The 71,238-nt window shown below is 47.4% G+C and overlaps 2 protein-coding genes across 2 annotated transcripts; both read left to right on the top strand.

Moving 5' to 3' along the window:
• Positions 1–33,554: 33,554 nt before the first annotated feature.
• SELENOW (selenoprotein W) lies at positions 33,555–42,566 on the top strand. The gene is made up of 6 exons (XM_077336562.1): positions 33,555–33,710; positions 37,970–37,994; positions 39,204–39,257; positions 40,634–40,708; positions 41,322–41,431; positions 42,123–42,566. Exons 1-5 carry the CDS (start codon positions 33,682–33,684, stop codon positions 41,394–41,396), a joined length of 258 nt encoding a protein of 85 aa, XP_077192677.1. The 5' UTR covers positions 33,555–33,681; the 3' UTR covers positions 41,397–41,431; positions 42,123–42,566.
• Positions 42,567–46,887: 4,321 nt separating this feature from the next.
• LOC143837091 (histone H3.3A) lies at positions 46,888–52,584 on the top strand. The gene is made up of 4 exons (XM_077336561.1): positions 46,888–47,046; positions 50,159–50,317; positions 50,976–51,129; positions 51,835–52,584. Exons 2-4 carry the CDS (start codon positions 50,190–50,192, stop codon positions 51,961–51,963), a joined length of 411 nt encoding a protein of 136 aa, XP_077192676.1. The 5' UTR covers positions 46,888–47,046; positions 50,159–50,189; the 3' UTR covers positions 51,964–52,584.
• The last annotated feature ends 18,654 nt before the right edge of the window (positions 52,585–71,238 follow it).

Genomic DNA, 71,238 nt, shown 5'->3' on the forward strand with positions numbered 1-71,238 from the left:
CTAAACTTCTAAATATGTTGAACAACATGGGCTCCACGACAGATCCCTGGGGTACTCCACTTGTCACTCTTCTCCAAGGGATGCTGAACCATTAACAAGTACCCATTCGGTATGATTTGTCAATCAGTTATTGATCCACTTGGCAGAATTAGGATCCATGCTGCATTTTACCAACTTGTCGGCAAGAATATTATGTGGAACCTTATCAAAAGCTTTACTGAAATCCAGATAAACGATGTCCATGTCAGGTTGTTAGAATCCCTGCCATAAATTAGCCTGAGTTCTTCCATGACAGTTATATTGCTTGGCGCCTGGTTGCTCTAGGTCCTGTAATCATGCTAGCAGTAGAAAGTGAAATATATGTTGTTGTAACTCTTATCACTTGTTGAGGCCTCTCGGCTGGGCCTGCTTTCGCTATCAATCGTGCAGAACAGTCAAGGCCATGAGAATGTATCACTGTTTTTAATTGATTGTGTCTCTCTTCTCCTTCTCCCCTCCCTTGGGAACTTTCAAGTTTTGGGCGGGAGAATCGTATTGATAAGTGGAAGCAAATCTGTACGCAAGTCAGATTTGACTTCGCCAGTCTTGATGTTTGTAGTACTTCTCAATAAAGCTTTCTTATTATAAAGAAGCTAGTTGTGAGTTCTTTCAACGCTTTCCCCCGATCCAGCAAAGTAGCCACTTCCTTGAAAAAGAGGTAATGGCTTGTTCTTGCAAAATCCATGCTGAGACTTAGAAATCTCTGCTCTCAGTTCCAACTGCTCAAGGACTGACAGTTTGATGATTTGTTCCAAAGTTGTAGGGATGAAAGGACACACACGACACAGGTATCTGGAGAAAAGGGAATCTTCTGCCTGTCTCTCTCCTGGGGCTTCTCCGGACCCCAGGCTTCAGTACATTTTGCTTACGCACTAGCCTTCATTCCACACTCTTGTCACAGCCAGACTCTCACCTCTGTGTTTGCCCGGAAAAGTATACACTGACCAGAGCTATCGCCATATCTTAATCCCTACAGATTCCAGGGTTTCGCTCACATATGAAAGGCTAGCAGACAGTATCGAGGTGCGCTCTGTTAATCCATTCAACTCCCATCAAAAATTTTGCCAGCTACAGATGTCAAGCTGCCGGGTCGGTAGTCACCCGGATCCTCCTTTTTCCCTTTCTTGAAGTTGGGGACAACATTCGCCCACCTCCAGTCATCTGGCACTCAGCTTTTCTCCAAAAAGTGTCAAAAATAATGGACAGAGGTTCAGAGATGACACCTGCAAGTTCTTTTATTACCCTTGGATACTATTTATCTGGCCCAGAAGAATTTGTTTCATTTAAAGAAACTAGGTGTTTGTGGACTGTTCCAACAGTGATCCTAGGCCACCATTCCCACGTTTTTGCCACATTGAGCACTATTTCCCTTACAAGGGAAAACTAAGGAAAAATAGGAGTTAAGCAGTTCAGTCCTCTATTCATCATCTGTTATAATTCACTTTCTTGTCCTCACAGTGGTCCTACAGAGTCCCTATTCTTTTTCTTACTTGAATATAACTAAAGAAGCCTTTTTTGCTATGTTTAGCACTTCTTGCTATCCTAAGGTCATTTTGAGCTTTAGCTTTTCTAACACTCTCCCTACAGTTATTGGTTATTTCTTTATACTCATCCTTGGTAATAAGGCCTTCCTTCCATTTCCTAAATAACTCTTTTTTTTTATTTCTCAAATCATTTGACAGCTGCTTATGGAGCCACCTGGGCTTCCTTAGTCTCCTTCCATCTTTTCTTCTCAAGGCAATTGTTTTTGATTGAGCCTTCAGTATTTCACTTTTAAGAAACTTAATTGTTAATTCCAAAATCACATGGTTGCTACTACCAAGTTTGACCACTACTTCCAACTCATTTACCAGTTCTTCCCTATTGATTTGAATCAAGTCTAAAATAGCAGACCCCTTTTTGCCCTCTCTACTTTCTGGGAAATGAAGCTGTTAGCAAGACAAACTAAAAAATTAATGGAATTTGTATTTTTAGCAGAGTTGGCTTTCCAACACATATCTGGGTAATTAAAGTCACCCATGAACACTGTTTCCCCTCTCTTTGAGAATTGTGTAATTTGGTCTAGGAGTATCTCATCCAAGTCCTCTGACTGCCTTAGTGGTCTATAGCAGACCCCCCCCCCCCCACAATAATACCATTCTCATTTCCTAATCCTTTTATATTTACCCAAATACACCCAACTGAAATTTCATGCTCAGGCACCTGTATTTCTTCACAAGTATTCAGATTCTTAACATATATTGCTACTCCTCCTCCCTTCTTTACTTGTCTGTCCCTTTTGAATAGATTGTACTCCTCAATTCTAGTATTCCATTTGTGAGTATTATCCCATCAAGTTTCTTTGATTCCTATTAGATCATAGTCCCCTCTATTAGGGCTACTGGTTCCTTCTATTTGTTTCCCATACTTAGTGCATTAATGTAGAGACATCGCAATCCATCCTTTGTGTGCCCCAGAGTTTTGGCTTTTGAACTTCCTTGTAAGTTAGTATTTCCCTGTTTATGTGCTGTTCCCTGAAGTCTGAGTAGACAATAGCAGAGACTTTGGAGAGCTGCAGCAAATTCCACCTATTCTTCATTGTTTGTAAAGAAGCATCTTGTCTGTTCTACTGCCCATCAGTTTCACTGGATGCCCTCATGTTCTACTGTTTTGTGAGAGGGAGAAAAGGTTGCCTTTGCCAGTTCTTCCCACTCCAGGCATCACTTTATAAACCTCTTTTGTGTGTGCCCCCCCCCAAGCATCTCCAAACTGAAATGTCCCAGATTTTTCAACCTTTCTGACTAGGGAAGGTGTTGACCCTCCCCCCCAACCTCTTGGTTGCACTCCATTGAACTTTTCCTGGCTCTGCCATATTATTTTTGAGATGCAGTGACCAGAACTGAACACACTATTCCAAATGGGGCCACACCATAGATCCATACAGGGGCATTGCGATATCGGCCATTTTATTCTCAGTCCCTTTTGTAATAACCCTTAATGCAGAGTTTACACTGGCTTGACCCTTTCATTCAGCTGTCCACAACAACCCCAAGATCCTCCCCCCCCTCCCAGGCTCAGCAAGCTCAGATTCCCCAGTAGCCTAGACTTGAAGTTGGAATATTTTGTCCCTGCATACATCATGCACCGAAAACCAGCCAAACCCGGGCCCCCTCCAGACTCTGCCCCATCCCTTGCGACACTAGGGTGGAGGCAAAGGTAAACAACCCACCTCTGACACTGGTGCTGTGCAACGCCAGGTCAATAAACAACAAAACCTCTACCCTGCAAAACTACTTTGGAGAACAAAGAGCGAACCTGGTGTGCATGACAGAAACCTGGACCAGGGAGGGCGAAACAGTTGCCCTCAAAGACCTAACCCCTGCCGGGTTCTCTGTCCTCCACCAGTCTCGGACAGTGGGGCGGGGAGGAGGGGTGGCAATCTTGACCTGAGAGGCTTTCTCCTTCAGGGCCCTTCCTGCGCCGTCAATACCAGGCATTGAATGTGTTGGCCTCAGATGGGGATCAACCGAGAGTGTGGCCATCTGGCTAGTGTACTGCGCGCCCAATGCACCGCCAGATGCCCTGCCTACCCTGCTAGAGGCAGTGGCAGCCTGGACGCTACAGTTCTCCAGTCTATTAGTCCTGGGGGACTTTAACGTCCATGCTGAGCTACCGTCCTCTAGAATCGGACAGGACCTGGTGTCAACCATGGCAACACTAGGGCTCTTGCAGTTTGTCGTTGGCCCCACAAATCAAGCAGGTCACACCCTGGATCTCATTTTCAGCATAGGTCAGGATGTGGGTCTGGTCATGGCAACTGCCATGCCATGGTCAGACCACTATGCCCTAAAGGCTTGGCTAAGGCTACCACCACCTCCTCAGTTGGGCACCGAGCAAATTTTAGCTCGCCCGCGGAGACTTATGAATCCGATTGGATTCCTGAACGCTCTGCGGGAACCAATGCCTCCCGGCACTTCTCTCAATGGCCTGGTCAGCGATTGGAATAATAGACTGCTGACTGCCATTGATGAGATAGCTCCCCGATGCCCTCTCCGGCCCCGACTCAAGCGAGCCCCCTGGTACACCGAGGAGCTCTGTAACAAGATGTGGGAACTGAGACGGCTAGAGCGAGTTTGGAGGAAGCCTCATGACGAAGCCTCGAGAACATCTTATAGAATGCAGATGAAGGCCTATGTGTGAAGTCAGTAAAACACAACTTTTACTCGGCTAGCATCGCATCTGCAGACTCACGCCCGGCTCAATTGTTTAAGGTAGTTTGATCCCTCACCACCCTGGTTGAAAGGCAACAAAACAGTAGCCAATTGGACATCACCTGTGAGGCATTTACGAGTCATTTTGCAGATAAAATCTCGACACTCCACCACGACCTCCCACCAACCTTAGATACAAAAAGTGAACTAGAGGCCCCTTGGCTGTCTTTAGAGAAAACTACAAGTAACTTCAGGATACTAGCAACAGCAAGGCCAACCACATGCCCAATATACCCTTGCCCATACTGGCTCTTAAAAACAGTTGGCATAAGCATAAAGGTCCCCCCGGGAGATAATCAACCTATCTCTCACAATGGGAGAATTCCCGGAGGGATTGAAAGAGGCTGTGGTACACCCACTGCTGAAAAAAACATCTCGAGATCCGCGAGAGCCTAACAACTACAGACCTGTCTTGCATTTAGCATTTCTGGGGAAGATGATAGAAAGGGCAGTCGCAAACCAATTGACAGAATACCTGGAAGAAGCTTCGGTCCTAGACCCATCCCAGTCAAGTTTCCAGCCTGGCCATGGGGTAGAGACAGCACTAGTCGCCCTGACGGATGACCTCCATCACCAGTTGGACTGAGGCTGGTCGGCACTGCTGATATTACTAGACCTCTCAGCAGCGTTCGACACAGTCAGTCATGAGCTTCTAGCTCGCCACCTCATCGATGCCGGAATACAAGGGACAGCCCTTCCATGGCTGATCTCCTTCCTCCAGGATCGTGGACAGAAAGTTGCAATAGGAGAGAAAACATCAGACCGCTGGCAACTTACTTGTGGAGTCCCACAAGAAGCTGTCCTCTCTCCTATCCTATTCAACATCTTCATGTGCCCTCTTGCACAACTGGTACGGAATTTTGGGCTGGGTTGCCATCAATATGCAGATGACACCCAACTCTTCCTCCCTGACTCTCCCCCAGAAGCATTAGCCAGCTGCCTGGAAGCAGTGATGAGATGGCTCAAGCAGAGTCGTCTGAAGCTCAATCCTTCAAAGACAGAGGTCCTGTGGCTCGGTAGGAAGGGCCCATGCGAGGAAGCGCATCTGCCTGCCCTGGATGGTGTGCAGCTCTCTACGGCTTGGTCCGCCAGGAATCTAGGCATGAGTCTGGACGCTTCCCTCACGATGGAAGCCCAGATCACAAAGGTAGCACGGCTGGCATTCTGCCATCTCCGCCAAGCCAAACTACTAGCGCCCTTACCTGGCCCCGGAACACCTAGCCACAGTGATCCATGCGATGGTCACCTCTAGACTGGACTTTTGTAACTCGCTCTATGCAGGCCTGCCCTTAGCTTTGACCCGGAAACTACAGCTGGTTCAAAATGCAGTGGCCAGGATCCTCACAGCAACACCGTGGAGGTCTCACATTCGGCCTATTCTCCACCAGCTGCATTGGCTGCCAGTTGAATTCCGGATCAGACTAAAGGTTCTGGTAATTACCTTCAAGGCCATAGTGTACCTCAGGGCCCAGTGTACCTGAGGGATTGCCTCCCTCCCTATGCCCCCCAAAGAGCTCTGCGCTCCACTGCCACCAACCAGCTAAGGATCCCTGGCCCAAAGAAGTCCGCCTGGTGTCAACCAGGGCTAGAGCATTCTCTGTTCTGGCCCCCACCTGGTGGAACGAGCTCCCGGAGGAGATCAGGGCCCTGACGGAGCTTAAACAGTTCTGCCAGGCCTGCAAAAAGGAGCTCTTCCGCCAGGCATTTGGTTAAGACCAGACGCAATCAACAATGACTGAAAGGCCCCTGCTACCCCTCGTCCCCCCCCCTCAGAATGCTCTGGACCTGTTTGTATTGTTGCGTTGTTGCATTGTCTTTATTATTTATACTGTTACATTGTTATACGGTTACAACCATTAGTTATTATTGTAAAGTTATTCACATGTTTATAGATTGTTTTATGTATTGTTGTTTGTTCTTATGTAAACCGCCCTGAGCCCCCGGGGAGGGCGGTATATAAATAAATAAATAAATAAATAAATAAATAAATAAATAAATAAATAAATAAATAAATAAATAAATGTTAGGTTTACCAACACTGTACTTCATTCACCATTGTATCTGAACACTTAAAACCCCAGTCTTATTAGAATGCCTGATCTTTTTGAAGGAGCTAATGGGGACTGAACCCGGGAACTTCTGTATGCCAAGCAGACTCTGCCACTGAACCATAGCCTCATTGGCCATTATCCAAATTGGTCTACCCAGTAAATATTTGGCCAGCTTCTATGCTGAGATGCAGCATTCTCTTGCTGGCTTCTAGAACATTTTTGGCACAAAGGTGGCTCTGCACAAATACCTGTTCTGAAGTTCAGTGCCATTGTTTACCTTTGTTCTAAGCCATTGGGCAAATATGTCCTCAAGCAGCCCTATGGTCCCATTGCTGCGCATGACAACCTGATGGTTAAAACAAAGGGTTTTGTACCTTAGAGGCACATGGTCTATTGTGAGCCCATTCCGCCATTCATATAACCCTGATGTGCAGAACTGGGGAGGACAGAGATCCAGATCTCCCTGCCCTCTTCCTCATCCTGTGCATGGAAACATGGAGACGTGCACCTTTATTGTCCTGGGCTAACCCCAAGAAACCTCTGCCCTCCTCAAGAATGTAGTGAGCTCATTGCACTTAGATCTTCAAGAACCTCAGTCAATATTGACCATCGTCCTCTGCACCCCCCCCCCATCCCTTCTCATTCACTTGCTTCTTAGAAAGCCCTTGGAAGAAGCTCGTTACGTGGATGGCACCAGCACAGGGGAAGGGACCATTATTGACTTTTTCCTCTCAGGTTGAGATTAAGAGGGCTATGTTCTTTGAAATGTGGACAGGAAACAAGGCACTGAGAGCATAAGCCAGAGACCTGTGCATACAAAAAAGGCAGGTTTCCTTCTTTCAACTCCACCTTAGTCTTCAATGTGGAGAGTGAATTGGACTTGGACCTATGTTCAAATCCTGGCCAGGACACTCCATGTAACCTGGCTTAAGTTCTTTCAGTGAGTGTTGCAGCTGAATAAGGGAGGGGAGTGTTAAAAATTCGAATTCAGATTGGTGACTAGTTTTGAATCCCTTTGCTGATGAGAGGTCATGGCTCAATGGCAGAGCATCTGCTCAATATGCAGAAGGTTCCTGGTTCAATCCCAGGCATTTCCAGTTAGAAGGACCAGGCAGGAGGAGATGGGAAAGACCTCACCTGAGACCCTGGAGAGTTGCAGCCAGTCTGACTAGACAATATTGACCTTGTTGGTTGGGCAGAGGCCATCATTCAGTGGCAGAGCCTCTCAGCATACAAAAGGTCCAGGGTTTAACCCCCGGCATCTCCAAGTTATAGATGTGAAAAACTTCAATGTGACAACTTGGAGAACCACTACCGATCTGAGTAGACAAACCTTGATGATTGGGGAGAGGCTCAGTGGCAGAACCTCTGCTTGGTATTCAGAAGGTCCCAGGTACAATCCCCGGCATCTCCACTTAAAAGGACCAGGCAGGAGGGGATGGGAAAGACCTCCGCCTGAGACCCTGGGGAGCCAGGAAGTTGGGCTGTGGCTCAGTTTAAGAGCCTCTGCTTGGCAAGCAGATGGTCCCTGGTTCAATTCCTGGCATCTCCAGTTAAAAAGACCAAGCAGAAGGGGATGGGAGCCATGAGGTGGGGGGATGGGAAAGACCTCGCCTGAGACCCTGGAGAGCTGTGAAGTGGGGCTGGAGCTCAGTGGCAGAACCCCTGCTTGGCATGCAGAAGGTTCTGGTTGAATCCCCGGGATCTCCAGTTAAAAGGACCAGGCAGGAGGGGATGGGAAAGACCTCCGCCTGAGACCCTGGAGGAGCCCCTGCCAGTCTGAGTAGACTGACCTTGATGGATTGAGGGCCTGATTGTCAGGAACCTGGGTGTAAACTTCACGGAGCTTTTATTCCAACTCCAGATTGATTCAGTCCCTGCCCTCTACACAGAATGTGATTTCCGTTTGGATTTGGGGCGATTTAAAATTTCCTTCTGCAGCAAGAAGGATTGATCCGGAGTGGAAAGAAAGAAAGAGGCTTGGCTCCCCCCCCCCTTCTGAACTACCCTAACCATGTGCAGAAGACTTTCCTGTTTCAATGGGGAGGGGGAGGAAGAAGAAGAAGATCCGAGTTCAAAGCGATCTGAATTCAACAGGATTGACAATGGAATAAACAAATTAAGTGCAGACTCTGCCCAGGACTCTAGTTCAGGGGAAGTCCTCTTGTAGAGTGAAAAGGCATTCAGTATTTATTTAAAAGGACAGCCATGTATTTCAGAATTCACAGGTACAGGAACAGACGTGTTGATAGAGACAAAGAGCTTAAATAGGGGCAGAGATTCAGGCAGGAAAACTGGTTCATACCAAGAGGCCTTTGATCCAGCAAGCATGAACCTAGTCTCTGCTCCCAGGCCTTAGATTGCACACAGCTGGCTTTAGTCAGCTCTCCTTACAAACCGAGGACACTACAAGAAAATGGAGGCCCCAGTGGGGGGTGGGAGAGAATGGAGATACAGACTAACCAGCTATAAACAGCAGGATGAGAGAGAAACAAAGAATCCAGGGGAGGGGGGAAATGGGCTAAGCGCTGGACCAAAGGATTTATGCCCTGAAGCCACCTTTCCAGAGCAGACCGGGAGATGGGATATGACATCCTGCCACCCCAAAGACCTGACCCACCCCCTTTTTCCTCACTCTGTACAAGGCTTGTCTGGTTAGAGAGAGTGAAACTTCGCTACTAATCTGGGGGCTTCCGTGTAGTTTGCAGAGTCTGAGAAGCCTTTCTAAGCCAGCAGATATTGCAGACGTTTTTTTCTTGAATTCTGGATGAACACATCCAACAGTTTGTAGTGTGTGTCTCCATGATTGGGGAGGGGGCACTGAGAGGTGCCACTTATTGGGAGGAGGTGCTGGCTTTAGGAGGATTATGTGGAAAATGGGGTGCTTTCTGAACGAGGAGGGTAAATCCACATGCACCACCACCTCATTCACCACCTCTGTCACCCAGAACAGCCCCACAAAACAGTAATTTCGTTTCTTACTGTGATGTCGATTTTTCAAATGCACGGTGGAAAAGATCACCATGTCTCCCATGTTATATGAAGGGCCCGGGGCTTGCTCATTTCTTTTAGTCAGCCTTGGCATTCTTGAGGGCCTCCGAAACCTCCCCCCAAGTCTCTTATACACTGGTTGGGGATCTAGCAGGCACGAACCTAGTCTCTGCTCCCAGGCCTTAGATTGCACACAGCTGGCTCCAGTCAGCTCTCCTTACAAACCAAGGACACTTAAAGATAAGATGGAGCTCCCAGTGGGGGGGGGGGGATGGAGCCAGCTATGGAATGGAGCCAGACAGGAATAGAGCCAGACTAGCCAGCTATAAACAGAAGGATGAGAGAGAAACCATAAACCAGGGAGCATAGCTGTGGACAACCTCGAATGGAGACAGGCCAGTTCTTAGGTGGGGGGTATTATTATAGGAATATTCAGCCAAGGACAAAGCCAATAACAACACCCAGTCATCTTGGTAGTAGTTTATAAAGCTCCTGAGGTACTGTTCTAGCACTTGATTTATCATTTCTGTCTGCCCATTAATGGCTGGGTGGTAGGCAGTGCTCAGAGCTTGGGTGATCCCCACCAGCTGGAGCAAGGCTCCCCCAAATTTTGTAATGAACTGGCTCCTACGATCACTCACTATCTTAACAGGAAACACAAAAAGATGCACAAAGAGCTTGGCCAACTCCTGGGCATTGGAGTGGCCATGGGAGCTGGGCAGATTAGCCTTGGGCCAGGTTTTTGTCCACAAAGTCTCTGAGCTCACTCATTTCAGCAGGGCTCATATTATATAGTTTGGCTTTGGGAAGGGTTGCCTCCGGGATTAGTTCTATAGCGCAGTCCATTGCATTATGGGGTGAGAGGTGGCTGAACTCTTCCTTGGAGAATGCTTGAGCCAGATATCGATAGCAAGCATGGATCCCCCCTTCTGTCAGCCCTGCAATGTGGAGTCCTAGGGCTCATAGCCAGATGTTGAGTTGATGTGGGTGGCTGTCCTCCCTCATGGCCACCCTGGCCACACTGGCTTGCATGACCTCTCCTTGGTTGCTGAGCCAAAAGTGGGGGAGGCAATCTTTGTTTTCTTTTCCCAATCTATAGGGGATTTATGGGGGTCTAGCCAGTCTCTCAAAAAGGATAGAGAAACCAGAGATTGGGGCCACTGTCATGAAGATCCTTTCACAGTGGGGATCAATGATAATAACTAGGGAGGTTGTTGCCCAAGACATTGCTTTTCCTCCACTGGGACCCCTAGACACCCTCACCAGCTCTGGCTTGATGGAAGTGGTGGAGCAATCTGTCCACAAACACTTGTACATCCAATTGTGAGCCATTATTTTCTTCTGTATATATATATATATATATATATATATATTCAAACTTCTGATGAAAACTGAACTACTTCTCAGAGTGGACAGATTTGGCTGGACCACTACAAAATACGAACAAACTTGGAAGCAGAACTTGAGCCTAAGAAATGGGTTTCCAGCCTCCAGATATGGCCTGGAGAACTCCTACATTTACAGCTATCTCCATATAACAGAGATCAGTTCTCAGGGATAAAAATGACTGCTTTGTAGGGGGTCATATATGTTGTTCCTTGCTGAGGTCCCTTCCCCCCCCCCAAACACCACCATCACAATATTCCACCCCCCCCACAAATCTCCAAGTAATTCCCAGTCCAGAGATGGCTCTCCTAAATTGTTAATTGTTTCTTAGTGATTGATGCCAGACTGGTTTTTGTCAAGGGATGCCAGCCTCCAGACATGACCTGGGGATCCCTTGGAATTACAACTCATCTCCAGACTACAGAGATCAGTTTCCTTGGAGAAAATGGTTGCTTTGGAGGATGGGCTTCATAACATTAAATTCAACTGAGCATTAGACTCCACCTGCCCCAAATCTCATCCACCCTCATCTCTACCCACAAAGTCTCCAGATATTTCTCAACCCAGAACTGTCAATCCTATTTTGATCCCTTGTCCCTATCTCTGTTCCTTTGGCGCTGTCCTTTCTCTGGCCTACCAAGGCTTGCCAAACACCAGGCCGCTTTTAGAGGATTTTACACTAGGCTGTGAGTCAGCGCTGGGGCTCAGAGACAAACTCTGGCTGATGAGGCTGCTCTGCATGAGTTCCGGCAGGTGGTAGAGAACTCCTGACAAGGCCTCATCCCCCATCTGAAAGCCAGCAAAGCTGTAGGCCTCTTGCGGAACAGACACGCTGCTGTCACATGGCTGGGGAGTGTCCTGGTCTGGGCTGGCCTTGTTGTCCTGCTTGGCTTGCTTCTTCATCTTGTAGCGATGGTTCTGGAACCAAATCTTCACCTGGTTACAGGTGAGATGGGCGATACTGGCCAGGTGTTCACGCTCTAGGACTGTCAGGTATTTTTGCAGCTCGAACCGCTTTTCCAGCTCCTGCACCTGTGCCCGGGAAAACAGGACCCGTCGCTTCTGCTTGGAGGGGTTTACTGCCAGGAATGGAAAGGATGTCACCATGTTGCCAAGGAAGCCCAGGCAGTCAGCTCCAGGCATGCCAAACCCCAGCGGTCCCACATACCTGGAGACTGGGAGAGGGGCAAGAAGGAAGAGGGATGGAGTCAGATGGAGGGCAGTGTGGTACCTTTGCCCTTGAATGCCAGAGGCAGTATGGTGGAGGGGTTAGTGTCAAACTAGGCTCTGGGCTCGAAGGAAAAGGAAAAATAAACGTATTGTAAAAACGTTTGAATCAAGGACCAAAAAGATGAAAAATACAAATATATAGCAACACATAGAAAGTTAAAAATGCACAAATACCAGCCAATACAAGAGTAAAAATTTATCTAATAAGGTCAAGGTCATAGATTATTTAATAACTAGGTTCAAAGCCCGTTCCTAAGAACGGACCTTGAAAGGGTCCCCTCCCCTGGCCAGGCAACTTAAGGTGGCTTTGGGCCGCAGCTCACAGGCGCAGGCCTGGGACAGAGCTCCTTAGCAGGCAGTCAGCAGGCTGGGAAGCCCTCATTAGCAGGCCCAGCCTAGCAGGCCAAGAGGCCCACGTTAGCAGGCCTAGCCTAGCAGGCTGGGAGGCCGTCATTAGCAGGCCCTGCTTAGCAGGCCCAGAGGCCTTTGTTAACAGACCAAGCCTAGCAGGCCAAGAGGCCCTGCTTAGAAGGCCCTCCACGCCATGACCCTTTGCCCAGGGCCCTCTCTCCTTACCTGCTGCTGGCTCCAGGCACTGAGGCGCATCTGAGAGCAAAGAGGCTAGAGTCCAGGGATGGAGGGTGGGAGCTTCAGGGGCAGGGCCAATCAGGACCAATGATTGGCTATAGTGACCCGGCTTCCCAACTCTTGTGGGACAACCTCGCCTTTTTCTGGAAAGTCCCGCTGGACTCTCCAGAAGTCCCGCTGTCCCTAAAGTGGGGGAGTGGCAGGGCTCCATGCCAGTCAAATCATGGCCGGCCGGGCGAAGATGAACGATCCGGAGTAGCACAGCTGGCTGAGAGGAGGCAGGAAGGAGGGAGGCCAGCCATGACGTTGCCGCCTTCATCCCTCCTTCCCATGGCCTCCCCGAGGCTGGCCCAGAAGCGCCTGCTGCAGAGGCACTGCCCAAGACCTCGCTGTCACTCAAGCGGGCAGGAGGGGTCTCTGCAGTGCAGCTGCACATTGCAAAGCATGTGGACCCGCCGCTGCTCTCCCTGGAAGAAGCCCAGAGCGGGGAGGGGAGGAGGGGGCGGCGAGAGGACAGCCAGGAGGAGGAGGAGGTGGGAGGTGGCCGTCTCGTTGGAGCATTGCCTGTTGTCCCTTCCCTTTCCTTCATTGTGCTGGGATGCTGGCCTCCCCCTCGCAGTTGTGCACTCCCCAGTCAACCCGCCCAGGGTTTGTTCATGTTTCCTGGTGAGTCACCCAGAGCGTCTCGAAGTTGGTGACCCTGGAGGGGATGACTCAATCCCCAGGGCAGACATTCTGGAGGCTGGGATCATGCCTGATCCTCCCCCGTCCATCCCCCTTGGCAGAGCAATTAGCACATGCCGGGCAGGGTGCCCCATTTACACGCCCATGGAAGGTTAAATATTATCCAGGGTGGTTCTGCAGCAGCCTCTTGCTTTGGGTAAAGATAAGGTTGCTGGGGAAGGAAGCCAAATTGGGAGCAGGAGGTGTGCTGGGAGGCGGGATTAACTACCTTCTCTGGGCGCTCCTCCTCCCAGGAACACATCCTAGGCTGGAAAAGCTCCATTGATAGCGACCAATTTCTGGGAAGGATGACATGTTGATGTTGCTCCAGGCTATAGGTGCTGATAAGCATTTAAAACAGATTTAAATGTTTAATTTCTTTGTTTACTACTTGAATTGCTTTGTTATTTGTATGCTGCAGACCCTTCCCCATCGAAGGCTGTTCCCTGGCTGCCCAGAGGAAGTGGGCCCAGGCTGGTCCCCCCTTGACTGGCAAGACTTCTGATGTTCTTAGGGGGAACCTCCATGTTCAAAGGCAGTCAACCGTTGAGTCCCAGTGCCAGGTGGCAACATCTCTGCTTCGGTACCCTGCTGTTGGCCCTCCAAAGGAACAGGGGCTGGAGATGCCTGTGAGTATCATGCAGGGGGTTGGACTAGATGACCCAGGAGGTCCCTTCCAACTTTATGATTCTAAATTCCATCTAAACATCCGGAAGAAGTTCCTGACAGTTAGAACAGTTTCTCAGTGGAACAGGCTTCCTCAGGAGGTGGTGGGTTCTCTATCTCTGGAGGTTTCTAAACAGAGGCCACATAGCTATCTGACGGAGCGGCTGATTCTGTGAAGGTTCAAGGGGGTGTCAGGTGACAATGGATCAGCGATAGGGTTGTGAGTGTCCTGCATAGTGCAGGGGGTTGGACTAGATGACCCAGGAGGTCTCTTCCAACTCTATGATTCTATGATTCTATGAGATGCCCCTAATCTCCTAAGGATTCATAATGTTTAACAGAGCACCGGTTTCAATCCTGTCCTCTGAGTTTTTCTCATTTCAGTACCCTCTTCCAACCAGGCCAAGGGGCCTTGCTTGTCAAGGGGGGGGGGGGGAGATTATCCTGCGATTCCTGAAGCCCTCTTCCCTGCATGTGCTCAGATGGGAGATGAAACTTTTCACACAAGCCTAAGAACCTCAGAAGGGCCCTGCTGGGTCGGTCCAGGGAGGGTCCATTGTGTTCTGTAACCCAACTCACATAGAGACCAACCAGTTCCTCTGAGGGCCAGCAACAGGGCTCAGAACCTGAGAACTTCCCCAGATGTTGCCTCCTGGCTCTGGGACTACCCTTTAAGAACATCAGAAATCCAGCAATAGGGCAAAGAAGCTAAGGCCTTCATAAGAACCTCAGAAGAGCCCACGTGGATCAGGCCAGTGAGAGTCCATCCAGTCCAGCCTCCCGTCTCACACAGGGCCAGCCACAAGGCAGAGAGGCCAAGGCCTTCCCCTGATAAGGACCTCAGAAGAGCCCTGTTAGGTCATACCAGGGAGGGTTCCTCCAGTTCCGCTCCAGGGACTGCAATAGACCAAATTTTTAATAAAGAACCCCCCCCCCCCCCGATCTCCAAGCTGTGCAGGCTTGAGTGGTGATTCCAGAAGTCCAGGCTGTTCCTGGAGGTTGGCAACCCTCCCAGTCAATGGTGTCCCTCTTTACCAATCTTAAAATCTGGTCACCTTATAATTGGCCCTATTCCAGTTTGGACAGCTGAACACATTCCATCCCCCAGGCTGTTTCACAAATATATATAGGAACCATGGATAAGGATAATGTGGGATAGAGGAGGAGGAAGAGCTGGTTTTTATGTCTCGCTTTTCATTGGCCAAAGGAGTCTCAAAGTGGATTACAATTGACTTCCCTTCCTCTCCCCACAACAGTTACCCTGTGAGGTAGGTGGGGTTGTGAGAGCCCTGATGTTACTGCTCTGTGAGAACAGCGCTATCAGGACTGTAACTGGCCAAGGCCACCCAGCTGGCTGCATGTGGAGCAGGGAATCAAACCCGGCTTATCAGAGCAAAAGCTGCCACTCTTAACCACTAGACTACGCTGGCTGTCAGTTCAGCCTGAAATTGTTTTTAATTGTCATAAATTAATGTATTTCCATATAGTTGAGCATTTTTCATTTTCTACATTACTGTGCCATTAGGCCATAGATTTGTATTTTTTTAAAACCCTGTTTGGTTCTTGACTCAGCTCTCTGCTCTGCCACGGAAGCTTGCTTGGTGACTGCAGGCCAGTCACAAATAAATAAATAAATAGTAAGCCACTTTGTTTCCCTGAGTAAGGCAGCATATAAATAAATAAAGGCAATACAATAAGTAAGTATAAAGAAAATAGAACACAACTGGCTGCTGTACTTGGGGGGCAAATGATGCTGGACATTTATTTATTTATTTATTTATTTATTTATTTATTTATTTATTTATTTATTTATTTATTTATTTATTTATTTATTTATTTATTTATTTATTTATTTATTTATTTATTTATGGAGCTTGTATAGTGCCGCTCTCAAAGAGACTCACAGTGGTTCACAGTAAAACAATAAAAACAATATGACCCCTAAAATATATATACAACCCATAGCACATTAAAAGATGGCAATACTGTACAGTTCTAACTTCCCACCCCCTGTACAGCTTGCAGTCAAAGAGCTCTTTCATTAGGAGTGAGGATCCTGATCTCACAACTCTAGAGGATCCCCTGATACTAACTCCGGGACCTCATCCTGGCCTCAACCATATACCTGGTGGAAGAGGAAAGCCCTGCAGAAAGCTGACAACTCCAACAAGGCCCTCATGTCTTCCAGGAGCTCATTCTACCAGGTTGGGGCCAGGACCAAAAAGGCCCTGGCCCTAGTCAAGACCAGGCAAATGTCTCGGGGGACCGGGAAAACCAGCAGATTCGGACCCGCAGAGTAAAGTGCCCTGCGAGGGGCATAGATACATAAGTGGTCCCGCAGATAAGTAATCAACCACATCAAACGTAGCTGACAGATCTAAAAGTAAGAGTATGGTCGACCCGCCCCGATCCAGTATTTTGAAAGCTAGTGATCAAGAGGAATCCCCCTAGGACAGGACAGGGTATCATCGGAATTGTAGTCCATGGACATCTGGAGATTGTCAAGAATTACTGAAATGAGGATGATTACGGTTACCAGGAGGGCTTGTGCATTGCCAGGAGGTTTTGCAGGAAAGCAGCAAACCTCACAACAAAGAAACTTATTTCGATGCCAGTGCCGGATCCTCGCCCACAGTTTTAGAGCTGGATTTTGCCCCACCATACTAATATTTATTTGTTCACTTCATTTATACCCATCATTTCTCCCCAATGGGCACCCAATTCAGTTTACAACAGTCTCCAGTTTAGTCTCATAACCCTGCGAGGTAGTAGAGGGCAAGGGGATGCAACCGGCCCAAGTCACCTTCCACGGCAGAGTGCGGGTTTAGATCTTGGTCTTCCAGATCTTTCATCTGGCACTCAAACAATACTACTCTCAAGTTCAACAGTATTTTCTCCATACAAATGCCTGGTATTTATCTCTGTGGGGGAAACTGGGATGCTTAGACTCTTAATTGGGTCAGGGCAAAACCTAAGCAATATTCAATTCAATGCATCTGAAGGAGTGTGCATGCACACAAAAGCATCCCTGGAATCACACTCTGTTGGTCTTAAAGGTGCCCCTGAACTCTGTTCTGCTGTTTTAGGATAGCCTTTCTCAACTTTTTTTACCACTGAGAACCCCCTGAAACATTCTTCAGTCTTTGAGAGACCCCAGAAGAGGAGTGATGGTAAAGAATGTGGTTGGGAAGTAGAGCTGTGGAAATGCCCCCCCCAGCCCCCTCCTACAGGCCCACCACTGGCCGTTTGGGGACAGGGCTGGGGCAACATGACTATTGTGCCTGTAGTTCCTCCAAGGACCAAGCTGGAGGTCCCAGGCTAGATCCTGAGCCTGCAGTGTAATTGACCAATGCTCCACTGGATCCAGTCAGTTTAAAGTGAGACTGACCAATAGTGCACACTGGTGGAGAAATCTGTCATGTGGGTTTTAAATATAAGCTGGGGTTGGTTGTGAGTTTCTTGGTTCAGTTCTGCTTCTGCCTGTGCCAGAACGCAAATCCCTTCCAGTGTCCACTTCTAAACCGATGGATTTAACAATGGCCATATATGGTCTTATCACTTGATAAATGTTTGACAAATTTAAAAAATACATATATATAAATTGATTAACTCCCATCCCTTGAGGAAAACCTTCCAGGGCCGCCAAGAAGCCCAAGGGCAACTGTCCCTAACCCCCAGTCCGGGGACCAGTACTGGTCCGTGGATCAGTCAGTACCGGGCCGCAGTTCCTCCTCGTCCTCCTCCCCGGCTGCTGCCTGGGGGGCCGCCCTGCCACTCTGCCGCCAGCTCACCTTTGGTGCTCTCCCGCGGCCGCCATGACTGGGGCTCCCCCTCGGCATGCCAATGCGCAGCTCCTGCTGGCAGCGCCCCCCAGTGGGCGGCAGGAAGTCAGGGGCACCGGCAGGAAAGCAAGTGGAGCAGGGGCTCAGGCGGCAGCACCTGGTTTGCGCTGTGGGAAGAAATTGATCTCTTTAGACATTTTAGGAGCTGCTGGGCTGAGGATGTGGTCTGAGGATGTGGCTGAGATTTTGTTCCTCTGCCCTGTGTGGTGAGACATTTAAGGGAAAGGAAGGGGCAGACTGTTTAAATGGAAAATAAAGACATGTTATTGGAATGGTCTGTTGTTTTGGCATCTGGTAGCCAGGCAGGAAGAAGAGCTGATTGTTCATACTCTGCTTTTCACTACCTGAAGGAATCCTGACGTGGCTGACAAACACCATTCCCTTCTTCACCCCACGTTAGACACCCTGTGGGTAAAGTGGGGCTGAGAGAGCTCTGAGAGAACTGCTCTGTGAGATTGGCTCTGAGAGAACTGTAACTGGTCCAAAGTCACCAGCTGGCTGCATGTGGAGGAGTGGGGAATCAAACCTGGCTCCCCTGATTAGAATCTGCTGCTCTTAATCAGGACACTAGGAAGGATTTTCACTTGCTCAGGACATTACCAGCCTGGATGGTCCAGGCAAGACTGAACATGTCAGCCCTCGGCCCTGGTTAGTGCTTGGATGGGAGACCGCTAAGGAAGATGCAGGTTGTGAGGAGGAAGCAGGCAGCAGGAAACCACCTCTGGACATCTCTTGCCTGGAAAACCTTGCAGGTTGCTGTGAGTCAGATGTGACTTCACAACACTTGACACTCAGGGTTGCGCTCTCCGGTACAGTTCAGCCACTTCAGCGATCACCACCGCCCGAGGCAGCCAGCGCTGCACAGTGCCTCGGGCATTAGTGATCACCGAAGCGGCTGAACAGCACCGGAACACACAACCCCATGGCGGAGGCCGAACTCTGGGATGCGCCTGGTGGCCTGAGAGCACAGCCCCTTCCCTGAAGACCTGCTGCTTCCCCAAAGGGTTTTCTGGCAGGCCAAAAATAGTATCAGCCAGAAGGAATCATGATCCCTTTTGTCAGGCTAAAACAGGTATGCACTTTGACTGCGGTGAATTTACTCTTATGGCATTCAAATTCAAGTTTTTATTCAAGGCCGTTGGCCAATAGAGATAAAAGTTAAAAGAACAGAGACAAGAGCGTCCAAATCAGGTCCATCCACCACGTTAAAATCCAAGTTTAAAATTTCAAGGACTGTCAAAGACAGTCTCCCAAATTTTAAAAACACTAAAATTTTAAAACGATAAAAACAAGAGCCAGCATGATGTAATGGTTAAGAACAGCAGTTTCTAATCTGGCTGGGTTCAATTCCCTGCTCCTCCACCTGCAGCCAGCTGTGTGACCTTGGGCTCATCACAGCCCTGATCCTGCTGTTCTGACCCAGCTGTCCTCTGCTGAGCTCTCTCAGCCCCACCTGCCTCACAGGGAGTCTGTTGTGAGGAGAAGAGGGGAAGGCGAGGGGAAGGCTTTGAGACTCCTTCAGGTAGAGAAAAGTAGGGTATAAAAACAGCAGAATGGCAGCAGGGGTTTACTCCCCTTCTGGAGCAGGAGTAAAGGTGGATTTCATGCTTACTGATTTGGTGGGTCGCCCTGTTGGTCTGAAGTGGCAGAACAAAGTTTGAGTCCAGGGGCACCTTCAAGATCAACAAGGCTGAATTCAAGGTGTGAGCTTCGGTGTGCATGGGCACTTTGTGAAACAGAAAGCTTATACCTTCATGAAAACTTCATTGGTCTAAAAGGTGCCACAGGACTCAAGCTTCATTCTCACTCATCGTTTAAAAAACCCACCAACTGTTAGACTGTGAACCATTAAGGAGTGCCCATGCTTGGAAAAGCCTTACTACCACCTTGTGTTTTTACACAAACCACTGATCTTGGAGTTTCTTCCTGATGGGAAGGAAACAAGCCCAAAGCAGTAATTTGTGCAGAGATGCAACAGGCAGCATTCCTTGGAGCGCTAACACTTGAGTCCAGAGTGCTTCCTCTGGATGTAAAGCCATCCAGAGAGTTAACCTCCCCACCCTCCTCGAGGACACTGACTGGACTGGACCAAGATGGGTCTCGAACAGTACCACACACAGGGGCTTCCCTGGAGCCTGGGGAATGCCTTCATGCCTTCTGCTTCCCATAGCATGCCCAGTGAAGAAACAGAATGCAGAACGGAGCAGCTAACACCCCGAGTTATGAGGGTCAGCAGAAACTTCAGACCCGGTTTTAATGCTGACCCCTGAGTGCACTCCTAAAATTCCATGCGTGTGTCTGTTAGGGGGGATTCCTGCATTTGAGGATAGAAACAGAGAACTTCAAGAGGAACTAAGAAAGAAAAGGGAGATGTTCAGGAAATGGAGGGAAGGACAGAGCTCTAAAGAAGAGTACGTACAGGTTACTATGCACTGTAGATCAATCATCAGAAAGGCCAAAGCTGAGAGTGAGCTAAGATTGGCCAGGGAAGCCCATTGTAACAAGAAAAGATTTTTCAGTTATGTGAGGAGCAAACATAAAGTAAAGGAGGCAATAGGCCCACTGTTGGGTGCGGATGGACAAACCCTAACAGAAGATGCAGAGAAAGCAGAAAGGCTTAGTGCCTATTTTTCATCTGTTTTTTCCCACAGGTCAAAGGGTTTAGGTACATCTAGAGATGGCAGTAGCCAAAGGATAGTGTCTGGGTGGCAGGTTAACATGGATAGAGAGGTTGTCGAGAGGCATTTAGCTGCACTGGATGAGTTCAAATCCCCTGGGCCGGATGAAATGCACCTGAGAGTGCTCAAAGAACTTTCCAGAGAACTTGCACAGCCCTTGTCCATCATCTTCGGGACCTCTTTAAGGACTGGAGATGTCCCGGAGGACTGGAAGAGAGCAAATGTTATTCCGATCTTCAAAAAAGGGAGGAAGGATGACCCGGGAAACTACAGACCAGTGAGTCTGACCTCTGTTGTGGGGAAGATAATGGAGCAGATATTAAAGGGAGCAATCTGCAAACATCTGGAGGACAATTTGGTGATCCAAGGAAGTCAGCATGGATTTGTCTCCAACAGGTCCTGCCAGACCAACCTGGTTTCCTTTTTTGACCAAGTAACAGGTTTGCTGGATCGGGGAAATTCGGTTGATGTCATTTACTTGGATTTTGACAAGCTTTTTGTAAAGCTTTTTGACAAGATTTTGTAAAGCTTTTGACAAGGTTCCCCATAATGTTGTGATGGATAAGTTGAAGGACTGCAATCGGGATTTTCAGATAGTTAAGTGGATAGGGAATTGGTTAGAGAACCACACTCAAAGAGTTGTTGTCAATGGTGTTTCATCAGACTGGAGAGAGGTGAGTAGCGGGGTACCTCAGGGCTCACTGCTCGGCCCGGTACTTTTTAACATATTTATTAATGATCTAGATGAGGGGGTGGAGGGACTACTCATCAAGTTTGCAGATGACACCAAATTGGGAGGACTGGCAAATACTCCGGAAGATAGAGACAGAGTTCAACGAGATCTGAACACAATGGAAAAATGGGCAAATGAGAACAAGATGCAATTTAATAAAGATAAATGTAAAGTTCTGCATCTGCGTCAGAAAAATGAAAAGCATACCTACTGGATGGGGGATACGCTTCTAGGTAACACTATGTGTGAACGAGACCTTGGGGTACTTGTGGATTGTAAACTAAACATGAGCAGGCAGTGTGATGCAGCGGTAAAAAAGGCAAATGCCATTTTGGGCTGTATCAACAGGGGCATCACATCAAAATCACAAGATGTCATAGTGTCATTGTATATGGCACTGGTCAGACCACACCTGGAGTACTGTGTGCAGTTCTGGAGGCCTCACTTCAAGAAGGACGTAGATAAAATTGAAAGGGTACAGAGGAGAGTGACGAAGATGATCTGGGGCCAAGGGACCAAGCCCTATGAAGATAGGTTGAGGGACTTGGGAATGTTCAGCCTGGAGAAAAGGAGGTTGAGAGGGGACATGATAGCCCTCTTTAAGTATTTGAAAGGTTGTCACTTGGAGGAGGGCAGGATGCTGTTTCTGTTGGCTGCAGAGGAGAGGACACGCAGTAATGGGTTTAAACTTCAAGTACAACGATATAGGCTAGATATCAGGAAAACAGTTTTCACAGTCAGAGTAGTTCAGCAGTGGAATAGGCTGCCTAAGGAGGTGGTGAACTCCCCCTCACTGGCAGTCTTCAAGCAAAGTTTGGATACACACTTTTCTTGGATGCTTTAGGATGCTTAGAGCTGATCCTGCGTTGAGCAGGGGGTTGGACTAGATGGCCTGTATGGCCCCTTCCAACTCTATGATTCTATGATTCTATGAATCTTTGCATTATAAAAGCTTATTCAGAACTCCAATGACAGACATTCCCCTAGCGATAATAACAAAAGATCAGGCCAGCAGGCCTCGCTCACTTGTTTGGTAGGGTCCTTCCGATGTCCCGGTGTACCACTCACTGTGGGTCACCCCATTGCTGAAGTTCTCCAGTGGGTAGGTGGGGAGGTCCCCAGGGCTGGGGAACATTCCCGGGTAGCACTCCAGCGTGGAATTCTGTGGTAGACAATGGGTTAGGGAGAATCGGGGGGTCCCCACTCCAGGCTGGTGTGTTCTAGGCACGAACTGGGCTGCCTCTTCCAACGTCTCTATAGCAAACCCCCTGAGGTTCTCCATGGGGAAGGAGAGGCACTGAGGTTAGCCCTGATGTTTCCCCCCTCTTCTGTCTCAGCACAGTACAGACAAGGAGGGGGAAAACCTCTGGCCCTTCTCTTCCTTTTTTATCTGGAGAGGTGTATACCTTATCAGGAATTAAGTGCTCAACCTCCCACAGTGGGGAAGGAGCCACCCTCTCCCCTTGAAGAGGCTAACCAAACAGCAGGAGTGGGGAGGGAAGAAAACTCAGCCAACCCTAAGTTAAGGGAAGCCTGCAGCAGAAACTGAGATGCCCAGGTAGAATCTGATGTGGGAATAAGCCTCAAATCTATGGGAGAGTTTAGGGCTTGGACAACTCGGTATCATTCTAGACAAAGGGCAGGGAAACAAAGGCACCTAGGCAGGAAATCGGCCTTTGGTATCCTGAAAATCTGGTTTCAGAGGGCAGCTGTCTGCAGAAGATCAGCTACATTCAAATCCAGTAGGATCTTAGGGACCGATGAGATGAAAAACTTGTTGGCCTCTAGGGTGCTATTAGGGACTGGGGATCCTATGGAATTATGGCTCATTTCCAAACTACAGAGATCAATTCCCCTGGAGAAAATGGTTGCTTGGGAGGGTGAAATCCCTGATGAGGTCCCTCCCCTCCCCAAATCCCATTCCAGGCTCACCACCAAAATCTCCAGGTAATTCCCAATCCTAAATTGGTCAAGTTGCTACTGGACTTGAATCCAGCTCTTCCAACCCTCCCCCCTTCTACATCCACTGGCTTCTACATCCACTACCTTACCTACCATCAACCAATCTATATAATACATTTCCATGCCACCTGGGTTCCTTGGAGAGATGTGGCCACAAGTTGCCAAACACAAAACTTTGGAGTCTGCGACTGTTATTTGTTAAGTTGCAGATTTAAAAGTTCACTGAAGAACTGTACACCCTCGCAAGAATTTATCCCCGCAATTAAGCATCATTGGTCTTAAAAGTGCCAGCTGACTAAAAATTTGTTCCACTAGCTCAGCTGAGAGAGTCGCTCATCCTTTGTGTGTCCATACCTGCTCTGCTGATCCTATCCAAAGGCCTGGACCAACTGCAAAGAAATGTTCTTGCCGTGTAGTGAGCACAGGGATGTAGGTTGTTGGAGGAGCATACCTGGCACACAGGAATATATAATGATATGCATTTTGAGGGCCTCGGTCTGTGAAGCCTCTGCTGAGGATGGCACTGTACGTTATCTGCTGACTGCATTAGGTGGGAAGAAGTTGGGCGGGGCCATGTGGCTCAGTGGTAGACCCTCTGCTTGGCATGCAGAAGGTCTCTGGTTCAATCCTTGGTGTCTCCAGTTGAAAGGACCAGGCAGAAGGGGATAGGAAAGACCTCTGCGTGAGACCCAGGAGAGCCAGGAAGTCGGGCTGGAGCTCAGTTGTAGAGCCTCCACTTGGCATGAAGAAGGTCCCTGGTTAAATCCCCAGCATCTTCAGTTAAAAGGACGAAGCAGAAGGTGGTGGGAAAGACCTCCACCCGAGACCCTGGAGAGCCACAAAATGGGGCTGGAGCTCAGTGGCAGAGCCTCTGCTTGGCATGCAGAAGGTCCCTGATTCAATCTCTGGCATCCCCAATAGAAAGGACCGGGCAGCAGGGGATGAGAAAGACCTCTGCCTGAGACCCTGGAGTCCCTTGAAGTGGGGAGCTCAGTGGAAGAGGCACTGCTTGTGAGACGGAAAGTCCCATTCAATTCTCAGCATCTCCAGTGACTTCGTTTGGTATCCATGCAATAGTCACTTCCAGACTACACTACTGTAACTTGCTCTACACAGTCCTACCCTTGTCTTTGATTCGGAAATTACAGCTGGTTCTAAATGTGGCTGCCAGTTTCCTCACTAGAACACCTCTGAGGGCCCACATTCAGCCGGTGCTTCGACACCTGCACTGGTTACCAGTCTGTTTCTGAGGCAGATTCAAGGTTTTGGTATTTGGTACCTTTAAGGCTATACGCGGCCTGGGTCCCACTTACCTGCGGGACCTCTTGGTTGCTTATGCTCTCCTTCACTCTGCAGGTATGAATTTACTGGTTGTCCCGGGCCAACAGGACATTCGCCTGACCTCAACCCAGGCTAGGGCCTTTCCGGTCCTGGCCCCAACCTAGTGGAATGAGCTCCCGGAAGCGCTAAGGGCCCTGTTGGAGTTACCAGCTTTCCACAGGGCCTGCAAGACGGAGCTCTTCTGTCAGGCATATGGCTGAGGCCAGGGCAGTCTCCCGATAGTTCAATCAAGGATCCCCTCCAATATTGAGACCTGCAATGTTGAGTTTGTCAATTTAGACTTATTGGATTGGCTCCCACTCTCATTAAATGTCTTCTTCTCACCATGCCAAAGGCCAAAGCTGAGAGTGAGCTAAGATTGGCCAGGGAAGCCCATTGTAACAAGAAAAGATTTTTCAGTTATGTGAGGAGCAAACGTAAAGTAAAGGAGGCAATAGGCCCACTGTTGGGTGCGGATGGACACACTCTAACGGAAGATGCAGAGAAAGCAGAAAGGCTTAGTGCCTATTTTTCATCTGTTTTTTCCCACAGGTCAAAGGGTTTAGGCACATCTAGAGATGGCAGTAGCCAAAGGATAGTGTCTGGGTGGCAGGTTAACATGGATAGAGATGTTGTCGAGAGGCATTTAGCTGCACTGGATGAGTTCAAATCCCCTGGTCCGGATGAAATGCACCCGAGAGTACTCAAAGAACTTTCCAGAGAACTTGCACAGCCCTTGTCCATCATCTTTGGAACCTCTTTAAGGACTGGAGATGTCCTGGAGGACTGGAAGAGAGCAAACGTTATTCTGATCTTCAAAAAAGGGAGGAAGGATGACCCGGGAAACTACAGACCAGTGAGTCTGACCTCTGTTGTGGGGAAGATAATGGAGCAGATATTAAAGGGAGCGATCTGCAAACATCTGGAGGACAATTTGGTGGTCCAAGGAAGTCAGCATGGATTTGTCTCCAACAGGTCCTGCCAGACCAACCTAGTTTCCTTTTTTGACCAAGTAACAGGTTTGCTGGTTCGGGGAAATTTGGTTGATGTCATTTACTTGGATTTTAGTAAAGCTTTTGACAAGGTTCCCCATGATGTTCTGATGGATAAGTTGAAGGACTGCAATCTGGATTTTCAGATAGTTAGGTGGATAGGGAATTGGTTAGAGAACCGCACTCAAAGAGTTGTTGTCAATGGTGTTTCATCAGACTGGAGGTGAGTAGCGGGGTACCTCAGGGCTCGCTGCTCGGCCCGGTAATAAAGATAAGTGAAAAGTTCTGCATCTGGGTCAGAAAAATGAAAAGCATGCCTACTGGATGGGGGATACGCTTCTAGGTAACACTGTGTGTGAACGAGACCTTGGGGTACTTGTGGATTGTAAACTAAACATGAGCAGGCAGTGTGATGCAGCGGTAAAAAAGGCAAATGCCATTTTGGGCTGTATCAACAGAAGCATCACATCAAAATCACAAGATGTCATAGTCCCCTTGTATACGGCACTGGTAGTAGCGCGGCTCACATGGCGTGCTGCTCGTGGCGGCGTGGGCCGGTGGGCGAAGTCTTGTCGGCACTGGGGCGGCTGGCGGGGCCGGCTGCTCCTTGCAGCGGGGGAAGGTGGGTGACCGGTGCTCGTTGGGGGTGGCGCCGCCTCAGCCACAGGTGCGTGTGGCCGCGGTGGGTGCGGGCGGCAGGCCCTCAGTTGTGTGCGGGCCGGCTGCAAGGGGTGGTTGTTGAGGCGACGGCAGCTGGTGGATGAGAAGGCGGATTGGGCCCCAACTCACTGGGGGCGATGGCTGTGGCTTCTCCCGGACGCTGAAGCGGCCTCGCCCCGTCTATGATGCGGCGAAGCCGCTCCAGCGGCCGGGAGAAGCAGGAGGAGGAGCAGGCCAGCTGGAGGACTGCGGGCGCGGTCTGGCAGACTGCACCGAATCCCGTCCGGGCGAAGCAGCTAATGGGGAGGCGCACTTTGCGCACCTCCCCATTGGCTGCTGGCCCTGGATGGACACTCGAAAGGGCCAGTCAGGAGCCGCTTTGCTGCTCCTGATTGGCCCCTCCGAGTTTTTATCCCGGACAGGGCCCGCCCTAACTCCTCCCCAACAGCCCTTACTCTTTTATTTAGTTTAAGGATGGAGCCCACGGTTTAAGGATGGAGCCCACGGCGCCACAGGCGGTTTAAAGATTGTTATGTGATGTAAAGCGCCATGAGCCCAAATTGGTGAACGGCGGCCTATAAAATTAAAATTAAAATTAAAATTAAAATTAAAATAAAATAAAATAAAATAAAATAAAATAAAATAAAAATAAAAATAAAAATAAAAATAAAAATAAAAATAAAAATAAAAATAAAATAAAATAAAATAAAATAAAATAAAATAAAATAAAAAATAAAATAAAAATAAAAATAAAAATAAAAATAAAAATAAAAATAAAAATAAAAATAAAAATAAAAATAAAAATAAAAATAAAAATAAAAATAAAAATAAAAATAAAAATAAAAATAAAAATAAAAATAAAAATAAAAATAAAAATAAAAAATAAAAAATAAAAAATAAAAAATAAAAATAAAAATAAAAATAAAAATAAAAATAAAAATAAAAATAAAAATAAATCAGAGCCGACCCTCCTTAGTTTCCAAGCTCTGGTGAGATCGGGCTAGCCTGGGCCATTCAGGGCAGGGCAGAGATGAACAGAGGTTTCTCAGCCCCAGAAGCAACTTCCTCCCTTGTGTCAAACAACTGGGGAATGAGGGTTTAGGAGTCCAGCATTTGCTTGGCATGTAAAAGGTCTCAGGTGTCAGGGTAAAACAGCATGCCCGGATGTTGGAAGGTACTACATCACTCTAAGTCTGTATAAGGGTTATCTCCTTGGATGGGATGCTTTTTTTTTGTCTTCACCTGGGAGCTGCCTTCTGGCCCCTTCTCTCTGTCACTTTGTCTTCTCCTTCACTTCACATGGCCTTCCATGGAGACACAAGTCTCTGCAGGTCTCTTCTGTAAATACAGTACCATCAGACTGCCGCACACATGATGTTGGACAAGCTAGCTGCTTGTGATGGGGAAAGTTGTTGTTATTATTAGTGTATAATTACTGTTTTGTATAAGTACACTGTAGATTTGGCTTCTCTTGCTTCTTTTGATTGCAACCTGAGTGTGAACTGGATTATTTGAATAAATGTTACGTTTTTCTTTTTAATTTTTTTGCAATGAGTGTCTTGTGAGATGTTGCACTCAGTATCAGACTTCTGTGAGTGGGCAAAAATTAACAAAATATCCTGAAACCAGGCACAATCCCTGGCATTTGCAAGATCGGACACTCTTGTGTGAGGATAGACTGTACTAAGTCTGGGGGTGGCCAAACTGTGGTTCTCCAGATGTCCATGGACTACAACCCCCATGAGCCCCTGCCAGATGAATATGGACTACAGCTCCCATGAGCCCCTGCCAGATGTCCACAGACTACAACTCCCATGAGCCGCCTTCAGCACATGCTAGAAGGGGCTCATGGGAACTGTAGTCCATGGACATCTGGAGAGCCACAGTTTGGCTACTCCTGGAGTTGACAATACTGACCTTGACAGACCAGGGGTCTGATTCAGTATAAGGCAGCTTCATGCACGTTCAATCTGTGCCGGCATCTGCAAAAGTTTAGGAAGCCATACTGGAACCCACTGAAGTTGCTGTGAGTTGGGAAAGGGCTCCTTCGGGAGCAGCCTGTTTCCCAAACGCCTGCCCCAAGATAAAAAGTGAACAGAGAGTAAAACAGGTCTGGGAACACTGTTGTTCTTTGTAGGTCCATTGGGAGGGGTCACAAACTAGTCTTCATCATTTTGCTTTTCATCTGCAATGGCCCCAGGACAAGTTTGCTGGCTTTCTCTTAGTTTTCAAAGGGTGTACGTAGTTTTTAATCAGTAGGCCAAAGACAGGTCTTGAACCAACTGTCCATCCCCTGTGCTTCAGGGCTACATTTCAATCTCATGATGTTGCCTCTGACATGCAAGATGACGCAGCTCTCCATCTCGTCTTGAATTGTGGGTCTGTCATATAATACAGGCATGCCTTGTCTCCAAACAGCCACATTCTCCATGTCTTGATTTTTATGTTCCATAATAATCAGGCATTCTTAAGCGCAACCAATCAAATGATGTCCGTGTAGCTTTTGGTATATTATGTCAAGACTAGTAATCATAGAATCATAGAATCATAGAATCATAGAGTTGGAAGGGGCCATACAGGCCATCTAGTCCAACCCCCTGCTCAACGCAGGATTAGCCCTAAGCATCCTAAAGCATCCAAGAAAAGTGTGTATCCAACCTTTGCTTGAAGACTGCCAGTGAGGGGGAGCTCACCACCTCCTTAGGCAGCCTATTCCACTGCTGAACTACTCTGACTGAGAAAAACTTTTTCCTGATATCTAGCCTATATCGTTGTACTTGAAGTTTAAACCCATTACTGCGTGTCCTTTCCTCTGCAGCCAGCAGAAACAGCATCCTGCCCTCCTCCAAGTGACAACCTTTCAAATACTTAAAGAGGGCTATCATGTCCCCTCTCAACCTCCTTTTCTCCAGGCTGAACATTCCCAAGTCCCTCAACCTATCTTCATAGGGCTTGGTCCCTTGGCCCCAGATCATCTTCGTCGCTCTCCTCTGTACCCTTTCAATTTTATCGATGTCCTTCTTGAAGTGAGGCCTCCAGAACTGCACACAGTACTCTAGGTGTGGTCTGACCAGTGCCGTATACAATGGGACTATGACATCTTGTGATTTTGATGTGATGGCTCTGTTGATACAGCCCAAAATGGCATTTGCCTTTTTTACCGCTGCATCACACTGCCTGCTCATGTTTAGGTTACAATCCACAAGTACCCCAAGGTCTCGTTCACACACGTATCCCCCATCCAGTAGGATGCGTATCCCCCATCCAGTAGGAAGCGTATCCCCCATCCAGTAGGCATGCTTTTCATTTTTCTGACCCAGATGCAGAACTTTACACTTATCTTTATTAAATTGCATCTTGTTCTCATTTGCCCATTTTTCCATTGTGTTCAAATCTCGTTGAACTCTGTCTCTATCTTCCGGAGTATTTGCCAGTCCTCCCAATTTGGTGTCATCTGCAAACTTGATGAGTAGTCCCTCCACCCCCTCATCTAGATCATTAATAAATATGTTAAAAAGTACCGGGCCGAGCACCGAACCCTGAGGTTACTCACCTCTCTCCAGTCTGATGAAACACCATTGACAACAACTCTTTGAGTGCGGTTCTCTAACCAATTCCCTATCCACCTAACGATCTGAAAATCCAGATTGCAGTCCTTCAACTTATCCATCAGAACATCATGGGGAACCTTGTCAAAAGCTTTACTACAATCCAAGTAAATGACATCAACTAAATTTCCCCGATCCAGCAAACCTCTTACTTGGTCAAAAAAGGAAACTAGGTTGGTCTGGCAGGACCTGTTGGAGACAAATCCATGCTGACTTCCTTGGATCACCAAATTGTCCTCCAGATGTTTGCAGATCACTCCCTTTAATATCTGCTCCATTATCTTCCCCACAACAGAGGTCAGACTCACTGGTCTGTAGTTTCCCGGGTCATCCTTCCTCCCTTTTTTGAAGATCGGAATAACGTTTGCTCTTTTCCAGTCCTCCGGGACATCTCCAGTCCTTAAAGAGGTTCCGAAGATGATGGACAAGGGCTGTGCAAGTTCTCTGGAAAGTTCTTTGAGTACTCTCGGGTGCATTTCATCTGGACCAGGGGATTTGAACTCATCCAGTGCAGCTAAATGCCTCTCGACCACCTCTCTATCCATGTTAACCTGCCACCCAGACACTATCCTTTGGCTACAGCCATCTCTAGATGTGCCTAAACACTTTGACCTGTGGGAAAAAACAGATGTAAAATAGGCACTAAGCCTTTCTGCTTTCTCTGCATCTTTCGTTAGAGTTTGTCCATCCGCACCCAACAGCGGGCCTATTGCCTCCTTTACTTTACGTTTGCTCCTCACGTAACTGAAAAATCTTTTCTTGTTACAATGGGCTTCCCTGGCCAATCTTAGCTCACTCTCAGCTTTGGCCTTTCTGATGATTGATCTACAGTGCCTAGTAACCTGTAGGTACTCTTCTTTAGAGCTCTGTCCTTCCCTCCATTTCCTGAACATTTTCCTTTTCTTTCTTAGTTCCTCTTGAAGTTCTCTGTTCATCCACTCTCTTGAAGTTCTCTGTTCATCCAAATAGGCTTCTTAGAGCTCCTGCAGTGTTTTCGTATTTCTGGAATAGTCATTGATTGAGCATGCAATAGCTCTTGTTTGAGTAGCGCCCACCCTTCACATGCTCCCTTCCCTTCCAGCATTCTCGTCCATGGTATGACACTCATCATGTCTCTGAGTTTATTAAAGTTTGCCCTACGAAAATCCAACATCCGCGTCTGGCTACAAGCTTCCTTGGCTCCCAATCTCAAAATCAGGCCCGCTGCAGGGTCCTGACCTCAGGCGGCGGCGGCGGCGGTGGGCTGGTCGGCGGCGGCGGTGGGCTGGTCGGCGGCGGGCTGGTCGGCGGCGGCGAGCTTGTTTTGTTGGCGGCGGGCTGAGGCGGCGAGAGGCGCTGCGCGCCTCTCGCCGCGTCAGCCCGCCAGGCAGGGAACCCCCGGCAGCCGCGCTTCCCTGGGTCAGGCCGGGAGGAACTGCGAGCCACGCTGCGCGCGGCTCGCAGTTCCTGGCGCTGGGAATCGGGGGCTCCCTGGGTCGGCGGCCTGACGCGGCGAGAGGCGCGAAGCGCCTCTCGCCGCGTCAGGCCGGGAGAGAACTGCGAGCCGCGCTGTGCGCGGCTCACAGTTCCTGGAGCTGGGAATCGGAGGGACCAATCAGCAGGCGCTTTGCGCCTGCCGATTGGTCCCTCCGATTGTCTGTCGTGAGGAAGGGTCCAATCCGGACCCTTCCTCATCACGGACTAATCCCACCTCTACCCCCCTTACCGAATTATATAGTCCGTGGCGCCCGTGGCGCCACGGGCGGTTTAAAGATGATTTGTGTCAATCTACTCCTTGTTTTTGTGTCAGAGCCTCTCCATTTCGCAAAACGGCAGGATATCAGCTGTGCCCCTACCCAGGAAGAATGCCAAATTCATTTTTGTACACTCAGAGCCCTGGATCGATCATTTGTCTGCCTAGAATAGGCTTTCTCAGTCAGGAGTTTGTGACGGCCCTGGAAGGGGTTAATATATAGTTACATCGTTTTGCAAATTATGCAAACCTGAAATACTCCAAAGGCTTTCCTGTGCAGGTCAGAGTGTTGAACTGCACAAAATGATTTTACAAACTGTCTCGGATAAATGATTATCCGATAAATGATTAGCCTGTGGTCTACAGTGCTGTGTTGAATTTATGAGAGGTAGAATCCCATTCATATAATTTCTGTACTGCTTAATGTGTTGTGTGAATACTTACACCATGCTTTGGTGCATTCCGGTAGTTCCAGACTTCTAAAATCCTAATCTGCTGGTTATTATTGACCTTCTGAGGAAGTGTGCATACACATGAGAGCTCACACCTAGAATACTTTGTTGTTCTTAAAGGTGCTGCCGGACTCAAACTATGTTCTGTCCTCTTTTTAGCGGCTGGACAAGCTATGTGCAGTCTGCCGTGAGCGGAGTAAAGACCTCTATATCTTCTCTACGGGTGAGAGGGAGATGCTCCAGTGACTGGAAGCAACGACAGGTGCATCAAAGACAACATGTCGAGCTGGCAGCGTGCCCTGAGCGATGAGACAGGGGCTTTGATTGTATGTGTGTTGTGTGTTGTCACTAACGCTGGGCTAAAGAAGGAAATGGCTGGCTCCCCACCAAAGGCTCAAGTTGGGTGTCACAAAATGGCATTTAAAATTAGCCACTACTCAGTGCTCTGCTGCTTGTGGACAGATACATGTGAACATGCCTTAGTCTGCATCTGACCCTCTGTCCATCAAAGTCAGTAATGTCCACTCAGACCAGCAGCCGCTCTCCAGAATCTCAGACAGAGGTCTTTCCCATAACCTGCTGCCTAGACTTTTTAACAGGAGATGCTGGGGATTGAATCTAGGACCTTCTGCAAGCCAAGCAGAGGCTCTGCCACTGAGCCACAGCCCCTCCCATTGAGATACTGTGCTACTGGGTTTCCAGAAGTCCTGTACCCCCGGCATTACCACTGGTTCTTGCTGTCTGACCCTTGCCTGCAAACTCCATGTTAAATCCATTGGTTTGAAGGAAGCCAGACACACTGGGAGTTCAATCAGCTCTTTATTGCTATCTCAGCATGGTGGTACAAGAGACAAAACTGAACTGAGAAATCCCTGAAGAGCCCCCCCCCCCCCAACACACACGAACAATGGATATAATGGCACCCTGCTTTGGCATGCCTTTCCATCAGGCACTGTGGGCCCCCCATAGATTCAGGAAAAGGCATTATGTTCTGCGTTTCAATACCCACAACCTCCAGATGCGGCAATCCAACAAACCAACCAACCCGCCTCAATGGTTCTTGCAGAGTCAGCTTGGGAAAGTGAAATGAGCTGAAGCAAATACACTGAAGATTCGCGGCTTTATATGGGCCTATCTTCCGGGGACTTTGCAAGGTGACGGTGCTACTGACTCGACGGCTGCCGAGCAGCTCCAGCCGGGCTCCCCGCAGGTTCCTTGTTCGAGGATGTCCTTTTATTCCAAAGGCACTCTCCGCTGCAACGGCCTTCCGGGCCATTCCCTGTTTCCTCTCGCTAAGGACTAAATCCCTCACTTAAAATTATTATTGTTTTTAAGAAATCGACCATGACTCTCTCAATTGCTCCGCGCCTTTGTTTATCCCAGGGGCGGGGGAGAACGCGGGTCGTGCCCTCCGTCGTGTGATTCTTTGCGGCAAGAGGCGATACCATATCAGAAAAGAGGGGTGTGTGTGTCATGTTTCTACTGAACGGTCCGTTTTGCGCGGTCCGTCTTTCCCATTAACGGGATGCTGTGGCGCTGAAGGTTTGGACTTTGGGGAAAGTTGAAAAGCGTGGTGAAAGCACCAGCGAGAGGAAAGGAGAGGGAAGAGCGCGGTTTTCTTTCTCCCCCCTTCTTCCCAGAGCATGGCCTAGGCCGAGCGTCGGCTTAAAAGCATCTCGTTGCGACGTTCCGAAGCAGAACGTTGGAGGCTCCAGTGTTCCGTCTGGGTGGCGAAACGCTCGGTTGCTGGCAGAGGGGCGAGCAGCGCAGTCGGCGCCATGCCGCTCAAAGTCACGGTGGTTTATTGGTAAGAGGACGCTGCGGGCACACCGTTGCGCTTCTTCTCGCTGTTCCTCAGTCCGCTTTTTAAAGGAGCACGTCTGGAGGAGGGCCAGTCGCGTGTCGTTTGCCCCCCCCTTGCCCCCCGAGTCATTCGTGTGGGTTTTGATGGCTTATTGGAGGAATGGCCACTTTACTCCTGGTTATAGTGTGGAAATTTCACAGCGCTCCTCTTTTTATACGGCTTGATCGGGAAACCAGCGGGGTGTATAGGTAGAGTTCACAAAAACTGTGTTGCTGCCGAGTGAGGAAGTTGCCCGAACTGGAGCTCAACCGGGTCTTCTCCATTGGATCTCTCTCAGGCATCCTGCTTATCTCAGTTTCTGGGGGTATGGGTGCCCGGATAAAGCGTCCCCCTTCAGACATATGGGCAGGGGGACTGGTTGGGGCAAGCCTGTGGAAAGCTGTAAAGCAGGGCTGGCCAGGTTGTGGCTCTCCAGATGTCCATGAAGTACAATTACCATGAGGCCAGAATGCTGGTGGCAGGGGTTCATGGGAATTGTACTCCATGGACATCTGGAGACCTACAATCTGGCCACCCCTGCTGTAGAGGCTGAGGCACAAGCAAAAACTATGTATGTGTATGGGGGGGGGGGGGTTGATTCCACTATCTAGAACAGTGGTTCTCAATCTGGGGGTTGGGACCCCTTTGGAGATCATGGCAGGGCAAGCAGCTTGGCCGGGGGGGGGGGGGGGGGAGCCATCCACACAACAGCCTTGCAGGATAGATCAAGATACAGCGTTCTTCTGGAGCAGCTGAAAAGAGTGAGATCGGCATAGTGGGACAAGAGGCAGAACTTAACTGAGAAACCCCCGGAAAAAAAATTATATACAATTATTATGAACAATGGATCTTCACACCATTGTTCAGTTTTGGTTTAATTTCTGTGAAAGAACACTTGTGCAATGTTATGGTTGGGGGTCACCACAACATGATGAACTGTATTAAAGGGTCACGGAATTAGGAAGGTTGAGAACCACTGGTTTAGTCTATTTAGAGGAGGGGATCTTCAAAAGAAATTTCATCTAGGATCATAAAATAATAGAGTTGGAAGGTACCTCATCTAGTCCAGTGGTCCCCAACCTTTTTATTACTGGGGACCAGTCAATGCTTGACAATTTTACTGAGGCCCGGGGGGGGGTAGTCTTTTGCTGAGGGACATCGCCGCCGCCGCCCGAGCCCCTGCTCCGCTTGCTTTCCCGCTGGCACCACTGACTTCCTGCCACCCACTGAGGGCGCTGCCAGCAGCAGCTGCGCAGTGCCATGCCAAAGGGGAGCCCCAGCCATGGCAGCCGACGGAGAGCACCAAAGGTGAGCTGGCGGCAGAGTGGCAGGGCAGCCCCCCGAGGCAGTAGCCAGGGAGGAGGAGTCACGGCCCGGTACCAACTGATCCACGGACCGGTCCCAGTCTCTGGACCGGGGGTTTGGGGACAGCAGATCTAGTCCAACCCCCTGCACTATGCAGGACACTCACAACCCCATCACTCATCCACTGTAACCTGCCCCCCCATTGAACCTTCACACAGAATCATCCTCTCTTTCAGATGGCTATCTGGATGTCTAAACATCCAGAAGAAGTTACTGACAGCAGTTTCTCAGTGGAACAGGCTTGGGAGGTGGTGGGTTCTCCATCTTTGGAAACTTTCTGACAGAGAGGCTGCTTCTGTGAAGGTTCAAGGAGGTGCCAGGTTACAGTGGATGAGTGATGGGGCTGAGAATGTCCTGTATAGCAGTGGTCCCCAACCTTTTTATCACCGGGGACCACTCAACGCTGGGGACCACTCACCGGGGACCACTCAACGCCTTTTACTGAGGCCCGATGGGAGGGTAGTTTACTCCTCTACTCTCAACCACTGCCCTAGCGCTCTCTGATCGCTATGGTAATGTTTAAACATCCTTTCAAAATAAGATACCGACACGCCACAACAATGAAGTGTGTTGTAAAGGGCCGGGGGGGGGGGGGAGAAGGCGTCCTTCGGGGCCCACCTCCAATTAGTCGAAGGACCACATGTTATCCGCGGACCACAGGTTGGGGATCGCTACTGTATAGTGCAGGGAGTTGGACTAGATGACCCAGGAGGTCCCTATTACTAGTACTCAAAGAACTTTCCAGAGAACTTGCACAGCCCTTGTCCATCATCTTCGGAACCTCTTTAAGGACTGGAGATGTCCCGGAGGACTGGAAAAGAGCAAACGTTATTCCGATCTTCAAAAAAGGGAGGAAGGATGACCCGGGAAACTACAGACCAGTGAGTCTGACCTCTGTTGTGGGGAAGATAATGGAGCAGATATTAAAGGGAGCGATCTGCAAACATCTGGAGGACAATTTGGTGATCCAAGGAAGTCAGCATGGATTTGTCTCCAACAGGTCCTGCCAGACCAACCTAGTTTCCTTTTTTGACCAAGTAACAGGTTTGCTGGATCGGGGAAATTTGGTTGATGTCATTTACTTGGATTTTAGTAAAGCTTTTGACAAGGTTCCCCATGATGTTCTGATGGATAAGTTGAAGGACTGCAATCTGGATTTTCAGATCGTTAGGTGGATAGGGAATTGGTTAGAGAACCGCACTCAAAGAGTTGTTGTCAATGGTGTTTCATCAGACTGGAGAGAGGTGAGTAGCGGGGTACCTCAGGGTTCGGTGCTCGGCCCGGTACTTTTTAACATATTTATTAATGATCTAGATGAGGGGGTGGAGGGACTACTCATCAAGTTTGCAGATGACACCAAATTGGGAGGACTGGCAAATACTCCGGAAGATAGAGACAGAGTTCAACGAGATCTGAACACAATGGAAAAATGGGCAAATGAGAACAAGATGCAATTTAATAAAGATAAGTGTAAAGTTCTGCATCTGGGTCAGAAAAATGAAAAGCATGCCTACTGGATGGGGGATACGCTTCTAGGTAGCACTGTGTGTGAACGAGACCTTGGGGTACTTGTGGATTGTAAACTAAACATGAGCAGGCAGTGTGATGCAGCGGTAAAAAAGGCAAATGCCATTTTGGGCTGTATCAACAGAGGCATCACATCAAAATCACAAGATGTCATAGTCCCATTGTATACGGCACTGGTCAGACCACACCTGGAGTACTGTGTGCAGTTCTGGAGGCCTCACTTCAAGAAGGACATCGATAAAATTGAAAGGGTACAGAGGAGAGCGACGAAGATGATCTGGGGCCAAGGGACCAAGCCCTATGAAGATAGGTTGAGGGACTTGGGAATGTTCAGCCTGGAGAAAAGGAGGTTGAGAGGGGACATGATAGCCCTCTTTAAGTATTTGAAAGGTTGTCACTTGGAGGAGGGCAGGATGCTGTTTCTGCTGGCTGCAGAGGAAAGGACACGCAGTAATGGGTTTAAACTTCAAGTACAACGATATAGGCTAGATATCAGGAAAAAGTTTTTCTCAGTCAGAGTCGTTCAGCAGTGGAATAGCCTGCCTAAGGAGGTGGTGAGTGCCCCCTCACTGGAAGTCTTCAAGCAAAGGTTGGATACACACTTTTCTTGGATGCTTTAGGATGCTTAGGGCTAATCCTGCGTTGAGCAGGGGGTTGGACTAGATGGCCTGTATGGCCCCTTCCAACTCTATGATTCTATGATTCTATGATTATTCTGTGATTCCCACTGGTGCTAGGGAAGCAAGTCTTCTTGGGACTGCCAAAGACATTCTATTTATTGTTGGTTCTTTCTACAGAACCATGGGGGATCCAACTCAGTGAATCCTTGCATCTCTACAAACAGTGATAATTTGTAGACAGGCAGGTTTCTATTATTTCATCACCACGTGGAAGAGATGGAATTCTTGAATTATTTCAGAAGGTATTGACTGGTGACAAAAAAATGAGTATCTTTGGGCCTTGATCTGACCCACTTAAACATTGCCTGTGGCATTCGATAGGAACAAATTCATTAGCTTGTAGAATCCCTCTTTAGACCAGCTCTGGTGTTTTTGCTTGCAGACAAAGCATTTAGGGAGTTTGCCAGTCTGTGTGCATCAGTCATTTGGTTTTGCAGTGGTGCATCCAAAACTACAAAGTGTGCTACTGAAACCTTTGCACACCCCAAAAGGCCACAGTTCTTGCCGTTCCCAAATAGGCTGTGATCTTGAGTGCCCTGCTCCATGCTGTTGCACAGGTAGTTGTTCTCAATCTAGAAGATCTGATGAGGTCTGTGACTCCCATAAATAGTCTGTTTCAGTAATGTTTGTTCTATTTTTCTTTTTTTTTAGTGGGGCCTGAGGATACAGCCCCAAGGTAAGTTGATTGTTCTACGTGGTACTTCACTTGAGCCATCTTGGTCAATTGCAGCTTAGCATTGTTGCCTGTGGCAGAAAACTGATGAAGTGGTTGGCCTGGAGCCTGGCTGATACAAGCTGCCGCATTGAGGCATGCCCTTAGCAACTGCTGTCTCGTAACTTAGGTCTGCCAGAGGCGGAGGAACTTGGGAAATCTTATGATGTTGGAGATGGGCCTGGGTGCACGTTCCTCTGGCTTTTGTCTCTTGCCCAGCTGCTGTCAGACAGATACCCATTTCTCTGCATCTTATTCATGACTGGGAGTGAGTAGAGTCCTTGCAGAATATCAGCACCCTTCTCATTGTTCTACTTCAGTTACCTAGATGTTCGACCAGAGAACCAAACCTATCTGGGCAGTAAGAGGGCAGCATTCATCTTTGGGGACTTCTGGTGATTCTTAGCAACCATGGCTGCAGGAATAAAAACTTCTCTTGCTGGGGTCCTATGTAATTCCTTTTGGCTGTGACCAGGGTTCTAGAAAATACAGATTGGGATTGGGGTGGAAGGAGCAGTAGAGGAGGTCCTCTGTAACATCAACAGCAGTTCCTAGGGTGGGACTGTTCCCCCTGCATCCCTGACATGGGGCTAGTTGGAATGGCTGAGGATGGTGTTAAGATCTTATCCATTGCTTTGTATTTAAAGGATGTTGTGATGGTATCTCTAAATTGTGAACTGGTAGAGCTTAAAGAATGTTGAAGAGCATAATTTATTTATTTTGGTGTTGGATTACTCTGTGGAACAGTGATGGGAGGACTTGCTAATGTGGGCGATGCTCATGGCAATACTAGAGGTTTTATGTAACTTTCAGCATTGTTCTTTAACTGCTGTAAGAACCTGTGAACTCTGCTGGAAATTCAATGACTTGTGGCATCTTCATTCTAGCCCACTTCTTACAGTGTGGGTTTGAGCCTCCTATTCAGCTAAAAGCCACAACTTGTACCATGAGTTTATGGCACCCATTGGTCATAGATCAAAATAAACTCCTTCCTCATTGCGGTATACTTGATCCTTGAGATGCCAGTGACAGAACATGTGTATCAGATCTCCTCATAGCCCCCTTTCAGAATCTGTGTTCCCAATACAGATCTTAGAAGTCCTTCATTTCTTTGGAAGTTACCCGTTTTTATGGATCTTGAACTTAACTTCTCTGTCCATCTCTTCCATGTAGTATCAGCAGCTTAAGAAGGAACTCGAGAAAGAGTTTCCGGGCAAGCTGGATATAGTGAGTATATCCCAAAGCTTTTGGCTCAAGCCTGCATGTGTTTGTATGGTCATGTGATCTATTAACTGAAGTAGAATTCTAAAATTGCCCTTTCAGGGAAAGAATTTGATATGCGTGCAGGCTGTTTCTTAATGTAAAATGAAAGACGTGCTTTGTGCTCCAGCCTCAGACTTAGTCCCATGCAGAAATGCCTTAAGCTGATAAATGTCTGATCTACTTGGCAGAAATTGCAAAACAGCAGCTTTCTTCTGGGAAATCTTGGAAAAGTTCTTTGGTTAACAGCACTGCTGTGTCCCCTACAACAGTGGTCCCCAACCTTTTTATCACTGGGGACCGATCAACGCTTGACAGTTTTACTGAGGCCCAGGGGGGTAGTCTTTTGCTGAGGGACATTGCTGCCGCCACCTGAGCTCCTGCTCCACTTGCTTTCCCACTGGTGCCCCTGACTTCCCGCTGCCCTCTGGGGGGCGCTGCTAGCAGCAGCTGCGCAGTGCCACGCCGAGGGAGAGCCCCAGCCATGGCGACTGCCGGAGAGCACCAAAGGTGAGCCAGCGGGAGAGTGGCAGGGCAGCCCCCCAGGCAGCAGCCGGAGAGGAGGATGAGAAGCCGTGGCCCGGTACTGACTGATCGACGGACCGGTACCAGTCCGTGAACCGGAGGTTGGGGACCACTGCTCTACAATGTAAAGCTCCAGGCTTACTTAGCAAGTGTGTTCTAAAGCAGCTTCTTGCTTTGTGCAGGGTGATAGTGGCTACTCTGTGAACTGGCCATGCCCTCAAATCCTGTAGCACAGGGGTCCCCAACTTGGTGCTCATGGGTACCATAGCACCCACCAGCATCTTTACTGGCATAAGCCAAATGTTTTCAGAAAGTGGGCAGAGATAGGTGGGGCTGTTGCCTAGCAAGGCTTTCTATTGACTATTGGCGATTTTTCATTGGCTGTGCGAAAGATTTGGAGAAACCAGAGTGCATTTAAAAAAAATATGTTGCTCTGGCAGCATCTGCCAGCTCAGCACAAGGATCTCCACTATGAGACTGAAAGTAAGTTATGATAGCCATTGTATGGTTGGCTCCATCCCCTTGTGTAGCCATTTTATCACTATGGCTAACATACTGTCTCAGAATTCCATTGTGCCCACAGGCTCAGAAAAGTTGGGAATTGCTGCTCTAGCATCCGTTGTCTTACAGGTCGAGTTGAGCTTAGAGATGACGGTGAACTGTAGAAGTAAAAGCTGCAGATGTGCTTGAGGGAGTGCAGTAATCCTCTTAAATACGGCTCCATATTTTGGAATTCAGAAACCCTGAAGTTCTGAAAGCTTGTCGCAAGTGAGAATACTAGCACGCAATCGGTTGTCTTTCCCCCTTTTTTGACCTAGAGTGGTGAAGGAACTCCCAAGGTCACAGGATGGTTTGAAGTGACAGTCGCAGGGAAGCTGGTGCATTCCAAGAAGGTAAGCAGCTCCATAGCATGAAGGCCAAAGAGTTCTGTGAGCATAGATATGGGGGCTGTGAAATGTCTGTGGAAGAACACAAAGTTGGCAGCCCTGTGTACTGTCTTTTTTTTCTGGACTCTGCGAAGTTATGTGTGTGGATGCCCCCTTGCAAAGATACCTTCTCCCTGCTCCAACAAATTCGGAGTAGTTTAGGGAATTATCTGTCTCCCAAGAATTCTGGTTCATATGTACAGAGTCATGGAGAGGATGCGGACTGAGAGCATAAACTGGTACAGGTGGCAAAAGGTGCTCCAGGAATTCCGTCTCCTTATTACAATAAGGCAACTTTCCCTTGGGCTCTGAACAAGACTAGCACTGAGCAGATACAGGAAGGCTCAAAAGAAGGAAAAAATCCTGCTTTCAAAACTGGATTCGGTAATTGTCCCTTTTGTACAGTAGTTGAGAGGTAATGTATCCATGATCCACTGTTCCAGGAATACTGTTGGTTTCATCCCTTCCTGGGCAAACCAGGATGGACACCAGGATAATTTTTCCCTTTAAAGTATTAAAACTAGAAAAGGTGGTGGTGGGGGATAGGCTCTTGTTTTTAATCTTGCCTTCTTTCTGGTAGAATGGAGATGGCTTTGTGGACAGCACTGACAAGTTACACAAGATAATCACAGCTATAAAGGCAGCCTTGGCGTAAAGTGCACTGGAAGAATGCATCACTAGATAGCAAAGGTAAAAGCCAGCGATGACTGTCCTCATTCTAAGATATCTATTGCAGGGTCTTGGAATCAAATAGTTTCTTCTGCCCCAAAGCCTTTGAGTTAGGCTTTCTCGAAAGGATTGGGTCCATAGATCCTCCAGTGCTCTTTAGATCTGGCTAGTGATTGATCTGTTTAATATAATGTTTGGCCTTGGTTTGGGATGTCTAATCAATGTGACCCCTAAAGGGTCTAGAAAGAGATCTGCCTTAAACATGTTTCTGTCCCACTCTGCACAGTATGCGAGATTCAGAGGTATTTCAGTGTGATATAAGAAATGGCTGCAAGAGCTGGCAATAACTCCATACTCCAAGGAAGACTGCACCTATTTTATATAAAAGAGGCTCAGGATCCTGATTCCACAATAAGTGTAATGATTCTAAGCATGGGCTCAGTAGTTAGTCTGCATGTGTAGATGGGACACTTGTTCTTCATGCTGCAATCCTGGGACACTTCTGATAAAGTATGCATATGATAGGGCTGTAAAGATTTTGTTCATAAAAGCACCCTGTTAAGTTTCAGTTCTTCCAAAGGTGAGGCCAATGAATCACCAAAGTATTGTTTTTCTGTTATACAGAGCGATATATCTAGCAAAGCAGTTACTTCTTGTCTGTGGATCTTGTGATGATGCATATGCGTTCTTTTCCTTTTATGTTTCCAAATAGTTCAAAGAAGAATCTGCTTAGTTCTTTCTAGCTGAACGCTTAATGATGGGTACTGCTGAAATGTCATCCGACGCGTGGCTGTTCCCTGAAAAATCTTGCGTGAAATGCTGGCTTGATCAGAGTCAGATGGGCAATTGAACTCTGAATATGATGTGTTTTGACAACTTTGTGCTTTGCAATGAACCTGCATCTCTGGGGTTGTATGTTCTTTGCATGCATGTAATGTTTGCTTTCTATATAGTTGGGTTAACATTTAACAATTGAAAGTACTTGCCATCAGAGTGGAGGGGAAAGTTTTCAAAGCTGTGAAAAAACAATGAACATCTTTAACTTTGTGTGTTTAAAAATAAATGTATAAATTTATAAATGTGTTGGAGCCAGATTCCATTCACCTTCCTGAAACAGCCATCAAAATCCCTCATTAAATTCCAAGTTATAGCATCATCTTGTCACTCTCTGCTTCAGTTTCTGGTTCCTCTAAGATTGTTTGGGGCCTTAGCTAAATGCAGTCTTCCAAAAGATTGCAGCTTGTGTGAAACACTAAAATCCTTTGCCTTTTCGCAGATTACATTCAAAGATGGCTCTATATAACCCATGTTTTCATATCTTTTTGTGGGCAGGGTTTCTTGGTTCCTTTACTCAGCTTAGAGCAGTTATCTTGTATCCTATGCTAGATCTCTGTTTTGTGTTTGAGAGTGTGCTTTCCGATTAAGTTCACATAGGGTAACCTAGAAATAAATCTCTATAAGCATAACCTCCTTCAAAGAACTGCTAGGGTAAAAGTTCAGTTATTGCAAAACTGATATAACACTTTCACCTTTCTCTTTCCAATGAATTTTTATAGGTGGAGATTGTAAACTTCGAAGCAGAGTTCATGTAGGCATTCTACATGGTGTGGGAGGGACAAAAGAAGGAACAGCTGAGGACCTTTGTACCCAGTGTCTTTTAAGTATGTAAAAAGCTTGAGTCATTATCTAGTGTAGAAACAGATGGAATAATCTAAGCTGCAAACCTTATCTGAATCCTTCATAGAATTGCAAAGTGGCTCACCTTTTCCTGCTATATATTTGTCTAACATAGCTGCATTTTAAAAGAAAATTAATCTTGATAGAACTTTTGGCACATAATTCATACCTATTAAAGAATGCCTAAGGAATAAATAAAGGACACAGATCTCTCATAAACTACCTAAACCCATATAACTACTTTGCATCTGCAGGACCTCCAGGTGTGCTCTTTGACTTCATGTTTAAATCAGACCTGACTGCAAGGATGTAAATTGTTGCTATTTCCAGCAAACACAGTGGAGAAACTAATGAAAAGCATTTGCAATATATTTAAATAAGGATTAGTGTATGTTGCATAAAGCCTTGTCTGGAAAATGGGGGGGGGGAGCAACTTTACATAGAATTAATGAGTGTGGGAAAGGGTTTGTGGGGAAGATGTTGTCTAGATAAGTTAAGTGTTCCAGGGTGACAGGGTCCTAGGGTATCTAAAGTGATACAAGGTTAACTTTTATAGGAAAAGAATGGAATGTGTGAATTCTCTGCATACATTTGTATCAAAATATTTTTTAGGTTTCAATTACATATAAAATTAAGTAGTGACGATTGGGTTACTGTGCTTTTGGGAGTGACCAAAGACATTTTAGCATTCTCTTCCCCAAAAACACTTTTCAATGCACTGCAAGAGACCAGAATGGTTATGACTACACACAAGTGCCCTCTAGTGCCAGTAGGGATATATTCTTGTTTGTTCTATCTTGAATGAATCTTTTGCAGAACAATAAAAAATATGGCTATACCTCCTAAAATGATTTTGAATTTGTGTCCTCTGTTAAATACCAAGAAGTTTATAGCAGCAGCTGTTATTTTTATAGGCTTTTTTCTTATTTGGAAAATCTACATGTTGCCTTCCTGGGTGCCTACTTTATATAGTTCATAAAATAAATCTAATAAAATCATTAAAACAATTGCCATAAATTATCATTAGTGTTTATAAAGGCTATAAAGGCAACTTCAAGCAGCCTAAAATTATATCCACAGGCTAGAGCATAAAAAGCAGTTTAAAAAGATGGAATGCTTCAGCTAATTTTTTTGTCTCTGTGCTTAAAGAGCAGTTAAGTAGATACATGTAGAAATTCAAAAGGGAAAGTATTCCAAAAGAGCAATGCTACTACTGAAAAACCCTGTCTCTGGTTGACATATGCTTTACCTTTGTGGGTAGGGGCACATAAAAGTAGGAAATTTGAACTGGCTTGACAGCCAGTACAGAACAACATAATTACAATAATAAACTATAATAAATAAATAATAGTTCAGATTTTCTCACCATAGGTTGCTGACTCTTACAGAAACTCTTACATATAGGCCTCAATAATAGCCTGGTTACCACATTTTGAAGTTCATCCATAGTTTTCAGTAGCAACCCTAAGTAAAGCATATTGCACTAACCAAACCCAAATGACCAGGAACGTCCATAGCTTGTCTACTAGATGAAGGTAAAAAAAGAAAAAGGGAGAATGTGCCACACAAGACATCTGAGACTCCAACTGTAGACCAGGATCCAGTAGCTATGTGCTTCTTTGGGGGGGGGTGCAACTCCTTTAAGACATGCTGACTCCTCAACTTTCATTCATTTTGTTGGCATGCAGCATCCCAAACTTGTGTGGATTGCACTTCGGTTTATTGGTCCTCATCCAACCCGTTACTTTCTCCAGGCACTTGTACACTATTCCACTTCTCAAAAGTACATCTTATGGCCTTCATAGTGACACATTGACCGTTTATGCACTGGAGGTTTCATGCCGTGCTGTAGGCTGGAGTTTTAGTACTGGCAGGTTGCCCTACCTCTTCCTGCACCCACACGGGGGAGCATTTGGCTTAGTGCACCTCATCCGCCCCTGATTTGTGCTCCTGCGCAGGAGCTGGGGCAGTGAAGTTCCCAGTGCATAAACGGTCATTGAGATGCCAGCCACATCTTATATAAGTTTATGCTATGCAGTACTTTCCTAAACATGACAACTTAAAATTAACAGCTGCAGAATTTGGTGTGACTTAATTCTCTAATAATTGTTTAGAATTACAGCCACGCAGCATGATACTGTTGATTTTTTTTCAGAATCAAATCTGCTTGTTATATTCACAAAAGCTGAATAGCCTGCGATGATAAAATTCACTAGATAGAACATAAAGTCTTTTTCCATAGTCATCACCAGTTTCCCACCACTGACACAGAATGGCTGAAAAATCAGCCTGTGGCTTGGGATCCAGCTTTAAAAATATTTTGCTTTTCAATAATGTTTTAGAAGCTGTGTAGCTAAAAGTAAAACAAAGCATTGTAAACAAGAGAGAGAACTGGCTCCAGATACTGCTTTGTCCATCTAAGGTAAATGTAAAGGTATCCCCTGTGCAAGCACCATGTCTGATCCTTGGGGTGACGCCCTCTAGCGTTTTCATGGCAGACTCAATACGGGGTGGTTTGCCAGTGCCTTCCGCAGTCATTACCGTTTACCCCCCAGCAAGCTGGGTACTCATTTTACCGACCTCAGAAGGATGGAAGGCTGAGTCAACCTTGAGCCGGCAGCTGGGATTGAACTCCCAGCCTCATGGGCAAAGCTTTCAGACAGCTGCCTTACCACTCTGTGCCACAAGAGGCTCTTGTCCATCTAGTGGACTTAAAAACTGCTTGGAATCTAAGAGAAGGCTCTTAGTTGGACTGCAGTTGGCATTTAGAACTTTGTCACTGGCAACTTAAACTATGTTTTAAATATTGAATTGTCAGATCTTTTAAAATTTTTATAATACTATTACTGTTTTTTCTTGTTTTAAATTGTCTTAGTTTTTAATTGCTTGTATTTTAATTTTGGTCTGAATGACCGTAAATAAATATTAATTTTTGTTCCAATTCTTGTTCATCTGACATGATCCACTTAGTATTTCTTTACCACATAAGGCTTTTTTGCCACATAAGGCTTTTGTGAATGTCTTGTATGAATTTAGCATGACTTAGGTTCTGGTAGGACACAAGCTGAAAAGATTGCAAGCCAGCAGTATCGGTTAAGCATATTGTCTAGCATTTTAAATGCTATGGCTTATTCTGTGCTATTTTTGATATAATCAAAAGACATTGGGCACCCAAGGTGATGTCTTAGGTGTTCAAATGCCTTCAGTACCAGTCTTATTTGGAAAGCTGTGGTCAGCTGTCCTGCGGCAAAGTGAACAATGGAAAGGGGACATGGCATAAGGCCAAGAAAGCATCAGAAATTGAACACCAGTGACAGCTTGGTATGATGTGAGATGATCGCTTTCAACACCACAGGCAAACGATTTTTCCTTTTTTCAACACCAGAATTGTCACAATTGGAAGGCTGATGTGACTGATATGTGCTGAAAGAAAAAGAGATTCCAATAGCACCCTTAAGACCAATAAAGCGTGAGCTTTTGACTGCATGCACTCAGACTAAAATGTGCACTCAAAAGCTCCCACCTTGAATAAATCTTTGTTGGTCTTAAATGTGCTATTGGACTCTATTTTTGTTGTGCCTTTTCACTTTAATCTGGCGAGCCACTGTAGTGATCCATGAGGGAAACATGCTCCTGCCTTCCCCTGTAGAACTGCCTTCGGGGGTTTTTCTGCTGGGGGGGTGTCATCTTCTGGGGCCAGCCCGGCAGGGAGGTGGTGGGACACAAGATGGCTACTGCGGAAGCTGGGTTCACCTCAGTTGACCTGCCGCTTTCCCACCCACCCGCCTCCCTTCTCCTCCTCCCTTCAGCCCCGTTGCATGATGGTTAAATAGCCTGGCCTTGGAACCCGCCATTTTCTGTTGGGGCTGGCGGGAAACGCGGGAAGGGAGCGCAAGAGCAGCGCAAGCGCCGCCGCGGGACAACCAACGGCTACTGACGCGCGCGAGGCGAAAACTCAGGTAACGGGACGTCGCGAGGCACCGTCGTCCTCCCGCGCCTCTTTCCCGCCCTCTCTTTTCGGTCGGCAAAAAAAGGGGTGATTAGAAACTGAGGTCGTCTGAGGAGATGTATCCCCCCCCCTCCGCAGATACACCACGTCCCGCCTTCCGTCTGTATCCCGCCGCCTATTGGCTGAGGGTCGGAGGATTATGCTGATAGGTTGGACAGTCGCTGAGGTAACTCGGGTACTGATTGGTTAGGAATCGTTGGTAATAACCGGTGGCAAACGTCTATTTAAAAAAAAAAAGGAAGCCATTCTGTAGTTTAATTCCCCCTGCCTCCCCCTTCTTATTTTTTAGGATCTCGCGGGTTATTGATCAATTGGCCGGTCGTATGCTGGCCAGTCGGGAGGAAAGGCGTCGCGGCCTACGGTGCGTTTTGTGTCACCTGGTCCCCGCCAGCCAATCGGGTGCTGTGGGCTCCGCAAAGGCTCTTGGGAGCTGTAGTCTTTCAAAGTAAACGGGACGTGGTCTTGGTACCACCGAAGGAAAGGTTGGGGATCGTTGAAGAGGCCTGGACACGGCTAATGTGCTTAGAGCTTGGGGTGGCCAAATTCCATTTGTACACGCCCTCTTTAGTCTATTGGCTGCTGTTGATAGGGCCAGAGGTTTTGGATCTCCTGTTGCCATGGTAACTGCTTCCTCTTCTGCTTCCTGCCATGATTTGGAGAGTCTGATGTAGCTAGCCTCACCCAATCATCAATCTGGACCAAAATTCACACCCTCTAAATCAGATTTTTAAAAGTTTGGATGTATCAACTATCTTTGCACCTGAAAAAAGAAATCCCATAAATAATTACAATTTATTCTTACGTCTATTCCTGGTGCACTTGTATTTTTGTTTCATTTCTTCCTCCTCAACCAGAAAGTGAAATTTTATTATCTTGTACTATTTTTTTTCTTTCCTCTCCCACCCTCGCAAAACTTTTAGAAGCCATTAAACTTTTAACGAATCTGTGTTTTCAAGTGCTCAAAATGTTTGTGGGTTTGGGGGCAGTGTAATTATATTCTCATAACTGGGGGATAAAATGTCAGTTTTCATTTTGGTCTTAGTGGTTGTTACATTTTTATCATTTTGACTGATTTAAGCTGCCACAAGACTTTTTAAGAAAGGGGAAGCCTATAGGACGAATAACAGTAGTGATAATAATAATAGTAGTAGTAACTGTAGAACCATGGAGTTGGAATGGGCCAGACAGGCCATCCTGTCCAACTCCCTGCTCAATGCAGGATCAGCCTAAACTAAAGCATCCAGGATAAGTATCCGTCCAGCTGCTGCTTGAGGACTGTCAGTGAACTCACTTCCTCTTTAGGCACTCTGAATTATTTATTTATTTATATCATTTTAGTCCACCTTTGTCACCTGGACTCAAGGTGGAGGACCCAGATGGAGCAGATTCAGTTGACTGAATTTGGGCTGATGAACCAACCACAAGTCTTAAAAACTGAACTTGAAGCAAAGCAGAAGTATTAATGTGATTCATTAAATTATGCAAAAATTGGAATTTTCCTGAGCCTTCGGGGAGGCCGGTATATAAATATAATAAATAAATAAATAAATAAATAAATAAATAATATTATGTTAATATTTCTGCTCCTAGTTTCAGCAAACTATAAACAGTAGTAGAAACCCCGGTGCCTAATAATTTATCCAAGTTACTTTGTGAATCATTTAGTACAGGGCTGCTCCGTTGCCTGTGCAGAAGAGCCCTGAATATACAGGCAGTTGTTCATATTTCCCAATTATATGTTGACATCTGCAAAAGAATCTTCTCCAATGAGCAAAACTGGTATGGGGGAGGGAGCACACACACAAAAATTAATCATGTTTTTGTTTTGTAATGTTGGAGTCTGGAACTTACCCTGTTTTGCAAAACTCTGAATGGAGTGGGCAAATTGAGTGCTGTTACTCATTTTGTTGTTGTGGGTAGGTCTCGGGACCCTTAAGAGAATCCAGAGCAGAGGTTATATTAAGAATCAAATTATGAATGGGGACGTGTGATTTACGTACCAGGCACACAAGATGGCATCCTTATTTTCTGCCATTACTCAGTCCAGAATAACACTGGTAGAATGTTCATCTGCACTCATTAATGCTGGCCAGAATAAGTATATGTGAATGACTGGGCTCAAATTTTGTTCTGCTGCTTCAGACTAACACGTCTTCCTTCCAGAATCTAGGCTCATTTTTAAATGTTCTTGATCTCTGAGACCCTAGAGCTGTGTCAGCATTTCCATCCTTAGGAAATGTGACCTTGGTTGTCTTTACCTATCTCCCAGAACTGGACAAAGTTAAAGACCTGGGTTACTATTCTGGAATGGGAAATTCTTGGAGATTTGGTGGGGGGAACCCAGGGAAGGTGGGCTTTGGGAAGGGGAGATACTTCAGCAGGCATTTTCTCCAGGGGAACAGATCTCTGTAGTCTGGGGGCCAGTTGTCATTTCACCTGGAGATTGACAATCCCATTAAAGACCTAGAAGCCTTGTCTTCCCCTTGATAGAAGTCAGTTTTCTCACAGAGTAAGCCACTGCGCCCTGGGTTAGATGACAAAAAGGGAGGTTAATCTTGAACAACCTGTAAAACATTTTGAAATTAAAAGGCTGGTTGTATAAGGGAATCTGTGGCCAGAGGAGATCAGCCTGCCTAGCAGAGTTTTCAAGTAACTGCCCTGCTGCTGCCAGTTTTGCAGCCAGTTGGCAGGGTGCAGGGTTGTCATGAGCGCTAAGACCCTGCAGTTGAGTGCCTTTGGAGGCACTTTGATGTGCTGGTAAAAGAACTGCAGCCGACGAAGAAGGTACATCAAGCATCAGACTGAAGTTTTATTTAGAACACCAACTTTTCCTTTGCCATGTGATGCTATGTCAATAAAGGGTCTTTATTCCTTTTATATGTGTGTTTCTCTGGAAGATGTTTTCAGCTAGTTAGCTGCTTTCCATGGAATTAAATAACTGTGAGAAAGCAGTTAGGAAGGCTCTTAGCTCTAAAATCACAGAACAAAATGTCACACAGAAACATGAGATGGTGATATTTGTTTTTAAATCCATGTCATCCTTTCCCCCTTCCTTTCCATAGCAGATTTCCTGTGTTCTAAGGATCATCCAGGATGGCTCGTACTAAGCAAACTGCCCGTAAATCCACTGGTGGGAAAGCGCCCCGGAAACAGCTGGCCACTAAAGCTGCTCGGAAAAGCGCACCCTCCACTGGTGGAGTGAAAAAGCCTCACCGCTACAGGTAACTGGGATATGTGCATTTTTTTTTCTGGATCAGTACCAGAATTTGTTGAGGCTGAAAGCATTGAGAACAGCTGGCCAATCAGGCCAGGCCCTGCATTGGGAGGAAGCGCACGAAAATTATCTGCACACTATGCAAAAGGCATTGAGAATAAAATCCTAGTTTGCACACACTTTTGAAACTAGGCATACCTGCCCTGCCCTGATGTCCAAGACTAGCTTGATTTCGGAAGCTAAGCAGAGTCAACCCAGGCTAGTATTTGGATGGGAGACCCCCAAGGAACACTAGCGGTCATGATGCAGAGGCAGGCAGTAGCAAACAACTCCCAAATGCCTCTTGGCTGGCTGATAGACAGTCCTAGGATCTGGCTACACAACACTTTGCCATATGATAAATAAATAAATCCCTGGACAGTACTTGGATGGAAGACCACCAAGGAAGTTGAGAGCTGCTATGCAGAAGCAGGCAATGGCAAGCCACATCTGAACATCTCTTGCCTTGGAAACCTCATACAGGGTTGCTGTGAGTCATATGTGACTTGATGGCAAAAAAAATAAAACTAATCCATATTTGCTGACTGCTAGCCCAAAATACTTGTTTTTCCCCCCAAGGTCCCTTTTGGATGAGATCCATGATACATTTGTGTATCTTGTTCCAGGCCTGGCACTGTGGCACTACGAGAGATCCGGAGGTACCAGAAATCCACAGAATTGCTGATCCGCAAGCTGCCCTTCCAGCGCCTGGTCCGCGAAATCGCTCAGGACTTCAAGACGGACCTTCGGTTCCAGAGTGCTGCTATCGGAGCTCTCCAGGTTTGTGTTTTTTCCCTCTGAAGAGCCCTTGATGTAGTGAACATCCCCCTTACCCCTCATTCATAAAAATAGAGTTTCCATAGGAGTCACAGGCAATCTTTTCTCTAGACAAATTATGAGCCTAGAATCCTGAGCAGCATCCAGCATGGTGTCATGGTTATGAGTAGTGGACTCTAATCTGGAGAACCGTGTTTGATTCCCCATTCCTCCTTCACATGCAATCACATGCCTGCTGGGTGCCCTTGGGCCAGTCCCAGTTCTCTCAGAGCTCTCTCAGCCCCATCTGCCTCACAGGATGTCTGTTGTGGGGGAGAGGAATGGAAGGCGATTGCAAGCTGCTTTGAGACTTCTTAGGGTAGAAAAAACGGGTAGGGTAGAGAAAAACAACTCTAATACACCCAGGCTGTCAGCTTACTAGAACTTTGAAGATACAGAACATTCCTTCCCCTGACTCTCAAAACTCCCTCTTGTGGTGGCCTAGCAATGGACGTGAGAGAGCGTGTGTGTGTGTGTTTCCTTTACCATATCGGTGCCTTGCAAAACATATTTATTATCAATATATATTTTTGTATTTTGTATGTTTTAATTATGATGTTCACAGCTCTGTGTACAAATCTAAATAATAATAATAATTTTTAAAAGGTTCTCTCTCTTTCCCTGTCCCCTTTCTGACTCTGCATTCTTGCGTTTTCCTTTCCTTTGTAGGAAGCCAGCGAGGCATACCTCGTGGGCCTGTTTGAAGACACCAACCTGTGTGCCATCCACGCCAAGCGGGTCACCATCATGCCAAAAGACATACAGCTGGCCCGCCGCATCCGTGGCGAGCGAGCTTAAATCCTGCTCTTCCCTTCCCCCCTCGTCTCAGCAGCCCCCCCTCACTTGTGCAGTGTACTAGAATACACTCCAGGTTGTTTTTTTGTTTTCTGTTTTTTTGTTTCATTTTTCTCTCCTCCTGTTTGTAGTGGCTAGGACACGTGAGGAAAATGTTAGGTTATCTATCGTAGTACCTCTCCAAGATCGTGAGACTCGATTCCTAATTCATCATGTACAAAAGAAAAAAAAAAGAAACCCTTTGAAAACCCGCAAGACTTCTGGATGTTGTTTTTGTAAGTTTTTTTTTTCAGAATTGCAAAAAAAAAAAAAAAAAAAGGAAAAATAAACCACACCCAGCAGGGGACATTTTTGAAATATCCGGTTTTGTACACACAACTTTAAGTAGATAATAAGCATTTAAATGCAAAATGGCTTCTTTTCCAGTCTTCAGGTTGTAAAATATCTGCAAAGAACACTACATGGCTTTTTCTTTTGTTAGCTGAGCCTTTTCTTTGTACTTAGGAGTGTTTTCCGAGACCTTTCCCCCCCTATTTTTCCATTAGTCTTGTGTCTGTGACCTTTGTAACAATAGGGACTCACCTTGAGGCAGTAAGAAAAAAACCAATAAATGTTGAACGACAACCTTGCTTTCTTAGTTTTTGCTGAATGGTGCCTCTGGGTAAACATCAGAAGGGTGCCTTTTGCAGAAAGCCAGACTCTGCTCCTTGTGGTTGCAAAGAGACTGTCCATTGTATTTTCAGAGGGTAGCTGTGTTAATCTGCAATAGCAGAGGCAAATTCGAATCCAGGACCATCTTAGAGACCAACAAGAGTTTCGGGGTATATGAGCGTTTGAGAGTCAAAGCTCCCTTGGTCAGATACCAGTGCATCTGGAGGTGCAGATAGTGATTATTGATAATATTTTGCATTTATATAGGACTTCTAGAATTACAGTGTGCTGCTTCATCTGTCTTTGCCTTGACAGCCTTTGCAACAGTCTTGTAAGGCAGGTCCAGTGACATGATGCCCATGTTGGAACAGAGAGAGTTGGGGCTTGCCTAGTATATTTACTGAAGATGCAAGGTTTGAACTCTTAGTTCAGTCTCCTTTACACTAGCCTTGCTCTCTGTAATACAGTGGTGGTAGAAAGTGCTGTCAAGATGTACCCAACTGATAGTGACCCTGCCGGGTTTTCAAGGCAAGAGATGTTCAGAAGTGGTTTTGTTATTGCCTGACTGCCTAGGACTCCCTCGGTGGTCTCCCATTCAAGCACAAACCAGACCTGACCTTCTTAGCTTCTGATATCTGACAAGAATGGGCTATCCTGTGCCATCGGTCAGGGCCTGTTTAACATGGTATTTGCTTTTCTCCTGCCTTGCTTTCTTACCTGCCATGCACCAGTGAATCTGAGCTTGGTGAACTGAGAACAGGGCGAGAAAGTTTAGTTGGATCAATAGTTGCCAAGAAAAATATTTTGCTCTGTGATCAGAGTAAATTATTTTTAAGGTAAATATTTCAAAGTCAGTGGATTGCAGGCCCTTCCTCTGAAGCAGGGGTAGTCAAACTGCAGCCCTCCAGATGTCCATGGACTACAATTCCCATGAGCCCCTGCCAGTGAGCACTGGCAGAGGGTCATGGGAATTGTAGTCCATGGACATCTGGAGGGCCGCAGTTTGACTACCCCTGCTCTGAAGAGTCATGTCTCCTCCTGTCTCACCCACGAGGGAGCATCTCTTCTGATGGGGTCCTTGCAGTGATACTGGAGAATGGCAACTACATTTTAAGAGAAGGCGTTAGAACTATGCTATGATTTCCTGCAGCCAGGATGTCAGAAGGAGACCAAGAATGGGAAAGGGCAGCCATGAAGGAGGAAAGCTCTTTATAAATGTAAGGATGTGTTCCTGGCAGCCAACCAAGATTGTGCTATGGTATTCTCCATTGCCATGCACATGTGTGGAAGCTGGGACAATGAAGAAAGGGGACAGAAGAAGGTTGATTAATTTTGAATTGTGGTAGAAGAGATCAAAAGACAAATGAGTGGGTTGTAGATTTTGCCTGATCACTCTCTAAAAGCTAAAATGATTAAAATGAGACTACTGTGCTTTGAGATGACAAGAATCCTAGGAAAAGCAAGAGGCAGCAGGGAAAGCGAAAGACCCAACAGGAGATTATTTATTATTATTTATTTATTGGACTTGTGTACCGCCGCTCCCAGCAAGCTGGCTCACAGCGGTTCACAAAGAAAGAAACAATGTACAACAAATCACATCTAAAATATAACCTAAAACATTCTCCAGTAGTCTTAAAAACATCCTCAACATCATAAAAAGGCAGTATACTCTATATACTAATAAAACCTATGCTCATATATTGGACTACTGGGCCGGTGCTAATGGTAGTATTGACTGGCAATACACAAATAGATGACATAGGGTCCCTTGTTCCCCCTGATACTGCGCTCAGGGACTGAGAGAAAAGTGGGGGAGAGGGAGGACCAGATTGTACACCCTGGTCAGCTCCAAGGCAGTGGCAGAGGAGGCCAGTGCCATGCTGCTGCCACTCTGTAACCCCTACAGCGGGAGCAACGGTGGCATGAGCGCATGCATGAGCACACGCCACCACTGCCACTTCCCCTTCTGTAGGGGTCGCAGAGCGGCAGTGGTTGAGAACCGCTGGCGTAAAGCCTTAAAGGTCAAAACCAATACCATGAATCTGATCCGGTAACAAACTGGCAGCCAATGAAGATGTCTCAATAAAGGCTGAATGTGGGCCCCCCAGGGTGACCTGGTCATGACCCGAGCAGCCGCATTCTACACTAGGAGTAATTTCCATGTCAGAGACAAGGGTAGAGCGAGTTACAGAAGTCTAATCTGGAAGTGACCGTTGCATGGATCACAGTGGCCAAGTGTTCTGGGGACAGGTAGGGTGCTAGTAGCCAAGCCTGGCGTAGATGAAAAAATGCTGTCCAAGCTATCTTTGTGACCTGAGCCTCCATAGAAAGGGAGGCATCAAAAGTCACTCCCAAATTCCTGGCTTGTGGTACAGACGTCAATTGCAACCCATCCAGTTAGGGAAGATGTGCTTCCTGCTCCTATCGCCTTTGATCCAGCGACAGGACCTCCATTTTGGAGGGGTTGAGTCCACAGGCAACTCTTCCTGATCCAAACAGCTGGCAAATGTCTCAGGGGGACATCAGGAGATAGAGCTGGGTGTCATCTGCATATTGATGACATCCCAGCTCATAACTCCGGACCAACTGGGCTAGAAGGCGCGTATAGATGTTAAGGTGAGGGAAGTACCAGACCTTGTGGCACCTCACATGGGAGTGCAAAGGGATCGGACAACTCACCACCCACCACAACCCTCTGGGACCTGTTCTTAAGAAAGGAGGCCAGCCACCTAAGGGCTGTTCCCCCTATCCATGTGTCAACGATGCAATGGACCAAAAGCTTGTGGTTGACCACATCGAATGCATCGGAAAGATCTAAAAGCACAAGAGTGGCCAATCCACCTCAATCCAGTTGGCGCTGGAAAGCATCCATTAGGACGACCAGCATGGTTTCCACCTGATGGCCAGGACAGAAGCCAAACTGGTATGGGTCTAGGGCCAAAGTTTCTTCCAAAAATGCCAGGAGCTGGTCTGCTTTCAACTCTCTTACCCAGGAACGCAAGATGAGATACTGGGCGGTAGCTGGCAGGGTCCAGCAAGTCCAGAGATGGTTTCTTCAGAAGAGGACGAATCACCGCCACCCTGAACCGCTGAGGGAACTCTCCCAACGAGAGGGAGAAGGTCACAATTTCAAGGGATCTCCTATCCGCCAGTCACTCGATTTGAGCAGCCATGACAGACTTGGCCTGGGAACAAGTGGTCGCCCTCTCTGACCTTAGCAAATTGTCTACTTTGGAATTAGAGAGCCGCCTCAGGCCATCAAACCTAATCCCCCACATTGGCCACGGAGCTTCCAGTTAAAGTTCTGTATCAATCGTGGCAGTAAGATCACAACAGAGTGACAAGACCTTATCTGCAAAATAGCTCACTAAAGCCTCACAGCGCGCTTACCCACCTTGGCAGGAATACAACTGGTCATCGCGTCCCAAGCCAGGAATTTGGGAGTGACCTTTGATTTTTCCCTAACTTTGGAGGCTCAGGTTAAGAAAGTAGCCAGCCAGGCATTTTTCCATCTTCATCAAGCTCAGCTACTAGTGCCCTGAACATTTGGCCACAGTGATCCATGTGACGGTTACCTCCAGAATAGATTTCTGTAACTTGCTCTACGCGGGCCTACCCTTGGGCTTGATCTGGAAGTTGCAGCTAGTGCAGAATGCGGCTGCTAGGGTCTTCACAGGGACATCTTGGAGGGCCCGCATCCAGCCTGTGCTAAGGCATTGGCTACCGGTAGCATTGGCTACCGGTTACTGCCCAGATCCGGTTCAATTTTTGGTGTTAACCTTTAAGGCCCTGAGCGGTCTGGGACCCACATACTTGAGGGACTGCCTGACGCCCTATGCTCCCTGCAGGGCCTTGCGCTCTACGGGTTCAAATTTATTGGTCATACCCGGCCACCAGGAAGTGCGTCTGGCCTCAACTGGGCCAGGGCTTTTTCAGTCCTGGCCCCTACCTGGTGGAATGAGTTCCCGGAAGACCTATGGGCCCTGTGGGAGCTTTCAGCATTCCACAGGGCCTGTAAGACGGAGCTCTTCCACCAGGTTTATGATTGAGCTGAACTCCCCCTGGGTCAATCTGTGGCGGGTTGTTGGTTACCATCCCTACCCTTCCCCATGTCAGAGAGTGGGTGAATTGGTATTTTAGTCCGCCATCAGATCGGACTAAACTTACATATAGATATGTTCTAATTACATATTGTTTTATCGGGGTTTTTATTGGGGATTTTATTGTTGTAACCTGCCACGAGCGGGTTATAGGGAGTGGTGAGCTAAAAGTCTAAATAATAATAAAAAATAATAAATCCAATTCACTACTATTTTGATGCCCTCCCTTGAGGGTGGTCAGTGTCTGAACTACCTTAAATAATTGGGCTGGACGAGAACTAGCAGACGCGATTTCTGCCGCGAAGTAATCACACTTTGCAGCTTTCACTGCCATCTTGTATGCCTTAATAAGTGTGCAATGAGTCTTTTGCCACCATTGCTCTAGCGTCTAACTTCCCTCTTCCTTTCCCTAAGCTCTGAGGAAATCCGAGGAGCCTGTTTGAGGCCAGGGTGAAGAGGGCACTCAGGAGCAATCTCGTCAATAGCGGCCAACAGACGGGACAGCCAGTCTTGCAAGGCCTCTGAGTTACCAGAGGGCATCAGGTCCCGCAGAGCATTCAGGAATCTCTGGGATTCCACAAGTCTCTGTGGGTGGACTAAAATAAGTCCGTCGCCCAAACAGGAAGGGGGTGGAATCCTCAGCTGAACCTTCAGGGTATGGTGGTCTGACCATAGAACAGCGTTGTTAGCCACCAGATCCACCTCGATCTCAGCACCAGAGATCAAATCCAGGATATGGCCAGCCTGATGAGTAGGTCTGGCAACAAATTGGAGGAACCCCAGTGTTGCCATGCCCAACACTAGGTCCAGGCCAAGTCCTGGAGCCAACGAGTCCACATGGACATTGAAGTCCCCCAGAACTAGTAACCTGGAGAACTGCAATGTCCAGGCAGCCACCGCCTTTTTGGCAGGGCAGAGCATCAAGTGGAGCAGTGGGTGAACAGTACACCATCCAGATGGCCATGTTCTCAACCAATTCCCACGTCCTGTTGACACATTCCATCCCTGCGATTGATGGGGCTGGGAGAGCCCTGAAGGGGAAGATGTCCCACATTAGGATCGCTGCCACCCCCACCATGGAGCCGGGGTTGATGAATGACCGAGAACCCAAGTGGCACCAGATCTTTCAAGGTGTCAGTTTCGCCCTCCTGCACCCGGCTCTCGGTAATTCACACCAGGTCTACTTCATGCCCTGTGAAATAGTCTTGCAGGGTTGAGGACTTCTTCTTGATCAACCTGGTATTGCAGAGCATCAGCACTGGTTCCACCCTAGCTCTCTTCCCTACAGACCTAGAGATGGGACAGAGGTTTGATTCTGTAAAAGAAGCTATGGCCTTTGCTTTGTAGGACTTGAGTGAGACTGTTCAAGATAGGACATTTTCAAGGAGATTAATTCACCAATTCAGGTGAGTGCCTGTGTTGCTCTGAAGCAGCAGAATCAACCAAGTGAAGCAGCAGAATCAACCAGTGGCAATCTTAAGACGAACACAGTTTTATTCTGGGTATAAGCTTTCATGTGTATGTGCACCTCTTCAGGTACATTGAAACAAAGTCACCAACCATTACATATAGGCTTTCTCAACCAGGGTTTCTTCCAGGTGTATATTAATTAATAATGATTTTTTAAATTTGTTAAACATTTATCAGGTGATATGACCATATACCCCAAAATGGCCAATGATGGGCCTGGAGGGGGAGGGGCCGCAGGAGGGCGTGTCCACAGCTATGCTTTCCAACCGTATTTTGCAGGATCCTACCATTCCTGGGGTTTCTTGAAGCCTGAAGAATGTTTCAGGGGTTTCTCAATGGTAAAAAAGTTGAGAAAGGTAGGGAAGGAGTTGCCAGGAAGTGCTAATTAGAATCCAGTTGTATAAATGACTGAGCAATCAATTCAGCTAAAATGGAATGAAGGTATTGGGTAAGACTTATGAATATCAGAATCAGTTGGAAGTGACTTCACAACACTTAACACACCATTCCTATGTGTAAAGATCTCTTTGAGTGACAATCGTAGTGGTCAGTTGCCCTGGAGCTAACAGATTCTTGACTTCCCTATTCTCTGGTATCACACTTAAGTAGTGTGGGGCATGTGAATGGTCCAATGTGTTTGTTCATTTTTAGAGCCCTTCAACACCCTTGTCCTCAGCTGCAAAAAGAAACTATAGTTATCAAAATGCCTGTAGTTTCCTGAAGGAGGAAAGTCATGCTTAGTGGTTTAGTATTTGGGTGCCATCAGTTGGTTGTTTTCTATAGTACAGGTCTCATTGAAATACAAATCAAGATGGTTAGTCTGTATCAGGAGAAAAGAGCAAAAGTCCAGTAGCATCTTAAAGACTAACAAAATTTGTGGCGGGGTGTGAGCTTCCAGGAGCCACTCACTTCTTCAAGATCGGTATCAGGATCAGGAGATGATTTCTGTTTGACCTTGAATCAATGTGTGTTATTGTAAGAGTCTCTGTAAAACCCTGAAGTGTCTGTTCGGTGCTGTGTTTTAGGTTTGCTAATATTTTCACGCCCAGGTTTCTGGTGGAGTGGGCACTTCCTCATTTGGTCCCTTCTTACCCAGCCACAGGACCTCTGTCTTTGAAGTGTTGAGCTTCAGACGACTCTGCTTGAGCCATTTCGTCACTTCTTCCAGGCATCTGGCTAAGGTTTCTTGGGGGGGGGGGAATTGGGGCGGCCATCCATCAGGAGGAAGAGCTGGGTGTCATCTGCATATTGGTGGAAACCCAGCCCAAACCTCCCTACCAGCTGAGCAAGAGGGCGCATGAAGATGTTAAATAAAATAGGAGAGAGGACTGCTCCCTGTGGGACTCTACATGTGAGCTGATGACGGTTGGATACTCTCTCCTATTTCAACCCTCTGTCCACAACCCCAGAGGAAGGAGATCAGACATTTGAGAGCTGTCCCCCATATCCCAGCATCGGGAAGGTGGTGAGCTAGGAGCTCATGATCTACAGCAGGGGTTCTCAAACTATGGCCCATGGGCCATATACGGCCCGCTGAGGACGTTTATCTGGCCCGCCGGGTGTTTTTTCCTGCAGATGCCTGTCGCTTAGCAGCCAACTCCCTGCAGTGTGCAAGTGTGGAATTTGAGCTGCACTCTCTGACTTCCCACCTTCTCTCCGTCTCTTGATTCTTCCTCTCAGTCTCCGGCGTGATTGGGAGAATAACGAGTTTGCCTGTGCAAATCCAGCGGCTGCTTGATCGAAGTTAAAAACAAGTTAGGATTTGTTTTTACATTAGGAGAGAACTCTTTTTTTAAGTTGGTTTGTTGGCTTGAGCTTAGAGTGGCAAGGAGAATATGAGGTTTGCAAGGCAGCGCCAGGTCTGCAGCGCATAGCGGCTGCCCTAGAAAAACCCTGCTCTTGCAAGGATTTTAATCTTTACCCCCCCCCCCCCGCCTTCCCTTTGGATCTTTCTTGGCAAGTTCTTCATTTGCCAAGCCTGACTCTGAAGGTCCCCCCCCCTGCGCATCACGTTAAAAACAAGTTAGGATTTTTTTAATGTTAGGAGAGCCTTTTTTTGAAGTTGGTTAGTTGGTTAGTTAGCTGGAAGTGATTTCTAGGTGAGTTGCATCGCAATGATAATGCAAATTGTCAGTGCCCTGAGGAAATTTCTTCAAGAAGGACGTTGATAAAATTGAAAGGGTACAGAGGAGAGCGACGAAGATGATCTGGGGCCAAGGGACCCACCCCTATGAAGATAGGTTGAGGGACTTGGGAATGTTCAGCCTGGAGAAAAGGAGGTTGAGAGGGGACATGATAGCCCTCTTTAAGTATTTGAAAGGTTGTCATTTGGAGGAGGGCAAGATGCCTTTCCCGTTGGCTGCAGAGGAAAGGGCACGCAGTAATGGGTTTAAACTACAAGTACAACGATACAGGCTAGATATCAGGGGGAAAAATTTCACAGTCAGAGTAGTTCAGCAGTGGAATAGGCTGCTTAAGGAGGTGGTGAGCTCCCCCTCACTGGCAGTCTTCAAGCAAAGGTTGGATACACACTTTTCTTAGATGCTTTAGGATGCTTTGGGCTGATCCTGCGTTGAGCAGGGGGTTGGATTAGATGGCCTGTATGGCCCCTTCCAACTCTATGTTTCTATGATTCTATGAAATTACCAAATGGAACTGGCTGAACTGCAGAACTGTGACTCTCTGAAAGATGCATTCAAGTCAAGCAGCCTTCTTAATTTCTATGCATCTCTCCCCTCTGAGTCATATCTCAGGAACCATGCGGTCAAAATGGGAACACTTATGTCTATGAACAGACTTTTTCCAGAATAAAACATCTGAAATCTCCAACCAGATCTAGACTAACGGATGTACATTTGCATCACTTGTTACGACTAGCAGTGACAAATATGGAACCAGACATTGACCATCTCATTAGCCAAAAGCAGGCCCTTAGTTCCCATTGAAATACTGGCAAGTTTGTTGATTTAACTTTACTTGTTCTTCATTTTAAATATTGTATTTGTTCCCATTTTGCTTTTCTTTACTTCAAAATTGTGGAGTCCCACAAGGAGCAGTGCTCTCTCCTATCCTATTTAATATCTTCATGCGCCCTCTTGCTCAGCTGGTGCGGAGGTTTGGGCTGGGTTGCCACCAATATCCAGATGACACCCAGCTCTTCCTCCTGATGGATGACTGCCCTGACTCCCCCCCAGAATCTTTAGCCAAATGCCTGGAAGCAGTGACAAAATGGATCAAGCAGAGTCGTCTGAAGCTCAATCCTGCAAAGACGGAGGTCCTGTGTTTGGGTAGGAAGGGACCATGGGAGGAAGCGCGCCTGCCCATCCTGGATGGTGTGCAGCTCCTAGCGACTCACTCCGCCAGGAACCTGGGCATGATCCTGGATGCTTCCCTTACAATGGAAGCCCAGGTCACGAAGGTAGCATGGCTGGCATTTTACCACCTCCGCCAAGCCAAACTACTAGCGCCCTACCTGGAACCAGAGCACCTAGCCACAGTGATCCATGCGATGGTCACCTCCAGACTGGACTTCTGCAACTCGCTTTATGCAGGCCTACCCTTATCCTTGATTCGGAAACTACAACTGGTGCAGAATGCCGTGGCCAGGATTCTCACTAAGACATCATGGAGATCACATATCCGGCCGGTACTTCAAGAACTTGGTTGGCTCCCAGTTGAATTCTGGATTAAGCTTAAGGTTTTGGTAATCACCTTTAAGGCCATACGTGGTCTGGGCCCAGTGTATCTGAGAGACCGCCTCCCTGCCTATACCCCCAGAAGAGCTCTACGCTCCGTCACCTCCAACTGGCTACGGATCCCTGGCCCTAAAGAGGCACGTCAGGCCTCAACAAGGGCCAGGGCCTTTTCAGTCCTGGCCCCCACCTGGTGGAATGAGCTCCCCGAAGAGATCAGGGCCCTGCTGGAACTTCCACAATTCCGCAGGGCCTGCAAAAAGGAGCTCTTCCACCAGGTATTTGGTGGGGCTGACTGAGCAATAACACCTACAGGTGCCCGCCAGACTGAGGGAACGAACTGACTGAGGGATTGTCAAGTTATTGTTGAAGTGCCGTTCTAATTGTTCCAGTTGATATTTTGTTGTTACTGTTATATTGTTATATTGATTTTTGATATTGATTTTGATAGTGTTCTATGTGAATGTTCAAAAATGTTTTATGTAAACCGCCCAAAGCCATAGGGAAGGGCGGTATAAAAATATAAATATAAATAAATAAATAAATAAATAAAATAAGGTATGTGCAGTGTGCATAGGAATGCGTTCATAGTTTTTTAAAAAAAACTATAGTCCGGCTCTCCAACGGTTTGAGGGACAGTGAACTGGCCCCCTGTTTTAGAAGTGTGAGGACCCCTGATCTATAGTATCAAACGCTGCTGAAAGATCTAATAATATAAGCAACGCTGACCTGCCTCAGTCTAGCTGGCGACGGAGGTCGTCCATCAGGGCAACTAGCGCCGTTTCCACCCCATGGCCAGAAAACCCGACTGCAATGGGTCAAGGGCTGAAGTTTCCTCCAGGATTGCTGATATTTGGTCCTCTGCAGCCTTTTCAACTAACTTCCCCAGGAACGCTAAGTGTGAGACAGGGCGGTAGTTGTCAGGCTTCTGTGGGTCAAGGGGTGGTTTTTTGAGCAACAGGCATACTACTGCTTCTTTTAGTCCTTCTGGGAATTCTCCCAGTGTAAGAGAGAGGTTGATTATTTCCCAGAGGGGGGCCCCAATTCTTATGTCAGTTGTTTTTAGGAGCCACAATGAGCATGGGTCTAATGAGCAAGTGGTTGGCCTCGTCGCTGTTAGCATCCTGTCCCCTTCATTTTTTGAGAGTCATCTGAAGTAACTCAGTGTTCTCTCCAAAGATGGCCAAGGGGCCTCTAGGTCACTTTCTGTATGCATGGTTGGAAGAAGGTCATGGCGGAGAGTTGAGATTTTGTCTGTGAAGCGACTCGCAAATGCCTCACAGCTAATATCCAATTGGTTATTATTTTTATGCCCTTCGTCAAGGGTAGTGAGGGATCAAACTACCCTGAATAGTTGTGCTGGGCGTGATGCGCAGACATGATGCATGTCGAGTAAAAGTTGCATTTCACTGACTTCGCCGCCATCTCATAGGCTTTCATCTGCATTCTATAAGATGCTCTCAATTCTTCGTCGTGAGTCTTCCTCCAAACTCACTCTAATTGTCTCAGTTCCCGTTTCTTCCAGTGTAGCTCCCCAGTATACCAGGGGGCCCACTTGAGACGGGGGTGGAGAGGAAGCCTGGGAGCTATCTCATTGATGGTGGCCTGCATCCTGTCATGCCAGACGCTGACCAGTCCATCTAGAGCAGTGGTCCCCAACCTTTTTATCACCAGGGATCACTCAACACCGGGGACCACTCACCAGGGACCACTCAACGCCTTTTACTGAGGCCCGGTGGGGGGGGTAGTTTACTCCTCTATTCTCAACCACTGCCCTAACGCTCTCTGATCGCTATGGTAATGTTTAAACATCCCTTCAAAATAAGATACAGACACGCCACAACAATGAAGTGTGTGGTAAAGGGCTGGGGGGGATGAAGTAAAGGGCCGGGGGGGGGGAGAAGGCATCCTTCGAGGCCCACCTCCAATTAGTCGAAGGACCATATGTGTTCCGCGGCCCACAGGTTGTGGATCGCTAATCTAGAGAACTGCCAGGAGGCATTGGGTCCCACAGAGCATTCAAGAATCCAATTGGATCCATAAGTCTCTGCGGGCGAGCTGAAATGTGCTCAGCGCCCAACCGAGGGGGAGGTGGCAACCTAAGCCAGGTCTTCAGGGTATAGTGGTCCGACCATGGCACGGCAGTAGTCGTGACCAGATCCACGCTCAACCCCGCACTGAAAATGAGGTCCAGGGTGTGTCCTGCCTGGTGGGTAGGGCCAACAACAAACTGCGAGAGCCCTAGTGTCGCCATGGCTGACACTAGATCCAGCCCATTGCCTGAGGATGGGTTCCGCATGGATGTTAAAGTCCCCCAGAATTAGTAGTCTATGGAACTGTAACGTCCAGGAGGCTGCTGCCTCCAGCAGGGCTGTCAGGGCATCGAGGGTGCATTGGGCGCGTGATACACCAGCCAGATGGCCATGCTCTCGGTTGTGCCCCACCCGAGGACAACACATTCAATTCCTGGGATTTTCAGTGCAGGGAGATCCGTCAAGGGGATTTTATCACGGATTAGGATTGCCACTTCTCCTCCCCGCCCCACAGTCCATGACTGATGGTGGACGGAAAACCCGGCAGGGGCCAGTTCTTTGAGGGCGACTGTTTCGCCATCCCTGGTCCAGGTTTCCGTCAGGCACGTCAGGTCTGCCCCCTGCTCTACAAAATAGGCTTGCAGAGTGGAGGCTTTGTTGTTGATCGACCTGGCATTGCACAGCATCAGTGTCAGAGGTGTGTTATTCACCTTTGCCTCCACCCTAGTGGCCCGAGAGATGGGGCAGAGGTTAGAAGGGGCCTGAGTTTGATTGTATCTCAAGCCCCTTCTTCTTCCCACTGCTGTCTCTGCCTCTTCCCCTTATTATTGGAATCCCTGACCCCCTTGGGTCCCCTGTAGTTGTTGTGACTATGATTATGCTCGATGTTTGTGGGCCATCCATGTCTGAAGTTTTGCTGGCTCTTCTTGAGTAGCTAATGGTTGGGTAGCTAATGGTTTAATTTATAGGGAGCCTTAATCCTTGGCTTTCTTGCTTAGTTTCTTGAAATTTGGATTAACTGGGGGTTTGTGTGGTTGATCTTTTTCCAGGGGGGTGGCCCCGATCGTCTTCTTTGATCTCTCAGGGCTGCCCAGCCTGGTGTTCTTTTCTTTGGGAGGGAGGAATGTATTTTTGTGTGCAAAGTCATATCCAGGGAGGGGTGGGGAGGGAGGGATAGAGGGTGATGGTGTTTAATTTAGATTAGTTTTCATTCCAAGGTTGAGTAAACTAATTTAGAAGTTTGGGCTATTTTTAATTTGATTAGGGATTATTAATTTAGTTAGTTGATTAAAGGGTTAATAGTCTCTTGGGGTTTGATTGATCAATTCAGTTGTGGGTAGTTATTTGATTTGGGGGTGGTTGATTGGACATGGTGTTTTCCTTCTCTTTCCTCCCGTCTTCTCCTTGTTAGACAGACTTTTCCTTCCCTTCCTCTTTCTCTCCACTCTTTTTCATTATTTAACAGGCTCACTTTTGATTTTCCAGTTCCTCCTTTCCTTCCCTTCTTTCTCTTCTCGGTATCGGGCAGGTTCTTTTTCTCACTAAGATTTTCTCCCCCCCCCCCCCGCCCTTTTCCTTTTAGGTCTCCTCCCTCCCCTTCCCCCCTTTTTACCCACATTTTTGTTGCAGTGATTTCTCTCCCTCCCTCCTTCCCTGCTTGTTATATTGCCGCTCAGATTTTACCATTAGAAGTTCACGCCTAATTTTTTCGTTTGGAGTGTGTCCATTCTCCACTGTTGGGTTGATTTTGTTTAATGAATTCCCCCTGTCCACCCCCATCCCCCCAATGGATCGATTCCGGCCAGTTTCCTCACCCCCAGTAACCAATTTCTGCTAGTCTCCCTTCCTCCTTCCATTCGATCTAATCTGTTTGCTTCCCCTCCAATCAATTTCTATCAATTCAATTCCCTCCCTCCAATCAATTTCAGACAGTCCAGATGCTCCCCAATAAATTTTGATCAGTCCTGTTTCTCTCCTCCTGGTCAACTTCATTCAATGTTTTTTCTTGCGGTGGTGGTGGGGCTGGGCATAGCAGGGCCGGTTGTGCTGGGTGGAGAGCGTGCGACGGCGGCAGCAATGAGGTGTGAATGTCAGGCTTGGATCCTGTGGGTGCAGGGGAGGGTGTGCGATGGTGTTGCAGGGTTGATGAGCTGCAGGGTCCCAAGCAGGGCGCGGTGGAAAGTGCGCGGTGGCGGCAGAGATGGGGCGCAGATCCCAGGCCCGTATCTTATGGGCGCACGATGGTGGCGGCAATGGGTTTGCAGGGTCCTGGGCCGGATCCTGTGGGGCATGATGGAGGGTGCGCGGTGGCAATAGATTGTAGGGTCCCAGGCCAGATCTTAAGAACGCAGCAGAGAGTGCTGCTTTTGGCCTTCTGGGTGCAAGGTCCCCCAGCTGCCTAGGCATGAAGGAGGCAGTGGCTGAGCGCGGATCCTGACCATCCCGGTGATTTGATGCAGTTCCCAGTGGTTTGGGGTGAGGTTTTCCTGTTTTCTCTCTGTCTTTCTTAATACTTTCCTTATATTTTCTTCCGTATGATCTTGTTGGTTGGTTTGTAATTGCCGTTGTCTGTTACTTTCCGAGTCTGTTTATGATTTTTGCTTTTTGTTTTGTTCTTGGGTTGTCTAATTGTTGTTTTAATTTCTTTTTTAAATTCTTTGTCAGATTTGGGTGGTTTATTTATGGCGGCCTAGATGTTTTGTGGGAGCAGTCAGATTATGCTCTTTTGCTCTCTGGGAAAATGTACAGCTTTGGGTGGGAAAGAGAACCAGTAAAAGTGCTTGCTGTATGTGTATTGATCAGATTTGACTATGATCATTGAGGTGCCTTGATCTGCTAGCAATAAAGCTTTCTATTAATCCAGAAGTATTGTTGTTAGTCTGTCAGCCCTTGACAGTTAGTTGAATCTCACAACCGTCCTCCTTGTACCAAGATGTCGGATCAAGAGGGGGGTCCCAAACCAGATCCTCAGCCGAAGGATGTGCTGGCTGGGACCCAGCCAGGTGCGTGGACAAGAACAATGGCCAACGGTGGCACAGCCTTGACCCGGCCGGACTCAGCTACTCCCTAGGGGACCCATCCTCAGTCTTCCTTCCCAGCAAGCATCAGGTCAGGGATGGCTAGGGCCTTGGACATTCCAGGAGTAGATTTCTACTTGGAGAAACACGTCACCAACCGCCAGAGTTGTTCCAAGTACGATGATCTGGTGGATCCTGACTGAAGCCAGGAGTTGCGCAGAGGGGTCCCAGATCAAGAAATTGCGATTCTCCTGGAGAACCTCAAGCTCCGTGATCAGATGGATCGGATGTGGGACTGGCTGGCCACCATGGCCGATGATCCTGATTAGGACATCCAGAGATGTGCCCTCTTCTTCCTGGCAGAGTTGGGGCGGCCTGTTCTGCATCCTGAAGGGGCAGCAGGACCCGCGGTGGGCACCTAAGCCGTAGCATGGGACCTTGTGGCACCGGCCGGTAAAGTGGCGGCACCTCTCGCCCCCGTGCAGCCGGTCCCGAATCAGCTGCTGCCTGATCAGCCTGCCCCCAACCAGCCACAGCTGTGTAATGAACCGGCGGCGCCAGCCGCACCAGGGGCTGCTCCGGTGGGCGAAGGACAGCGCCATCAATGCTTCCGGATTCCTTTCGCTAGAGACCCAGAGGAGTTCCATGGTTTCCTGATCCAGCTCCAGGGCTACATGGTGGAGCATGGCCATACTTTCTGGGATGACACAGAGCGAGTGCACTTCGCTGGAGATTGCATGGATGGTGAGGCGGCCAATTGGTTCATCAGCCTCTATAAATATGCACCTACCGAGGTGAGGAATTACGACCGTTTCGTGTGGTGCACGAGAGAGCAGTTTGAGGACCTCTTCAAGGCAGAGACGGCTGCAAAGAATTTGCAGAATCTGAAGCAAGTGTTGATGTCAGTGGCCCAGTACACCCGAGAATTCAAGAAGCTTGTGGCATCGATTCCTAACTGGGTGGAGGCGCAGAGAGTCCAGGCATTCTGGAAAGGCCTGCATAGGGATCTTGCCAAGAAGTGTCTGAATTTGGATGACCCAGAGAAGGTGATGGGATGGGTCCGTTTGGCAGGCGAAGTGGAAAAACGAATGTGCCTGGCCGCCCAACTGGAAGGAGAGAAACCAAAAAGCGGGAAGAAGCTGGTCAATCCAAAGAAACCTCCCCCAACCAAGTCTTCTACTCTTGATGCGGTGGAGCGAGCCAGATGCCGGGAGAAGGGGCTCTGCCTGGAGTGAGGTGGCCAGGGTCACTTGCTGGATAATTGTCCGTCCAAGAAGGCCAAGACCCCAGGATCAGGCCAGGAGAACCCCCCCAGGAAGACAGCAATGGGAAAAGTCACCCCAGGATCCGCCAAGGTGCTTACTTCTGGAAAGAAAACAATGAAGGCACTCCTGACCCCTCTGCTGGGACCCCCGATTTACACCTCCTCCTCCTCCTCCAGTGGGAGTAGTACTGATGATGGAAGCGGATCTTCGGAGCCATTGGGAAACAAGGAAGACCTGCCGTGAGACAGCATCATCAGCAGGTCAGAGACAGGGGCAAGCATTCGGTAAGTCCCATTCCCCTACTGCTCCTCCCAGTGACTTTGACTGTACCCGGGACAGGGAGGAGAGTGGGGGTTAAGGGCATTCTAGACTGTGGGTGCACCTGGACTATTATAAATCCATCATTGGTCCAAGCCCTGGGGGTTGGGGAAGAGCCTCTCCGGAAGCCGCTCCACTTTGCCCAGATGGATGGGAAATGCGTGAAAGGGGGGGAGGTGGTGTCCTGCACGCTCCCACTAGACTAGAAGAATTCTGAATACTGGGAGCGGATCCAGCCGGTGGTGGCTCCTAGTGCAGCATTCCCATTTGTTCTTGGACTGGACTGGTTGAATAGGCATGACCCCAGCATATGCTGGAGGTCCCGAGTCCTCCGCTTTGATGACCCCAGGTGATGACCACTGGTGATGACCACTGCCGGCATACCACCCCAAACTGCTCCATGGAAGGGCGGTGTGAACATGCTGCTCTGTGCCGCTCAGAGGTGATGGGGTTACCCAGGGAATATTGGGACTTGAAGGATGTGTTTGAAGAAAAAGAATGTGACTAGTTTGGCCCCCCATTGAAAGACAGACTGTGTCATCAAATTGAAGCCTGGAGAGCCACTCCCTAAAGCGAAGTTATATTCTATGAGTCCCAGGGAAATGGCTGAATTGCGCGCCTTAGACAAAAATCTGGCGCGGGATTTTATCCACCCCACCACATCCCCTATGGCTGCGCCGGTGCTGTTTGTAAAGAAAAAGGATGGCACCTTGTCCAGATCTGAATGCAGTGTCCACTTCCAACGCCTACCCCCTCCCCTTTATCAAGGTTTTGTTGGGCTATCTGGGGAAAGGAAAAGTGTTTACTAAATTGGATTTAAGGGAAGCGTATTATAGGGTGAGAATCAAGAAAGGGCATGAGTATTTTACGGCGTTTAACACCCCCTGGGTCAATTTGAGTACGCTGTTATGCCATTCATATTGGCCTGCGCGCCCGGCGTGTTCATGAACATGATAAATGAAGTCATGCATGATTTATTGTATAAAGGAGCCCTTGTTTAATTGAATGATATCTTGCTGTATTCAGAAAATCTGTCAGAACACATGGAATTGGTGAGTGAAGTTTTATGGTGCCTACGGGCGGACCAACTGTATGTAAAACTGTCGAAATGTGAGTTCCGCAAAAGCTGTGTGGATTTCTAGGGTTACCCTGTGTCGCCAGAGGGCATAAAAATAGACCCTGGCAAGGTGAAAGACTTATTGACATGGGAACCCCCCAAGACGCGTAGGAGCTGCAAAGTTTTTTGAGGCTCACTAACTTCTATAGAATATACATTCCTAACTTTACTAAGGTGGCACTGCCATTCACAGACTTGCTGAAAATAAAAGGGGGGGGAAGGCGTCTAGGCCAAATGCTCCTCTGCAGTGGATGGAGGCTTGCCAAGTGGCGTTTGAGGCGCTTAAAGCTCTATTTACAACCAAACCAATTTTGGCTCATGTAGACCTGAAGAAAATATTTATGGTGCAAGTCGATTCTTCTGATGTGGCAATGGGGGCTGTGATTTTGCAAACGGGGAGTGATGGCCGCCTGCACCTACTAGCTTAAATTTCAAAAAAATTTCAGTTCCGGAAAGGAACTGAGCGATTTGGGAGAAGGAGGTGGTAGCCGTGAAACTTGCCTTAGCAACATGGTGGCATTAGTTGGAGGGGTCTGCAATTCCGTTTGAAGTATGGATTGATCATAAGAACTTGCAAGCGGCGAAAGCAGCTTTCTGCTAAACAATGCGTTGGTCTGAGTTTTTCTCTCGCTTCAACTTCACCCAAAAGCACTTTTCAGGTCAGGCAAAATGAATTTTTTGGCTGATGCTCTGTCACGCCTCCCCCAATACAAGTACAAGAAGGAGTCATTGGTGGATACGGTGTTCAGCCCCTCCCAATTATATTAGTTAGATGACCTTGGGGAGTACACTTAACTCTAATAGCTGTGTTTTTGTATAAGGTTTTAATTAAGAAAAGTAGACGTCTGTCAATGGATGTCCTTTCTAATTTCTAGAATTTCTAGCAAATTTCTAGAAATAGAATCAAATGCAGATTTAAAATCAATGAAGGCAATATAAAGGGAGGACACTGTTTTAGATGAATATTTAGCTATCAGGTGGTAAACTATTTCTATGCAGTATCCCAGTGTTGACCTTCCTTTTCTAAAGCCTCCTTGGTCCTCTATGAGCAGGTTTTCTTCCTCTAGCCAGTCTTGGAATTTCCAACTTAAATGCCTTGCATATAATTTGCTTACAGTACTCAATAAACGTATAGGCCTATAGATACAAAGCCTTTATTGGCATAAAGAACAATACAGGTAAGGAGATACAAAATGGTACAATTATAAGAATCAGACAGAGTTACTCAATTTTGTTAAAAACAAGGAGTTAATACTAAAAACCTTTGCTGAAAATTTTGCAATGCGGGCGATCCGCTCGGGATCCTTACTATCAAGTAGTTTATTGATCGCTGCCGTTTCGTTGCTATGGAATTGAAGGGAAGATAGAATATCGGATATCCCCTGGCGGTATAAGGAAAACTTAGGGCAAAACATAATAATATGCGGAAGGAGATCAGGGACCGTACAGCCGTGAAAACATAGTCTCTCCGCTAAAGGAATGCGGTTAAACCTTCCTAAAAGAACATTGGAGGGGAAAGAGTTCAGCCGAGCAAATAAGAGTGCTTTCCTGTCAGATAAAGCTTCAATACTAGTCAGGTAGGGGGAGATAACTTTATATAGCAGGACAATATTCC

This window comes from Paroedura picta, chromosome 5, assembly GCF_049243985.1.
Source record: "Paroedura picta isolate Pp20150507F chromosome 5, Ppicta_v3.0, whole genome shotgun sequence".
NCBI classification, from domain to species: Eukaryota; Metazoa; Chordata; class Lepidosauria; order Squamata; family Gekkonidae; genus Paroedura; species Paroedura picta.

Bases quoted from the DNA above. Each gene is read 5' to 3' on its own strand.
- LOC143837091 (XM_077336561.1), top strand. From the start codon at position 50,190: ATGGCTCGTACTAAGCAAACTGCCCGTAAATCCACTGGTGGGAAAGCG. The intron at 50,318-50,975 runs GTAACTGGGATA...ATCTTGTTCCAG, and splicing joins AAAAAGCCTCACCGCTACAG to GCCTGGCACTGTGGCACTAC. The intron at 51,130-51,834 runs GTTTGTGTTTTT...TTTCCTTTGTAG, and splicing joins CTGCTATCGGAGCTCTCCAG to GAAGCCAGCGAGGCATACCT.